This window comes from Podarcis melisellensis (genome assembly GCF_964234715.1).
Source record: "Podarcis melisellensis genome assembly, chromosome: 3".
Taxonomy (NCBI): domain Eukaryota; kingdom Metazoa; phylum Chordata; class Lepidosauria; order Squamata; family Lacertidae; genus Podarcis; species Podarcis melisellensis.
Window position 1 is genome coordinate 38,950,728 of NC_138530.1, and position 72,089 is coordinate 39,022,816.

Below are 72,089 nucleotides of genomic sequence, written 5' to 3' on the forward strand. Positions count from 1 at the left end.
TCACTGTGCTTAGCAGACGAGGGCCATGCAGGCCTAACACAGGATGCAGTGATGAGCATCAACTTGGATGGCTTAAAAAAAGAGGATTAGAGAAATTCATGAAGAAGAAGCTGTAGATGGCTACTAGCCACAATGGCTATGTTCTACCTCCAGTTGCTGGGAATGGCAGGGGGGCTCTTGCCCTCATGTCCAGCTTGTGTGCTTCCCTCGGGCATCTGATTGGCCACTTTGGGAACAGAATTCTGGACTAGATGGGCCATTGGCCTGAACCAACAAGCTCTTCTTATGTCCAGTCTTCAAAACCCCTGACATACTTCTCCACATTTCTGAGGAAATTACTTGAAAAAACCAATGGCATTCTTTAGCACACAGATGATTCATTCCTGATATGTGACCAGAGGCAGGAAAAATAGTCTTGTGATGTTGATGTATTTTGCATGAGAATCCAAAGCTTTCTCGCTCCAGTATAAAATCCAGATCCCTTCTTTGAATTGTTTAAGAGGAGGCCCAGGGGGCCAGAACATTGGGTCTTTTGCATCAGACTCCAGATATCAATCCTTTGAAACATTAAAAAAAAAAACCTTTGCTTACAGGATAGCTGCAGTGACCACACAGGTCAGAATGGAAAGTGATGCCTTGCTACATCCCTACTGCCACCACCTCTGCTGTTCACGAAAGCGTCAGCCCTGGGGTGGTCTACAAGGATTGCCTTGAGAACCTGTCGTGAAGGAATATGGCATCATAATATTAATTGCTAAAATTAATTGTTCCCAACATCAGATCGTTGAAGATATACTGACCTGGAGCTTAGTAGTTAGACTTTGATTTTTCATGGGTACAGGGACGCGGGTGGTGCTGTGGTTTAAACCAAGAGAGCCTAGGGCTTGCTCATCAGAAGGTTGGCAGTTCGAATCCCCATGACGGGGTGAGCTCCCGTTGCTCGGTCCCAGCTTCTGCCAACCTAGCAGTTCAAAAGCACGTCAAAGTGCAAGTAGATAAATAGGTACCGCTCCGGCAGGAAGGTAAACGGTGCTTCCGTGCACTGCTCTGGTTCGCCAGAAGCGGCTTAGTCATGCTGGCCACATGACCTGGAAGCTGTATGCCAGCTCCCTCGGCCAATAAAGTGAGATGAGGACCACAACCCCAGAGTCGGCCATGACTGGACCTAATGGTCAGGGGTCCCTTTACCTTTTAGCCTTGGGTACAACTTTCTTCAGTGGGTCGAATCTTGAGCTCCATGAAATGAGCTCTGCAACAGCACAGGAAGTGGTGCAGAGTGGCCACAGGAAGAGGGTGAAAATCCACAACAAAAATCCCTCTTCCCAATTCCATTTGCAGAAGCTGTGTTGGATCTAGCCCTATGCATTTTTCTAAGGCAGGGGTTGAGCACCTGTGTCTCTCCAGATATTGTTGGACACCAACTGCCATAAAGCTCAGGCAACATTACCAATTTCTTAGAGATTGTGGGAGTTGTAGTGCAGTGACATCTAGGCGGCCACATGCTCCCCAACTCTGATTTGAGTCCAATATGTTAATCCACATTTCATGAAGATATCCTTCCTCCCCACCCCCACCTCCTTCTTAAACATGCCATCTATCCATTTCCTGAATGATTCTGCTTGAAAAAAAATCTATTAATTATTTCCTTGTTTCTTCACTCATGATTTTATTCCCCCCCAGTCAGTCATCTTTTTCCTAAAACTAAAACAGCCTTTGAGAAGCCTTTAAGAACTCCCATCAACTCCAGCAGTATGGCCAAAAACACCTGAAAGGCATCCTTATTGGGCTGAAAGTATCCTTAGGTTTAATGTTTATAGATGAATGCAACACATGGAGCTAAAAGTCATGGCATTAAATAAGCTGTTGTTCAGGTCTCTTTTGTCTCAACTGAACCACCAAGGCCCAAACAGATTCCTTCTCGTGAACACTTAACAGATTTATAGGCCTCAGAAATTCCCTCAAGACATGTGGAAAGTTTCTGGAACAAAGCCTATCATTCAGGTAATAACAAGAGAACATCAGACAGACTGTGACCCTGGCATTATTGTAACAGTGGGTTACTGTCAAATCCCTGCGTCACTGAGAAGATATCAGTGTATCAACAGTGGCCTTACAGTAGGAACAAGCAGGGCCCTTTAAAACATCCCCTTTCGGCTGATTTATAGGCATTATGGTTTATTTTAGATGAAACACTGGCATTTTATTCCAGTATGATGATGTCCACTAAAGTTCATGGTCAATAACATCAGTGAGCTTCCTAAAAGTGACAACTAGATATTACACCATAAGGCTGGCTAGATCTCTGTTTTTGATGTCTTTCTGAAATGAACATGGGTTTTCTAAGGCAGCAAGCCTTCCAAAGCTAAGAAATCACACTGCATTTTTCATCTGTTGCTTGGTTTATATTTATCTTATTTACAAAAACAAGATAAAATGCAACCATAAATACAGCATGCTAAGAACAACATTAAAGTGCGTGCAAGAGCCTAGGAGAATAAAGATGGACAATTATTATTGATGATGATTATTTATTAAATTTGCTAGTTGCTGTATCTTGCCCAAGGCAACACAACATGACTTACAACCTCAGGTATTTGGGTGTTAAATCGTTTAGGGATCTAAAGGTAAGTACCAACACTTTGAATTATGCTCAGAAATAGCATGTATATAAATGCAGTAAATTAAACAATGGTTTTAAAGCAGCCAATCCAAGTTACCAGAGTGTGGGTAACTGTGACCTGGTGCCAAAGAATTTAGGGCTCATCCAGACTTTGTTTTATGCTGCATTTCTCAGTACAGTCCAAGCTCTAAATCACGGGTCGGCAAAGTTTTTGTGGCTTGTGCCGGTTCACGGTCCTGCAGACGCCGCAGTGTGTGTGTGTGTGCACGCATGTGCAAACACTATTTCCAGCACTCCTTCCGGCACGGAGGAGGACTGTGCAGCTTCCCATTGACTGCAGGAACTTCCTGCAGCCAACAGGAAGCCAGCCAGCATCACGGAAGGCAGTTCCCACTCTGCTCTACACCGGTTTAGTGCGGCACATGGGAGCCAACTAAGTGGGCAGTGGGGGTCCATGGGCCTTAGGTTGCCGACCCCTGCTCTAAATCTCCAATTCCAAGCACATTTTCTTCCCCCTGGTGCTTTCCCAGCAAAAACTTGCACTTTAGAGAAAATGGCTCTCCATGGAAAACCCGAATTTAGGGCTGCCATACGTCTGGAATTTCCCAGACATATCTAGTATTAGTGCATTGGAAATAGCGTCCGAGCGGAATTTCCAAAAATCGCTGAAAATGTCCAGGAGAACCCAGGCGTATGGCAACCCTTCTTGTAAGTGTTGGTTTTGGGGGTGAATTTCCTTTAAAAAGTAGCTCAAAAACTTCAACAACTTTTATGTCTGAATTTTCACTTTTTGAAATATGGCAACCCTACCCTTTGTAGAGTGAGTTTTCCTGAGGAAAGTGATTGTGTGTGTGTGTGTGTGTGTGTGTGTGAGAGAGAGAGAGAGAGAGAGAGAGAGAGAGAGAGAGAGAGAGAGAGAGAGAGAGAGAGAGAGAATCTTGCTTAAATGCTGGCAACAGGCCAACATCCCTCACTACATAGAGAGCAGCACGCTAGCTTAGGGGACACACAAAGATCTGCCTTCCAGTTCTTCACTGCCACTCCCTGCCCCCAGGACCTGCTGCCTGATCTGCCTAATGGTAGAGCTGGCCCCATGAGGGTATCATTCCAGGGTATCTTAGTCTTACTGTACATAGTGTCTCAAAGAACAATCAGGTGAAGATGCCCCTCCCAGAGGTTTTCTTTGTGTGGGATACATGAGTAATGGAGGAAGGTACCTAATCAACAAAATAAACAAAAGTAAGCTATCAGTTTCACATCATGCCTGAGGAGACAAAGAGAAAGCAGTGAGAGGTGTGTAGAAAAAAGCTTCTCTAAACAACCTGATTTGCATAAGAAGCAGAACCAGGAGAGGAGACACAGACAGGCTAAAGGGTAAATACTTAAACAGGTAACTGCTGATTCACTTCAATGGTAGAGAAGCTGCAGGAGTAGAATTCTTGTCCCTCTTCTTGTTAAGTTATTATGTTTTAGGCCATAGGGAATCCAATGTGTGTGTCAACTCAGTCACTCCGACTGTGTTTCCAGTTAATGTTCTTTTTCACATAAAGGATTGCTATCTGGTATTTATTATACTGACCTAACCGTTTTTTGTTTTCTTCCCAGGCTTTGGGCAGGGAGGAATGTGAACTCATCAGCAATGCTGGCCATGAATTGTTCTTTAAAATGTGCATTTGAATGAATTAACATAGGAGTGGGATAGGGAGCAGGGTTTCAGTAGGTTGCTATTTCATAGGCTCCCAATGCTGTGGGTGCCATCTTGCTTTACCCAAGATGCAATGCCCTGGATGTTCTTTCAGTTTCTGACCCTTTAAGAAAACATGGTGGCAGCCATGTTTTTGTGGTGGACACCTTTTTTACCCACAATGCCATGGAAGAATTCATCTTGGAGGACCTTACATAGCAGAGGGGGGAGCTTTAGATGGTGGGCACAACCACAGCTGCCCAGAGTGGAGGCCCCAGCAGGCGTTACCAATGGCAATGAGCTAGCAGGTGTCACAACTGCCAGTGGTTTCTTGGAAGCTGCTGGGAAACCCAGCCAGATGGCAGGGTATAAATAAATAAAATTATTATTATTATTATTATTATTATTATTATTATTATTATTATTAAAATGTCTTCTTTGATTCCCATGGCTTTCATAGCCACATCCAAGAAACTGGCAAACAGATGAAGGAAGTCAGAAAGGTTTTTATTTTTATGTATTATTTATTTAATTTCTATACCATCACTCTTCAACAGATGATCAGGTGGCAGTTTTGTAAAAACGTGGATGGTGGGCATGATTGGGTGGGTAGAAGATTTCATAATAGCAGCTCATTCTTAATCAGGAAGCTGTGGAGATTCCTGTACCAGGAAGGTGTACATCTCACTGTGGGAAGATATGCAAAAGTTCTACCTCAAGCCATGGTAGTGAAGCACCACCACAGGAAGTGTGGGCACCTGTGCTTCCTGTTATTCCACATCTTCTTCACGTCCAAAGCTCTGCTCATGGGGCAATCCTAATCATGCCTACCAAAGTGCCAAAAGTGTTGTTGGACTATGATCCCTTTCATTCCTGGTCATTGGCAGGGTGGCCAGTCAGGCTTTGCCAAAATGAGGATTTGCATCAACAAAACGGAGATCAAAAGCGACGAGCAACTTGCTGGTGGCAATTTATATGTATAGCTACAAATTTACAAATAATTACTGTCATTTAAGTGGAAATACTATACATCTCACCATAGTGGGGAAGACACCAGGTGACATCTGTGCCTGTTCAGGCTGCTGACCACTTCAAGGCACCTGCTGTCCTTATTTATAGTTCATTCTCTTTAAGCCAGACATGAGCTGGACACCTTCCAATGGACAAGTGTCCCCTGGCAGCCCTTCAAAATAGAGGACCGTTCTTGATAAAGCAGGGCATACGGTCACCCTAACCATTGACCATGCCGGCTGGGGCCATTGGAGTCCAACAAGATCTGAATAGCCATCAGTTCTCCAACCCTGCCCTATACATGTCAGTGGGGCTTAGCCAAACCTGGTAAGTGGGTTGTAGCCTTAGCCAGATTTTAGCATAGTTCTTCTTTAACACAAGGCAAAGTTACACACTTCCTAGGCCTAGAACAGGCTTAACACACAACTGCATCAGAAAATGAAAGTAACCACAAGAACAACCATCATCAACCTTTTATTCGACCGTCAGTCAGAAAAAATACATTTGTCAATACATAGTTAAAACATCCAGGAAGATTTCAGAACTTAGCCAACACTAAAATGGGCTAAACAGATAGCCCCATATCAGTACAGTCAATTATAGTCTTGCGACGCTTAAAAGCTAAAAAAAGAAATTTGGCCACCAAGGAAGTTATAGCTCTAGTGACATTATTCAGCAAGTGTAAAACCTGGTTTTCTTCGGGTAGGAAGCTAAATTGACATAGGAGTGGGTCTATAAAATTTTGTCTAAGCTCTGCATAAGAAGGGCAAGACAAGAGAATGTGTTCGGTGGACTCAGCCACACCCATGGCACAATGACAGGTTCTCTGGGCATATGGTACTCCCCTGTACCTTCCCCACAATATCGCAGAGTCAAGGACATTTAATCTAGTCGCTGTAAGAAGTCTGCGGTATTCCACATAGTGGATTTCTGCAAGGTAGGAGGCTGGTATGGTCCGATAAATCTGGTCCCCTAGGAACATCCCTGGTTTTACCTGGGCTATGTACCACAAGAACAAGCAAAAGGGTGGAGTCTTAGTTCCAACCCACAATAACTAGAGACAATATTTAACTCTACAGTTACCAATTACTGCATAGAGCCTAACAAAACTTGTAGGCATGGCGAGTAACCATGGACCTTTGATCACAAACTGCGCACCCAAATAGCTTAATCTTTATTACCACAACTTGCAGGCATTTGTGTCTGTAAACACCTGCAACATGATGTGTTGTATCGCCTTTCACAAGGCGGCAATGCGTGGGACATAAGGCTTTTCACACAGTCACCCCTGTAACAGGTGGCAGAGGGTGCTTGGAAGATGCTGAGGTGTTTCTGCTGACTCATGCTAGCCAATAGCATTTAATAGCATCCCTCTGATAGGCGGAAGGGTTTGCATGTTCATGCCTCTTCAAGGCAAAGTCCACTAAGTGGAGAGTTTCCTGCCAAGGGATACCCTAGGAATAGCCAAGTATAGCTGAATTGATGGACAATTATCAGGAAGGACTGCGGTGCAATGACATCCAGTGTGTACATGCCGTATTTATAGCAGAGTGAAACAAACACATGATTGCATATACACAGAGGAAGCACTGGAGCAAGGTGTAGGTTACACCAGCTTCAAAACTCGCATCTGAATTTAGCCTTCGCTCTGCACACTAGGGCACTGTGTCCTAATATTACAAATACCAAGGTTGACATATAGGGTTTATTAATAGTGTGAGAGGTGTTTATTGCTCAGCAACAGTCAGTAGCAAGGAGGATATTACATGCCAAGGTCTGAGATCTTTGTTGTTATGGAGTCGGCTCACTCCTGTTAATACTTCAGCTCACAGGAGGATCAAGACCTGAAGAAGCTGGGTTGGAGTAAAATGAGGCAGGGAACTTTTTTAGGATAAGTTTTTTCCACATACAGGAATCCCAGAGTATTCAAGCATCCCTGACAGAAGACCATCTTGCCATTGCTTATAAAAACCTCTAATAAAGGTTCTCAGGTAGTCACTTAAGCAGCTTGCACCATTAGGTTCTTTTTGCTGAATGCTTAGTTCAAATCCATTTTCTTGTAATTCGAACACATTGCTTAACCGTCAGGAGCAACAGAAAATAAATTTGCTTAGCCATCTATGTGACAGCCCTTCAGATATTTGAAGGTGGCTATCATATTGCGCCTTAATTGTCTCTCCTCCAGGCTATACATACCCAGTTCCTCCATAGGACTTTGGCTCCAGGCACCAGATTATCAGGTTATTACAGTGGTACCTTGGGTTAAGTACTTAATTTGTTCCGGAGGTCAGTTCTTAACCTGAAACTGTTCTTAACCTGAAGCACCACTTTATATAATGGGGCCTCCTGCTGCTGCCGCACCACCGGAGCACAATTTCTGTTCTCATCCTGAAGCAAAGTTCTTAACCCGAGGTACTATTTCTGGGTTAGCAGAGTCTGTAACCTGAAGCGTATGTAACCTGAAGCGTACGTAACCCGAGGTACCACTATATAAGTAGTGTGTTTAATATTATTAGTGTTATTTATTGGATATCTTACCTGCCTTACACCATGTGATTCCAGGTCGGATTACAACAATGTTAAAAGACAACATTAAAAGCCAGTTAAAACAATTTAGCGAGGCCATATCCAGTACTATTATACCACTTTAAGAATCATGGCTTCCCCCAAGGAATCCTGGGAACTGTAGTTTATTAAGGATGCTGAGAGTTGATAGGAGATCCATATTCCCCTCTCGGAGCTACAATTCTCAGAGTGCTATAACATTTGCTTTCTCTTCCCATATAACACTCTGGACATATGTCCTACTTTACAGGATACAAAAGAGGCATCTTCTCCAGGGAAAGGATATCTGGTCCAAGTCTAGTATAAAGATAAAGAGCCATAAGAAGGTGAGAGCCTTGAATTTCGTAGAACTGAATCCTTCATCTAAGTCATTTATAAAGATGTTGACCAACAACGGACCCAGGACAGAACCCTGCGGCACCCCACTTGTCACTTTTTTCCAGGATGATGAGCAATAATTAGTGAGCACTCTTTGGATTCAGTCAGTCAACCAGCTACAAATCCACCTAACAATTACCTCTTCCAGTCTTCACTTTACAAGTTTCTCCACAAGAATATCACAGGGGACTTTATCAAAAGCCTTACTGAAATCAGGATACACTATGTCCACAGTATTCCCCTGATCCAGCAAGCTTGTATGGCATGACTTGTTTTTGAGAAACCCCTATTGGGTCTTAGTAATCACAGCAACTTGTTCAAACTGCTGACATACCGACTATTTAATGATCTGTTCTAGAACCTTTCCTGATATCAGTAACAAGCTCACCAGTCAGTAGTTACCTGGGTCTTCTCTACCACCCCACTGCCGCATTTTTGACGATAGGGGCAACATTTGCCCACCTCCAGTCTGCGGGGACGTCACCTGTTCTCCAAGAATTCTCAAAGATTTTAAACAGAGGCTCTGAGATTACTTCCACAAGCTCCTTTAGCACCATCACTTTTCCTCAGAGATTGAAATTAATTTAAAGTAGTTAGATGTTCCCTTACCACCTCTTTCCCCATCAGCTCCCTCCTTGCATCATTTATTCTGTTACTACCAGGTTGAGTTTGTATGGGGATGAAGAAGACATTTTCTTTTCTTTTCCTGACGCTGTATTTGCCCTTGGTGGCCTTTATATACCTGTCCTATCTTTCCTGTAGGATGCTTTGCAGGGGTGGAGGTCAAATGTTTCAATTTCAATGAATGAGTTAAGCTCATAGCTTTCTGTCTCTTGATGAAATCAACCCACTAACCTGTGAATAATGGACAATGAGGGACTCAATGGGTCTTAAATCTGAGAAGACATATATAGGGTTACGCCATGAGGCTGCAGTCTCAGGCATGTTTACTTGGGGGTGAACCCCACTGAATTCAGCGGGACTTGTTTCTCAGTGAACATGCTTAGGATCGCACTGGAAAAAGGCCTTAATTTGAGCTGGGCTATTTGTACCCCACACTTAAAATATCCAGTATGCTTTCTGTTCTTGATTCAGTGCAGTCCACTTGTCTTTCAACGTTCCACGTGACTTTCCCTTAATATGCGAGTTCAGGGCACAAAAACTGAAACAAGAAGCAAGCACACTCCTAGAAGTTGCATCCGTTGGTCTTCTTCTTTCTTTAGTGCATATTATCGTTTTTCAGAAGCTGATTCAACCTTTCTAAAGCAACTTTTCTATGTATTAGTGAAAGTGGTATTTGACAGTTGCATTGTGGTTTGCCGTTGTGTTGCAATGCATATTGTGTAACGTTATGTAACAAATTAACAGAAAGTTCTTGGCCTAGGAGGCAGCATTACTAAATACATATCCACTATAAGTGTGTAATAAATCAATTGGTCTTGAAACTGACAAAAAGGCAAGGATTTTTTTATTTTTTCTTGTATTGACCATGCTTCAGCTGTTAGAGGATTATGAAGGGCTTTCAAGTTCCTACACCACTTGACTTTTAATAGAAAATGTCAAATTTATAAGTTTAACAGTGCCATCTTCATAGATGTCTTCTTAGAAGTAGGTCCCACAGATTGAAAGGTACTCCCAGTCTGTATTCTCAAGTACAGATAATTCTTTGGTGACCAATGTAACATTTGTAAGCTTCTTTAAATAATATTTTATGTTTTAGCTATTAACTCCAATTAACATTAAACTATTTGTTAACTGGTTTACTCTTCCCTACAAAAATAATGATGAAATATGCAATATTGTTGGCTAACTCTTGTTTTGCTTTGTATTTATGTACTTAAACATTGATTTGGCAGGGGGGGGTTGTTTGTTTTGGTAATGCTGATTTATTCTGCATTTGTTGAAATGTTGATTTTTGTCATTTGAATTTACTAACATGTTCTGTATTTTTGTATGTTTGTATTTTCAATGTTTTGATGTTTTTGAATGTTTGCTGTGAGCTACTTTGGGCAAAGATCATTGTGGAAAAGCAGCATATAAATAAACTCAACCAATCAATATGCTACAAGTAGTTTAATTTTTTTTTCATTGTGGGTTTTTTTTTTAAAAAATGTGACAGTGTAACTGTTTTGCTGCCTCAATAATTCATCTGTAACTTTGATTCCCCCCCCCCAAAAAAAATATGGATCAATAATTTGTTTTCCATCTGAGCTAATGTTTCATAGACGAGTCTCAAAATTATGGTAATGTTTATTGGAAACTGTGGGAAATAGGCTCTCTGGTAAATGACCTGGAACCAATGTATCATGACCAATATAACATGTGACAATTCACTGATAGACATCCACAAATAAATAGCTCCAAAGCTAAACCCTCTTGCATTCACAAGTTGCCAGTCAGCATCAAGTCCATGAGGGAAGTTGTAATTCCCTAAGGAATTTATACTTAGCTGCAGGCAACACTCAAATGATTTGCTTCTTTCCAACCAAACATTTGTCATTTTCAGGAAGGCAAATGCCAAAAAAAGTTCCTCTTTTTGAAGATGACTTCATGTTAATGAATATAAAGTTGCATTACCCAGTCCACTTTTTAAAAAATTTCCCAGTCTTAAACCCCAAAATAACGAAGTTGCCAACTGACACTAGTAGTTCACTGTTTGTTTCTGCTTCTGCACTTTCATTCAACATAATCACATTTCTCCTAGGGACATTATTCCCCATGGTTGTAGCATTTATCTTAAATTATGTTGAAATTCATTAATGCTTTGTGTTCCAAGGTTGCCTTCAACATTTCACAGGCAAGAGACCTTCAGTTCCTGAGGTGAAATTTCAAGATCAGGGGTCAGGAAACTCCAGAACACGGCCCAGTCTTGGCCTGACAGGCTTCCATAATCGGGCCATGAGGCCATTTTGAGCAAACCATAGCCACCCAACCTGCAACTGATGTCATACAGGTGTGTGACCAAAAGAGTGGGGCTTGTTCAGCTTCCAAAGTGCCAAGAGCCTGACAACCAGCTGGTTGTCAGAGACTTTGAAGCACTGCCCAAAGTGGGAAAACCAGTTTAAAATCCAACATGAAGTCCTCTGGCCACGATTTTACCTCACTTTTGTCTCTAGACACCCAAACATCGTAACCTTTCCTCAAAGGGGAACTGCTCCAACTTCATGTTAATTTCAGTTGCAGCTTTGACATTTTTATTTTCCCATTATGTGTTGTAAGCAGTTTTTAAAGATCTCTGAAAGAAAGACATGGTGTCCATGTTTTAATAAAATGGAACCCTGAACCAGCTGGAACACCCATCCGACGGCCACGAAGAATCATCTCACCTGCAGTTAACCAAAGATTGTGATGCAACTGTATTTTCTGAAAGCCCAAACTCATTCTTGCTGAGGATATGTACTTCAGGAAATCACTAGGTGATTGATAAACTTAGTTGCGAATGCCATCAAAAGACTGGCATAGGTTCATATGAAAGAGCCTTCAATAAAGTCCACCACAACTAGCTTGCACAGATAAACAGCAGTCGTATGAAAATGCTAGGTTGTTAGGTCTTCCAGCAACCTCTGTGTCCATTAGAGCCTTCTGAGTGGACATCTTACTTTCTGACTGAACTGTTTGCTAGTACAGTGGTACCTCGGTTTTCGAATGTAATCACTTCCAGTAGACCGTTAAGATTTCTGAAACATTCAAAAACCGAGGAGCAAAGGGCCGTCTGCAAATTCAATAGAGAAAATTGGGGGGGGGGGCCTCAACGAAAGCCATTTGACTTCAAAGGTGCGTTCAAAAACGGAAGCATTTAATTCCAGGTGTTCAGCATTTGAAAACCAAAACATTCGACTTCCAAGTCGTTCGAAAACCGAGTTACCACTGTATATAGTAATATTTGGATATCTTAACAGCACAAGTAGGGAGCATTGAAAGCATACAGTGGTACCTCGGGTTAAGTACTTAATTCGTTCCGGAGGTCCATTCTTAACCTGAAGCAACCACTTTAGCTAATTGGGCCACCTGCTGCTGCCGCGCCGCTGGAGCACAATTTCTGTTCTCATACTGAAGCAAAATTCTTAACCCAAGGTACTATTTCTGGGTTAGCGGAGTCTGTAACCTGAAGCCTATGTAACCTGAAGCGTCTGTAACCTGAGGTACCACTGTATTGGTATTCTGCCCATAGATCAAAGAGGGCTGTTTTGTGGCCTTAGGTCACTACATAAGACAATGCACTTTCACAGCTATGCAAGCCCTTCCCCCCGTGACCCCCTCCCCACAGCCGATTAGCAAAATCAGTTCAAAAACACCAGCAGAAAAAAAGATGCAAAAGAAGTTTGGGAAAATAAACCAAGTGAGAATTAAATTCTTTATTACAAAAAAAGCCATAGATGGTGGTTTTTTTAAAGATATATTTGTTATTTTTTTGTCTAAAAATAAATATTTCATATGGAATCTTGAGATTAGCCAGTGTGGCAAATGTATTCTTTTCTTGCCACATTACAGATAAACAGTAGCACCAATAAATAAAATGATAGTAAATTTTTCTATATTTCTGGGGCGCAGGAGCGGGTTACATATATAAAAATCGTAGTGTCTATTTATTCCGAATCACACATATACATAAACATATATATATATATATATATACACACACACATACATATAACCAAATATATATATAATATGTAGATGTATAACCCTTGCCTCAAAAGGAATGTGTAGGGGGAGGGTGTTAAGAGATATTAATTAAATAACTGATCATGCTACTGACTCTGTCAACAACTGGGGAGAGATTGAATGGAGCAGAAGAGTTAAAAATTTATACATAACAGTACAAAAAAAGAGGTACGGCTTATAAATAGTAAAATTAAATATTAACAAAGAATACTGAAAAATACCTAGTTTAAATTATTATTTTTAATTTCTAATTTTTAAAAAGGGATATTAAACAAGTATATAGAACAATGTTTGTCACCTTGCACAGCATGAATATATACATTTCAGCTGTGTGCGTGTGTGTGCACGCACAAGCACACACACACCCCTGCACGCACACACACACTCACACATACACCACACTTGCTATTGGGTAGAAGGGAATTTCATAGTGGTTAATCATCAAACTTGCAACAAGTTGATTTTTTGCTTGTCTGGAAACAGACAGGCATTTGGCAGCATTCTCACACAGACCAAATGTAACTTGCTTTTTTAAAAACCCAAACTTCTGAAACTGAACACCAGGCATACACCCCACTCCAGTGAAGGCAACTGGAAGCAAGCTTGCATACACACACACACACACACACACACACACACACACGGTGGGCACATGGTTCTAGACCTCTGCATTCACAGCCATCCACCACTGAATTAGGAAACAGGTCTGCAATGCGAAATGGATGGCCAGCGCTAAGTGCTGAATCTCTTGGGGGGGGATCCAGAACCTACAGCTACCCCAATGCAAGGGAAGAAGTTTGGATTCATTCCGCCCACTCACCGAGCCAATCAGAGCTGGCCTTACTACCTTTTGAGCAGCCAGGCAGCCACAGGTCCATGCATGCAGCATCACTCAGGTGCGCGCACACACACATGCACACTGAACACTAACGTATTTTACATAAATTAAATAGGAATAGGTTTTCAAAGGCAACAATGCTGCTTCAAATCTCAAAGAGTCTGCACCACCTGCACCTGCTGTAGAAGCCGCCCACAACGTCACAGGTGCTGGGTTCAATCCAACTGGGGGAGGGGGGAACGGAAGCACTGCCCTTCCAGGATCAAACCAAGTGCAGGAGCACCAGTTCCACTCACCCACCAAGTAAATTTCATCTAGAACTAATGAGTGAGGGCGGAAAGGCTACCAGTGGATTGTATCCATGTTGCACTTGCCAAGTGATCAATATGCCCCTATTATCATCAGCACTCATTTGCTGGCCAAGGCCAGGCTGCATTTGGGCAAGTCAACAAACTTCAGATATTTAAAGTACATTGCTGCCAGCTCCTTTCCAGATCAGAATGTTTACTTAATACCTAGTGGTTTGGTGTGCTTTGGTGTTTATAGTGTTTTATCTTGCAAAGGCACTGAGCATTATAGCCTGATCTCACAAGAGCACTTAGGCATCCTACTCAAAATTTGTGCATTATATCTAGGTGACTAGCCCAAGCTTCTGTGTTGTAATGCAGTCCCCATACCAGTGTTACAATGGAACTCTTGCCAGTTTTAAGAGTTGCAAAGCTTTTTTCTACTTTCCCAAGGGTTGTGCACACATGGTCCCGCAAATCGCAGGCAATGCACCTTTATAGTGGCTGTTGGCTGGGCCTGATTTTACAAACACACACACACACACACACACACCTTTAATTCAACAGCCTTCCCCAACCTAGCTGAGTTAGTTGTAATCCCAAAAAAACTTAGTTGTAGTAAAAACAACAGTAACCACTGGAAAGCAGCAGGTTGGGAAAGCTGTGCTAAAGGGAGTTAAACGATACTGCCAACATCTAGAGAGCCTGAATATATTAGCCACTCTAGGGTGCTACCAACTTTAACCAGGTTCCACATAAGAATGTTCTGAACCTTGTAGTGCAGAAGCATGATGAATGGGGTCAATTTGAGGCTATCTTTGTCACATCAAGCCAAGTCATACTAGTGTTTTCTGAACAATTCAACACTGAAAATTCAAGATTCTACATGGCACATTGCTCAAGGTTATTGGGGAAGGAAAATTTAAGATGGGCACCCCCAAAGTCCAGATGAGAGTTTACTTCAGGCAAATAAACTCATTATGAATTATCCAACGTTTGGTGGCGAATGCTTCATAAGTCTCTTGTTAAATAAGTTTCTGTTGCAACGGAACACGTTTTCAAATAAACAAGACCGTGTATTGGTAGGATAGGCAACATTACGCCACCAGCATGATGGTGGAAAGGAATAAAGTTACAAAACTCCAGCATAGCACAAGATGTCTTGGCACATTCATGTTACAACAGATTGAGAATATTAATGAATTCACAAAACGAGAAGTAATCTCTCATCGGATACTGCCCAGCAGGCTGTAAATGCCACTTTCCAATTTTGAACCTGTATATTTGTGTGCATATACTCCCCATACAGACACACACTCACCCCCCGCCCCAATCTATTGTACATATATACTTCAGATTAATATCCCTTTCCAGAGATGTTCCATAAGCATCTTCAATGGCAGCTCTGTGCATAAGGATGGCAGACAGCACTGCTCAACTGCCTGGGTATATATTCTTGCTTCCATGTACTGCCAAGCCCCTACATCCTTGATTTAAGTAGCAAAGAGAGGTTGCAATATTGTAGATCCCAGCAACGCCTGCTCAAGTTGACAAGCACCAGCCACTGACAAGCACCGTTAAGGCCAGAACATAGATCCAGGGCAAAATTCCTCCAGCAAAGTCAATTCGACAACATACACCAGTGTCCCATCAAAACAGGCAGGTTGCAAGACAAGTTGGGGCAGATTGTTTTGGAGAGGAGGGAGAGGGAAGTTGACCGAATCCTCAGACCTAGTGGCTAGAGTCACTTCCTTGACCTTTTGACCCATAATATTCCAAGGCCCCATCTTTGGAATCCCCTGCCACCTCCTCTCTGGTGCCAATGTCTCTCCATACAAGACAGGGCCTGGGGAACTGAGCTTGGTGGAGCAGCATGCTTAACAGAGTCAGCAAGAGTATGAAGATTACACTGAGCGCTTTTGGCTGAAGTCCAGTCATCGTTTCTTTCTTACGCCCCAAGTAGCCCACTTGTGTCCACAGCAGTTGAATATATCCAGTGGTGAAGACACCAATAATGTTAGCAATGTTTTTTCTCTCTCTTAAAACTCAGAATATATATGTATATCTATATTTACAAACATATATATTTTTATTCGTGTGAAACGGGAGTCCCAAAACATACCACTCCAGTCTCCCTGGCTCTATTATTTAGCAGCATGAGAAGGAAAGTCTCTATAGAAAACCAGTTCAAAACCAAAAGGTGAATCTTGTGAGGGTCCTCGGGGAATGTTCCTTCCGGAGTCCATCGTCCGTACTCAAAAGTGCTGTGCTCTACTGATCCTTCATTTTAGTGTTCATTTGGATTAGTGTTTTTTGACCAGGCGAGATATCAGGCTCCAGAAACCAAGGCTCTCTTCCCCCACTCCTTTTCTTCTCTGCTGCTCACCGTCTCGGTTTTTCACATCTGTTGAAGAGAGTGGGTGGGGAGAAGAGGTTATGGTTAACTGAAGTAACTTAGGTGTGGGATTCTCTGAGGTGATGAAGGCAGTGGTAGGGGAAGAGGAGAACTACAGAGCTACTAGAAGAACAGCCAGCCCCATTGTTTCCCCACATAAATCCATACAAAGCAGGTGAGGTGGGTGACTTGAAATTTGTCTTAAAAGAGCATTTAAAAAAAAATTAAAACACCACTGCATTTCCATGTGATCCCTGCTCCCAAATAATGACAGAAAACTACTTTCCTCTCCAAACTGTTATACCTCCTTGCACGTCGCAACTCACACACACACAAATTATCCCCTCCCAATCTAGATTGTTTTTTGTTTTGTTTTTTTATGTGGAGGTGCAGCCAAACAAAGCCGTGAGTGTCTCACGCAGGCAAAAGGGAAACAAAAAATATATGTTGTTTGTCATTCCACTCTTTGCCAAGAGACAGTGGTTAGTGCCTGAGCACAGCAGCAACAGTTTGTGGCAGAAGCAGGAAGAAGATGAATTTGCTGTGTCCTTTTAAGGTCCAGATTTCATAACTCGGTCGGAATGAAAGTTCATCTGAAGCAGCTTTCCACACTCACACAGATATGAGGTTGCCAGCCCCAATGAGTACAGCCTCTCCTCCCACCCGATGCACTGACAAGACACTCTGAAAATCAGCATTTCACCCTGGCACAGGGGAGAACCTAACCATGGGGTGAATAATTTCCAAATCCTAGAGCATTTTCCTTCCTCCTTTGAGAAACCTTCTGAGCCTTAAGCTTCTAGCAAGGATGGTTTTTCCAAAGCTGCTCTTTGGAAAGTTTGAGGAAAATCTATAAAGGTCAAGGGCAAGAAGATGCCTGGTTTCTCTCCAGGGACTACTTCTGCAGGGTGAACTGTAACCCAAGAAGAGCTGGCTCCCTTCTTTCTGCAGCAAAAGGCATCCACACTCAGGTTACAACCCCTCACAAGATTCCCCTGCATAGAGAGCAGTGCGTCTCAAACTCCTCCACTAACAGAGAATGGAGCTTCCTGGCCAACCATATCAAAAAGCCCAACGGTATCCAGCTCAATGTCTGCAAGCACACATGGTCGACTGCGGATACTGTAGGTCAGTCTTCACCAATCTAGTGTCTTCCAGATGTTTCTGACTACAGCTGCAACTCTGCAGAGTCCCAGCACGTCCAAAGCATCTGCAAGGCACCAAATGGACAAAGCTACTGTAGAACCACATGTGCTATTCTCAGAGAACTAAATGGTCTCCTGCCCTTCTAGCCTTGGCTGCAGGGGACCCTTTCTATCGAGGCAGAAATGCTCATTTCCCAAACGTAAAAACAGGATGTATGAAACCTCTTGGTGGCAGGAAGCTCTGGAATCTTTGTGAAGGGTTGGGTGGTATTTGTGGTTACAAAGTGGGTACAGAGATGATGACATCTTGTATGCACTCAGTCAGACTTTGAGGTGGTGCATATCATTGGCTTGTGGCATTGCTTCTCTGCCTATTCTAGTCCACGCAAGTCACTCTTCCAATCACACCACAGATGGAAGGACTCAGTCCTAAGGTGGACTACCGCTGCAAGCCTTAATAAAGATTTTAAAGAGCTTGTCTAGTTACGCTTCAGTTCTCCTTACAGCCCTGTGTCTGGAGCAAAAGAGACTTCTGTTATGATCCAATAGCCTATGTCCTATTATACAAGCACTTGCATCAAAGGCACCGAGCCCTTTCCCCTGGTTTCCAGCAGCATGAAATGAGCCATCTTGCTAGCCAAGGAGCACATTCTATCTTAACACCACCCTGTCTTGTTGTCATTCCAGCCCAGCCCTACCATAACACAGAAAGCTTGTGACATGAGACTCATATTAGCCCTGTCCTTTTCCCTATGCATGTCAAGCAGGGGAAAGGAGGGATCATAGAACATTGGCAACAGAAGCCAGCAGGAAGCAAATTTTCTCTTGCTCTTTCTCAACTTGAGAGTGTTTGTGTGTTTGTGTGAGCTGCACGCACGTGTGTGTGTGTGTGTGTGTGTGCCCATATGTTTGTGGGTATTTTCTCTCTCTTTCATTCTTCAGGACACAAACCTGCAAGTGCGCTCGTTTAACTCAAGCTGCCTCGACTTGCAACGTGAGTCTGTGAATTTGCAGGAACATTTACAGGTCTGGGGATCTTGTTTGAACAAGTGCTTTCTCCTTTCTGAGCAAGGTTCACAGTGACTGCAAAAAGGCAAAAGGAAAGAGGTCTAAGCTACAGCGCTTTAGCGGGAAGAAATTTACACATGCAACACCCTAAACATTGAAGCAACCCCTGCCCCCAACCCCCACTCGCTCAGCACTGCTCATTCAGAACACTGCTGGCTGGCAGACAGTCCCAAAGGCGTTCCAACACTTACTTGCAACAGCTTAAAGAGAAAGAAACCGGCTCTCTGCAGCTGCACAATTCACAAATCCTGCATTAGTCCAATTGGCCAAGGTAAAAATAGCGAGAGCCTCCTCATGTTAACAGAGGTCCCCAAAACAAGAGTGAAAACATGTTAAATACCCAGTGGCAGCTCCTCCTACAAAGAAAGTCTTGCTAATGTCAACTGGGGCAACAGCTATACCAAAAGGTGGAGAGGAGAGGAGACAGTCTCCTAGATTCAGCTGCTTTGTGCATGGGGGCAATAATAATAATAATAATAATAATAATAATAATAATAATAATAATAATAATTATTTCCCCCTTAGGGATTGAATCAAAATAGCTCCTTTTCAAATCCCTTTCCTGCTCCAGAACTGCCACCAGATTATTAGCAATGCAGGATTCTGTGAATTGAAGAGAGAGAGAGTAAAAGAGGAACCACCAATATCCAGAAGAGAGAGAGAGAGAGAGAGAGAGAGCGCTCCTCATATGTTTCCCAGAGTCCTCTAGCTCCTCACTGGTTAGTGTTACCATCAGATCACACACAGAGACATAAACATGCAGTGAATGGCAAGCACCAAGCCCTTGTTGCCAGCCTCATTAACAATGACAGCCTTAAAGGGAAAGCTGAAATTAAGGGAAGCGAGGAGATGGGAAATCACACAGGGGGAATTGCAGGGTGCAGCAACAGTGAAGCAAATAAGCCTGCCTGTCCCTTCATGTTGTTGTGCCTTCAGAAGAGAAAGAGTAATCCCAAGCAAGAAGAAGAACCGCTCCTCCTTTTATGCCTCTGCGTCAGACGTGCCAAAGCTGCTACGCTACCACCACCAGTGAGGCCACCCCAGCTCTCCACGAAGGAGTGATTTGGAGAAGTGGGTGGGGAATTGTCTCTTTGTTGTAATTAGGTGTACCGCAAGCAGGTGTTTTGATTTGAGGGGTGATGGGAAGAAATGGGGAAGGGGCAGAGTCTACAAGCACATGATGCAAACGTACAGGTTTTGTGGTTTATACCGGCCTCTCTTGCGCTTTCTCTTTTGACCCTTCCCCTTTCCTCGCTTTGATTTTCTGGAAGAAAAACAAAACAAAAAAAAAGCAGAAAGAAAGAAAAGAGAAGGAAGGAAGAAGAGAAGAAGCGGGAAGGAAACAGGGAGAGAGGACAGGAAATGGGGGAGGAACTGCCCTGTGGGCTTGGGCGAACAGGAAGCCCAGGAAGAAGAGAAGGCTGGAAAGCCTTTGGCTCAAGGTTTCTTTTTTGCCACCTCTTACTCTAGCCCCCTTCACACCACCAGCACAACCCCTGTCAGGGCTATGGAGCTGAACCATGGCAGACCCAACAGTGTCTCAGCACGCAACCCTGCCACTGGCCCAAGAGATGGGAGGAGCTACTTCTCCCCACTTGGCGGAGGGGCTTGCTGAAAGAGGCCTGGAAACTGCCTGTGCCCAAATGAAATGCATTGTTCACCATCAGCTGGTAAGAGACAGCGCAGGCAGGCATCCTTGATAAAGCATTTGCGCCTTGCCCAGCATATGTCTGGATTATTCTGACACACAGAACTTCTGACCTCAGAAATCCAGTTTGAAGAACTCCAGTAAAATTCCAGTTACAGATAGGTAGCCGTGTTGGTCTGCCATAGTCAAAACAAAAAAAAATTCCTTCCAGTAGCACCTTAAAGACCAACTAAGTTAGTTCTTGGTATGAGCTTTCGTGTGCATGCACACTTCTTCAGATACACCACTTCTTCAGATGCACACTTCTTCAGATACACAGATACACCACTTCTTCAGATACACCACTTCTTCAGATGCACACTTCTTCAGATACACACTTCTTCAGATGCACACTTCTTCAGATTCTTCAGTGTGTATCTGAAGAAGTGTGCATGCACACGAAAGCTCATACCAAGAACTAACTTAGTTGGTCTTTAAGGTGCTACTGGAAGGAATTTTTTTTGTTTCCAGTAAAATTATAAGGGTGGAATTCAAAGTAGCACCAAGGAGACCACCCATCTTTGCCCTATTCTGTGGGTTGATTTGGGGGGCACAGAAGGAAGCAAGCCCCATTGCACTAGCTGGACTTCTTGTGTTGGCTCCTGCTAGCACAACTATTTAGTTGAACTCAGCCCTAAGTGGTGCTCAAAAGTAGGCAGGCAGCAAATGGAATTGCTGATTAAAATCTCAACCTCAGTCCCTTTGGCCTTACTCTGGAGACCATGAACTCTGGGTCCATTTGAACCCAGCATGCTATTCCACAGCTATGACTGTCATGTTGCAACTGACAGCAATGCAGCCAGTTCTGCTATCGCTTTGCTGCTGGGGTCATCCACAAAGACTGAAGCCATGACTGATGCTGGCAGGTGAACAACGATGCAAGAAGAGGAGTCCTAACCCAAAGAACCGGCTGCTGAACTTCTCTTGCCTCTCAAGCCCTGCCAGGAACAAAGACCTGCCAAACAGCCTATTTCTAAATGAAGAGATGGTGAAGCAAAGCCTCAACCTAGCTAGCGCTCTTTGGGTTATGGCACAGTCCTGCCAGAGAATTTGGAGCCACCTTCCTGTAGCTAAGATAAGACTGATAACCTGCTAATATGGGAATTCAAGTCTTATTCCAATATGGGACGCTGCCTTATAGCAAGCCAGACCACTCAGTATGTATTATGCTGACTAGCAATGGCTCTCCAGGGTTTCAGGCAGTCATGTTTCCCAACCCTACCTAGAGATGCCCAATGCTGAACTTCAAACCCTTTGGGTACAAAGCTTATGCTTCACTGCTGAGTTACAGCCCTTCCAAATGTATGTTGATAATGTGAATTGATTGAGATGGGCAGGAATGCTCAGCTCCAACCCCATGACCCAGGTGGATGTCTGGGGAACCCTGATTCCCTGTGTTAGCAGCAGATCAAGGGAGAGGTGCACAAAGAAAGAAGCAAGAGCATTTTGAGAGGGTTCCTACGTCTCACTCCCAGGTTCCACTCCTTCCCTCCCACAGGCAAGTCCACATCAATGGGATGGGAAGAAGAGGCGGGCTGTGGCTGCATCTTTCCTGAGACTTGTTCAAGCCTGTTGGTTGGCACCAGTTTCTCTTTTCCTTACTACAGGCAGAGTAAGCACCCCCAGATCGCAGCTAGAGCTACAAACAAGACAGAGGGAGTGGTGCCTGCTTGAGGAAAACCTTTACACAATGCTTGACTTCGTGAAGGACACACTCTCCAGGAGGAAAGCAAAACCAACAGCATCGAGCGCAAGAGGAATTTCAGCTTAACTCAAAGCAGAGTGCCCCATGTTCTGCGAAATTTGCAAAGTGAAGCAAGCCACCTGAAGTTCAGCCAAAGGTGAGGAGTGGAAGTTTCAGCAGAAGGTGAGAGGACTTTGGCTACACGAGCATTTTCTCTCCATCGCAGCAGCACACCCTGCTCTCTTTCAGCCACTCCATTGAACAAGATATTCCAGAAAGAACAAGCCAAGCTGGGCTCTCCCCTCTTGATGGTTCCGTGAAACAAATCCCAAGGAGAAGGTTAGAACATGGTAATGGCAACATAGCTGGCCATTAAGGGTCTCTTTCTTCCTTTCTCCTTTCTCTCTCTGTTTCTGCCTAGCTGCCATACCAAACCAGAGACTGTCCACTGTCCTACTCATGCCCTCATAATGCATGTGTAATTAACTTATTTTTTAAGCCAGGAGTGGGAGGAGAAAACATTACATTTGCCCTTGTTCGGTATGGTCTGGGAGATGGGTAGAGAGGGATTTTTTCCCCCAATCAACACTGCCGCATTAGTCCACACAAAGCTGAAAGCAGATTGCTGTTCACATTATAACATCAGCTAGTCCCTTTCCCACAAGGCAGCCCATCCAATGTCAAGAAGGTTCACATGTCAAAAGAGAGTTCATTTTATTTTATTCTACCCATTGTGATCAATATGCGAAGTTCATTCACATGTATGTCACCTGACCGCCCATACCCAGAACAGGCGTCTACTTTCAGCTTTCCCCCCTATAGCTGGCAGAACTCCCCTTCTCTGAGAGGGACAGCAAAGCTCACATGCATAGCCTTGGTGTTAGGAATCTATGCAAGCGGCTATGAATAAGTCAGCAAGTTTTCACCCAAGCAGCAAGAGAGAGGCAATGATTTCCAGTGTCCACAACAACAACTGCTCATGGAAGGAAACTTTAACCTAGAATCCATTCCCAAAGGGAAGGAGGGAGGGGGAGATTCTGTTGCTTCATTGTTGTTCTTTACCAATTTTGTCCTTTACAAATTTCTATGAGTAAGCCGTTTCAGTATGTTATCAGGCAGGAAAGAAGCAACAGTCATCAAAGCTAGGTGTGTGCATGTGTTATCTGCCTACGAAGAATGGATTCAGGGTGCAGCCCTTATGATGGCAATTTTGTTTGTTTGTTAAATCAGTTATTGTTTCCCATGATTGGAAGGAAAGGAGGGAGGGAGGGAGGGAAATTACCAACACCAAAAGAGAAAAGGAACTTAAGCCAAGTTACTTACTTTTCTTGTCTAGGTTTCACTTCTTTCTTTGGTCTCTCTCTGGAAAGACAAGAGAAGAGATATCAGGAGGGAACCAAGAATATATACACAGGTATCACACACCCGCCTTCGCCATGTTAAACCCCCTCTCCCCCAAAAAATGATTACAAGGGTGCTGTTTCTATCTTTCAGCATGTTGCTTGTGTTATATGTTGTGTGCTAATTTGCTTTTATTCACACTTCTGTAAGCCATCCTGGAATCTCTCAATCAAGGGCCATTAACAAACATTTTAAATAAATTATCACAGCCAGATGCAAAATAATTCCTGGCCACGATGCTAAGATGTTTCACAGCTAGCTATTGGCATCTAATGGAGTCTCATGCTGTGCGCAGGTATTCTGCCTGAACATGTGATGCTCAAAAGGAAGAGATGGAGGCAGGGGGGAGCATACAAGCTCCTCCCCCCCCCCAGCTTCCCTAGGCACATGGGCTTCCCTTTAGATTGGGAGTGGGGGGCCACTTTCTGCCCAAGGGCCTGATCCTAACCTGGCTAGCCTTCTTCTGGGAGCTGCAATACAACAGTGGGCAGGAGCAGAGGCAGAAGGGGGTGGGGCTGGTTGCAGCCTTAGGAAGACTGTGGAAAATGGCGAGGAAGGTCAACATAATTGTCAAATGCCATCACATGGCAGGGAGGTGGGTGTGGTTTGCTAGAAATGACCATTCAGAGAGGCCTGGCAGGCCTCCTTAGGCCCGTGCTTCAGAGGTCACACAGAGCTGTTTCTGACCTTAACAGAAGATTCTGAAGAGGGTTTCGCAAGTGTGCTCCATTGAATGCACTTAGAAACCGCCCCACAAGTGGGAGACACAGCTCAGTAGGGCTCCTGGTTGTGGGAAGTTTCTAACCATGTTTGATTGAACGTACCTATAAACCCTTTCCAGGTGTTTACAACTAGTTGAGTGAAGATCTAAAGGAAAGCCCATGTGGCAAGACAAGTTGGAGGTGGGAGTTTAACTAGGTGTCCCTGCCCCAACTTCGCGAGCACTATGCATTCACGGCTTCAGTCTGCACCATCCTGTGAACATACCTAATTGGTGGCGAGCAACCTACAACTATTATATTAAAAACATAATATCTCTATTGAAATATTCTCCTTCAAGCAATCATCAAACAGAGGCCCCTCCGTACTAAGGCTGTTTTTTGCCTTTTCTTTTTTTAAGATGCAACTGTAAAGCAGTCAGTTCAATTCCAAGAAGGTATCCACTCTCACCTGCATTCACATTCTCTGTGCTGCTGGAAGCTCATCCGGCTTAAGTGCTGGCCTTGAAAGTGTTTAATTCTCAGGATCTGAAATGAAAGGAGGGGAAAGAAAGAAGGTAGAGGCTAAGTCTCATTCACCAATCACAACCTCTCAAAACAAAGAGGCAAACAGCACTATGGCAAAACAAAATTAAGAGAGGCTGCAATCCTATACCCGCCTAACCTGAGAGCAAGCCCCACTGAACTCAGTAGGACTTACTCCTGAGTAGGCATGTATAGACTTGCTTTCTAAAGCAGTAAAGAAGTATAAAACTGTGTAATTCCTGCTCCAGATGACCAGCACAAGAACCCTCAATCAGCAGTTTGTTAAAAGGGCATGTCTATACATATTTTTCAATCATCTTCCTCTTACTTGAATTTTAGCTACCAAGCAACCTACTTGCCCACAAAAATGACATGCTTCTCCACAGGTGGGGCAAAGGACCATTTCTGGAGGCATATTGGTGCCTGGAGTCAGAAAGACACAATGAAACATGACTTGAGCAAGGCAGCTACAGACTCAGGAGACTTTTGGCAGCCACAATGATTTCAAATGTCTGTAGAGCACACAGGATGATGAAACTTGAAGTGCAGGTTGCTACTGAGTGCTGGTGCATTTGCAATACTAAGGAAAGAGAGATGTGTCCAGGAGCAAGTCACACATGCAGGGCTCATTCCATCAGCCAACTCTATCGGGCCTCTTCTCTCGCTTGTCCACTGGAAGCAGCCATTCCAGGAGTCTGCCTTAGCAGAAGAAACGGGAAGCAGGGCTCAATCCACCAGCTCTGCTGAATGGACCCCTCCTGCCCCTGAACTGTTGGTCACTAAAATAACTATTCAACTTTTAGGAACTGACATCTGTGTTTGCTTTTCCTCCTTCTCTTCCCTCCCTTTTCCTTTTGTGTTGGGTCTTTCAGATTTCACACCTGCAGGCAGGGACTGTCGTGTCTGAACTACTTGCATGCAAGTGACTTTTGGGTGGAGAGCAGGGTACTAATGCTATATAGTCCTGCAGACTCTAAACTGTGTCTCAAAGACAGGCTTGCCAGTGTTGTCTGTTTGGTGAACAGCAGGTTTAGGTGATAAACCCTTCAGCTTGGGGGCCTGTTCCTCTGCCTTGTGCAACAGGGTGGCACCGCCGAAATGATAACTGGCAGGAATGCAAGCTTAACTCCTTACTTCACCAAGGTCATTAGTAGAACTGGTTTCCTTGGAATACACATTGCCACTTGTGGTCTTGGGTCTGTATACCAAAAAACCACCATGGCATTTACGCCCTCTGTTTGGGTGAGGCCAGGTCTAGAATGGCAGGTTGACATCTGTAAATGGGGGGCATCAGCAGTCGTTTTCTTAGGCATGGATGCAGATGCGGATCAGGATTTTGCAAAGCTGAGAGGAATAGACAGGAAGCAAGTTCTGGCAGAGGCGTATTGGCTGTGCTCTGTGTGGAAAGCGTGCATCCTCACAGTATGCTTTGGCCTTAGCTATTCTTTCCAACCACTTCCCTTCAGGATGACTAAATTCAAAGTAAAAGAGAGAGGAAGCTCTTCCATTTGTCTCTGCATTGTTGTTCTTCCTACCCCTGCAGTGCCTTTGCAACTAACAAGTCAGAACTCTGGCTTGGCCAGTGGACCCTGACCTGGCCAACTTTTGATGAAGAAAGTTCACAGCTCCTTTTGTATGCCACAGTCTGCTGCACTGGGAGATGGGGTTGGAAGATACAGAAGCCAAAACAAGAATTAAGCAGAAGCCTGAGTGAAGAGGGGCCAATGGACCTGAGGGGATCCCTGTCTACACACAGATCCTCAGTTTGTAGCTAACGGGTTCCCTCCAGATATTGCTGGACTCCAGCTCCCACCAGTCCCAGCCAGCATGGCCGATGGTCAGAGATGGTGGGAGTTATAGGCCAAGAGGATCCTAAGGTGCAGAGGCTCCCCATCCCCAGCTTTTCTATGAGATTTAATGGGGACAAAAAACAACAAGCTCATCTAGTGCAAGGGTAGTGTGTAAGCTAGATTGGAGTGGGCAGTCAGGGAGCAGATGGATTCTCCCCATTCAAGCCGCTCAAAAAATCACGGACACTCCAGCTGGGCAGCCCAGTAGCTGAGTGAAGGGCAACAATTCACATGCTGCTTCTAGACCAGCTAGCTATTTCTCAAATTTGAGGGGCTACCTGATCTAAAGGCAGCACACGAAAAACTGCTATTATTGTTGTTGTTGTTGTTGTTGTTGTTGTTATATTATTACTACTACTACTACTACTCATTGAATTTATATACTGCCCTATACCCAGAGGTCTTAGGGCAGTTCACATAAAAAGATCACAGTATATAAAATAAAAATAAAAGCAATAACCCAGTAATACCCCCCCCCAAAAAGAGCCACATTTCTCACAGCTGTTTGGTACCCTTCCCTCAAGTGGAGAGGAGAGGTCTCTGTAATGCTATATAAATCACTAGGTCAGTTACCCATTTTCTGATGCAAGGAGTGCGTGTGCTCCTTTTGACTTCACCAGCACTCCCTAGCAAGTAAAATCGCTCGTGGAAGGCAAAAAGCAGAGCAAAAATAAGAATAAAGAATCCTTCTACTCCAGTGCTTTGACAGCCGACAGCATCAGTAGACGGAGGAGGCTGATAGATGTGGTTCAAGAGCTACCAGATGACCATTCCTGATTTAGTTAAACCACCCGTGGTCCTGTGTGAGTTACACTGAAGGAAACAAGCAATGTCACCTCCCCCTTTGCTCTGTCCCCCACCTCCAGTTCCTTAGCTAGAGCCTCACCTCCATGGTGACATTGTACGTCGATGTGGGTACGCACTCCAGCGCCTCGTCATTACAGCACCCTGCACACCTCATCAGGGGCACACAGGATGGCTTGAAAATGTATTCCACCTCGTCAGGGTATTCTTGGAAAATATCCACCATGGTCTCAATTGTCCTGCAGGCACTGCGCTCAAAGACCACCAGAAATGAGATAACTACAAAAAAACAAGAGGTGGGGGAGGGAGAGAAATTAGGAATTAAGAACATCTCTGTTTTGCACTGTGATCGTTCATAAGCTGTTTCAAGGCAATGTAGGAAACAGGGCTGTGGGTGTGTGGATTAATGGCTCTGCACTCGGTGCTCTTTCTGCCTAGATACCTTTCCCATTATCTCCTGGGCTCACTGAAACATGTTGTCAATAAATGCATTAGTTCAGTTAAAAAGCACTTAAACCCAAGGAGATACAGAGTAGAACAGGGGTTGTAGAAAAGCAAGATAGGGCCAAATCACTGGCAGGTTCAGCATTTGCCCGTTTGCATTTTAATGAGCTAGATATCCTGAACGCATTTGCAAGGCAGAAACTAAAGTGAATCGTGAGCTCAGAAATCAGAGCAGATCTCACAGAGGACCATGGCAGACCTTATTAGAGCAGCATTCCCCTGAAGCTAGTGGAAGTGGCTTGAGGAGTTTGACGCACTCTGCTCAGAAACCAGTTTGCCAAACCCAGATAACGCAACCCAATAGCTCACCATATGAAAAACAAAAAAGCCACTACAAGTCCTAGACATTGTGCATTTCAGGGCCTCTCTTAAAAATTGGCATTTTTCACAGAATAAAAGGCAGATGTTGGGGAGAACCAGACATCATCTCCTAAGGAAGCACTTCTGCGGTGGGGATATTTTCCTGGCACTCATCACATAATGTTTCATCACAAGGAAAATGTGCTTTTCCCTTCAACTACAGTATTAAGCTTATTGCGATTGGCATGGAATCTGGAACAGCGGCTATGCAAGTTCTAGAGTCACCTACTGGATACCTGTCCATCACTCAGGTAAACCCTTAAGGCAAAGTAAAGGAAGGAATGACCTGCCATTTTTCAAGCCTTTCAAGCCTTTTCAGAGCTGTGCTCTCACTCCTTCCTCATTTCAGCACTGGAGTGTTTGTGTCCCAGGATGTTCCTCCACCCCACCCCACCTGGCAAAGAGCAAAGAAGCTACCAGCACCCTCCAACAAGGCTGCTTCCATACATTATGAGACAGGGTATATATTGGTATGGCATTAGCAAAATTAATACACCTTTTCTCCCGACCCTTCTACCTATTGCTTGTGTTTCATGCTCTATACTTTGTGTATTTGCAGGAAGGATCCTACCTGACTTCCAGTATTGGGGGAAAGCTTTAGCCTGGGTCCAACCCGTCATCACCATAAGCTTTAATAATGTGTTTCATTATCCAGACCAGTTATTAGACTTGTGTCACCATTTTTTATGAATATAAAAGGATATGTTGTATTTCAACAGTATTGAAGACATGAACAGGGCCACAAATATGCAGCTAGTAGAAAAGGTGCAATGGGCTGAGGTGCACCCATTTCAGCTGCAGATTTTCCATGCTATATAAACATAGGAAGCTGCCTTCTTGATTTCAAGTAGTTATACAGTGTTTTACGTCAGAAAAAATCACAACTCTGTTTTACCAAAAAAAAAAAAAAAAAGCAAAGGTATGTGCAAGCAATTTAAATTATAATTTTTATACTATTAGCCCATTCTTCAATTTGGCTAAGTATTGTTTACACTGACCAGCAGTCCAGGGCTTCAGTTAAGGGGTTTTCCCAGCCCTACCCAGACACCCTGCAGACAAAACTGGTGACCTTCTGCATGCAAAGCAGATGTTCCACTACTGAGCTGCAGCCCTTCCCCAAAGACCTTGTGCATATGCCAAGAGAGAGAAACTTAACCAATTTCCACACACACCAATTTCCCAATGTTCCCAAGTGCACAGCAGAGCTTGGACTTGGGGAGGAAAGGCTGCAGAACAACACAAAAGGAACACATGCAAGCGTGCAAAGTCCTCGTCCCAAGATTGTGCTGCATACTTCCAAATACACTCCCAGCAGCATGGGATTGTTCCTTCTTCCTCCAGCGTGCAACTGTTTTTTAAAACAAGCTGTTAGCAGGGCTCAGTTCACAGACACAGCAGATAGCATCTGACCCGAGCTTTCTTGCCTTCAGATCATACGCCTGTGCCCTATGCAGAGTCCCTGCAGTAGTGAGGTTGATAACCCGGTGTGATAACAAGCACAAACTGCTTGCATCATGGAAAAAAAAGGGACTCCGGTAAGCGTTTCTGAAGAGCCCTGAACCTGTGACAAACCTGCATAAAGGTTGTTCCATCGAAGCAGTGGAGGTGCAGGGAGGGAGGGAGGGAAGAAAGGAATGTACAGAAGCTGCCAGGCTTTGAGCTCAGGGCTTCTCAATTAATTGTCAAAAGTTAATTCTCGGTCATGTGGAGCTGACAGTGCCACAGTGCTGCTGGCAGCAGGTATAACTAAGGAGGAGGCTCCGCCTGGGATTTCTATGGGCTGCCCTGCCTAAGTGCCTATTAAAGAGGCAGTTGCTCAGGAAGCAAAAATGCAGAGAACTGACTGGCAGCGCTCATGGAGGAAATGCAAAGCCCCTTCATTGCTTCCACCTCCCCCCTCCTTTCTTCCCCAGCCCTCTGCCCAGTCCAAAGTCTGGAATCAGCCTCTCATATCCTTTCTTGCCTGGTATGGGGCCACCTCCTTCTCCTTCCCCTTCAGAGTGACCTTAACCTTAAAATACAGCTATCTATAAACTGGAGAATTAAACAATTCAGCGCCTGGGAAACTTGCAGGCATGCAGCCAGACACGTAACCACATTGCTGATTATTCACACCTTTCCTAGCATGAGGCAGCAAGGAACCCATTGGGGTAAAAATAATTTTTCTTCTCAGTATCCATCTGCGTACAGTGAACTCTCCGGATACGGACTTAATTCGTTCCAGGGGTCTGTACGTACTTTGAAAAGTCCGCATCTAGAGGCACCGCTTCTGCACACACGCACAGTGTAATAGAGTGCTTCTGCGCATGGGCGTGTGGCGAAACCCGGAAGTATAGACTTCCAGGTTTGCCACGTTCGCAACCCGAAAGTTACATTACCTGAAGGTAATGTAACCCGAGAGTCCACTTTGATATATATATATATATATACATACATACACATATATATGTATATGTATATGTATATGTATATGTATGTACACACACACACACCAGTGCTAAGCAGCTATGGGCACAGAGACAGAGCATCTCAAGATCCCTTCCATCCATGCTGCAAAAACACAAAAGCCAGCAGGTGTAGGGTTTTTTTACAGAGTATGCAAAGTGGCAGCAATTAAGTGTGTTGATTTATCCATGAGCAACCTCTTCACCCCCGGTCACATCAAAATTCATCAAAATCTGGAGGGCTGCACTTAATTATACAGGACAAAATGTGCAACTGAACATGTAATCTGCATATCACTCAAAGAAATATGCCAGGTGCCCAAATATAATCAATAGGCATCATGCTCTCCTTTTTTTATTCTGACATTTTCACCTTTGAATGGAAGGGGGTGAAGAGAGGGGTTGCCTAGCCTCTAAGAATCTTGGAATCTCAATAGACAGCCACAACTACAGCACAAGAAGCAGAGATGTAAACCAGCTAGGAGCTTCCGAAGAAAGTGGCGTGACAGTTTCCGTTGCCTACAATGAGTTACACATCTTAATCCACAGGTGGCCAATCCCCTTGTGGGTAGCAGAAATTAAACCTGTCGCGCTTACTTCCGAGTATGCATGTATAGGATTGCGCTACAATTTACTGTACTCCTAAATCATGTAGACCGACAGCTAAGTGGTAGTTGGCCAGGAACAGTAAAATACAAGTGGCTATCCCCAGAATAAATCATTTTAATCAATGAAGACCAGTGTATGCCTAAGCCCATATAAAACCTCAAGGGAACAAAGTGATCTTTCATCCCCAAACCAGTACATGTTCTGTGAATATTAAGGAATAGAGGCAAAGCATGAGTACGCAATAATTGGGAAGAGAAACTCAGAATTCCGGTCCTACTCCTTCCTCTAGATTCTCCTCCCATTTAGTTAAAACAAACCCAGAGAGCAACAAATGTTCAACTGTCCCACCAGGAAAAGAAATCCAGTGACAATATAAAATGGGTCCGTTGTTACAAACTTGCTCTCCTATAAGCCTCTGGCAATGCTCCTCTAGTTTACCCAGCCAAAAGAAATTGTTGCGATTGTAACCTACTGTGGCAAGATGAGAGGCTGCCCCCTGGTGCCCTGCACTAAGAACAGCAGCCCAGTGCCACTCCCTGAGTGTCCCAAAGCAGGCAGGTGACATTGCCGTTGCAAAAGTGGTACATTGCAAAGCTGGAAAACAGCAACTTGGTGATCTCACTGTGGGTGGAGACTGCACAGCCTAAAGGTCCAAAGTTTGCATCATGTATTGTTAAACTGATGTCCTCACAACTAGGAAGTAAGTCTTGCTGAGGTGATTCAGTCACCTATCAAAATAAGCTCTGCTCTCTTTACTCACTAAATCCTCCTCTGGCTCCACCTCTTCACCCAATGCTATTCCTGCCTCCAGCATCTCTCAACCTTCTCTTTTATGATGCACATTCATGCAAGATGTAAGACTTTTGCAAGGAGCAGGGAGCTGGCTGCTCCCTCTCTCTCAAGAGGCTTGTTGTGAAAAGGCTGCACTCACTTCCAGAACAAGACCTCATTGCCCAGCACTTGCTGAAAGTCTAATGACCAGGAAAGTCAACATGGTGTCCATCAGATGTTGTTGGACTGCAACTCCCATCACCACTCAACATTGGTAAGCTGACCACAGCTGACGAGAGCTCTAGTCTAAAAACATCTGGAGGGCAGCACATTGGGCCCCCTGGTTCAGAAAGCAAATGCATTCAGACCCACCACCACTACCCTGCAAATCTGTATAGTCACAACATCCTGGCCCCAGAAGTGGCTGAATTGCCTGGTCCAACACCTATAACGTCAGACGCACCAAGGAGCTTCCATTCACCCTTTGCCCATATTCCCAGCTATACTGGACTCTGATCCCTAGCAATGTATTGACTGGAAAAGTTCAGCCCCAATGCCCTGCCTTGTGCAGAACTGATCTAAAAATTAAAAACATGCCCACACACCACCACATGCGTTTTCCCTCCTCCCAATACATTGACAGTGCCATCGTGTGCATGTTTCCTCCAAAGTAAACCCCACTATGTTCAGTGACGTTTGTCCCAAGGTAAGTATGCCAAGGATGGCAGCATTTGAAAAGATGGCCAACTTTCTGATAAGTTTCACTGCTGCTAAGGATAGAGAGGGAATTGACTGGAAAATTATCCCCTCTTAATTCCCTAACTCAGGTTTGCCAGCGGCATGATCTTTGGAAGACTCAAACACTGGTTACTAGTTTGGTGTCTTGCTTCTGTATCTGAGCAATACAACCTGGGTCAAAGGCTTGCCAATGGGAAAGATGCACAGGTGCCCAGTGATAACAAAAAAATGCCAAACTTTCCACAGAAACCATGGCAAATTCCTCCTTACTTCTTCAAAGGGTTGCTGAGAAGGGAGGGCATTAATTTTATTTTTAATTAATTCAAATTAAAATGCAAGCATCCTGGAAACTGAAAAATAAGCTTCAGAAAATATGTTTTATAGGGTATGGTAAAACTCATGGTTTCACACTGTCTGTGCTCCAAAACAAAACAATATTTTTATTGGTTGGGGCAATTTTAATTGGGGGGGGGGGGACACAAGCTGGGATATATTGAAGCTAAGGTAAGGTTAAATCTGGTCGTCAACTGTTCAAACTGTATTTCCCATTCCTTCCTTTTAATATGTGTGCTTGATCCCCCCCAGTTTATACCCATTTTCCAGAAGGTGGCAGCATTAATGAGGCTTCCCCCCTCACCCAGCAGCCCAGCAAATGGCTCCACCTCCACAACCTGCCATCCTTCTCCCATAATGTATCTGCACCCACCATGCCAATTAGGGGAGCAGAAGGAAGACAAGCCACTTACCCTCACTCTGTTGCTTTTCCCCATCTCCCTGGGCAGGAGCAGCCTGCGAGAACTGTGAAAACAAGAGAACATTCATCAAAACACAAAAAACACAGTTAACCTGTCTCCAGGAAAAAATGCTTCTAATCAAGAGAATCAAGTTGCTTCCCAGGACTCTACAGCAAGGCAAAATCAAGACACCATTTTAAACAGTCATGGCTCCCCCTGCAAAGAATCCTGGGAAGTGTAGTTTTTTATGGGTGCTGAGCATTGTGAGGAAAGCCCTATTCCTCTCACAGAGCTACAGTTCCCAGTGATCTTTAGGAAGTTGTTAAACTACTCTGGGAATGGTAACTCTGTAAGGGGAACAGGGGTCTTCTAACAACCCTCAGCGCCCTTGACAAACTACATTTCCCAGGATTCTTGGAGGGGGGCCATGATGCTACAGTTATGATAAAGTGCAGAAGAGGCCTGCTATAATTTGTGGCATTATTACAAAAATGTGGATGGCAAACAGTTGCAAGTCCGCAATTCTTCTCTTCACTGGGAAATGAGACATCCTCAAAGGAACGTGTCTGAATTATCAGCTGAAACACTTCTGGGGGCTGCGTGGAATTGTTTCTTTCTTTTCATTTGTGGGGTGTATTTCTCCAGTTTCCATACTGAAACACCCACAGAGACCCTTCTCTTTCCCTCAGACCAGAAGGAAAGTGGGCTTCAAATGCCACCCATCAGGGCAAGGGAAGGGCAGGAAGGCCCAAGAGAGAGCCAAGTTCCACAGGCTCCGTCCATGAAAAGAGGGGAGCTCAGGAAGAGAGATCTCACAGAAAGCTCTTCTCCCTGTCACTTTAACAGGCAACAGAAGTGCAACTAGCTGCTCTCAAAGGCATTTCAGATTATTCAGGTCGAAACACAAGAGAGCAAAGCTGAACTGGGGAGCGGGGTGGCTGAGGAGAAAACAACATTGGTGACCTTCTAGCGCTGACATGACAAATATGCCACGAGATTTGTACACGTCCCTGTTCCATGGAAAGTCAGAAGAAGGTATTTCGAAAAGGGGCCTGCCTGCTACAGAGCACTCCAGGAGCAGAGCGCAAAAGGGAGCTGACAGAGCCGTTAAAGGGTCCACAATAATAAAAAAAAATTCCCCTTCCTAGTTTCGTAACAGGATGGGCATGGCGTGATGCGAGGCAAATTCAGAGCAGAAGTGTCCCTCAGGTTGGAGACTCTACCTGTGCTACATCTGCACAAGAGTGGTGGCTCCTAGCTAGCCTCAGGGCCAGCATGTGGTGTGGTGCTTAGCGCTGGACTAGGACCTGGGAGACTAGGGCTATAATCACCATAAAGCTCACTGGGTGACCCTGGGCCAGTCACTTTCTCTCAGCCTAACCTACTTCACAGGTCTGTTGTGAAAATAAAATGGAGGGAGAACATTCATACTGCCTAGAGCTGCCTGGAACAAAAGAGGAATATAAATATAATAAATAGTCTTAAATGCAGTATCACAAAATGTTGGGTTGTTTCCCCACAAGTCTTTGAAATTAGATGTCCCATTAAAATCGGATAAGTGTTAGTCCTCACCCTCCCTGCAAGTACTTCCATCTTTTTTTCTCAATCACTCCATCGCAAACAAGCACCTATCTCACATCTAACCTGCCCAAGATACGGTCTATAGTTCTTGTTATCAGAGAACTGTTTAAATGGCATTCTTCAAAACCAGCTCCTTTCTCAAGCGCTCAAATACTAAAACCCTTAGGAAGTCACTATTAACAGTCCTGGTTTTCCAGCTAAGCCATTCTCTTCACTGGTGTCTATGTGTTTTGGGGTGAACGTGCGGCGTATATATACAAGCAACACACAATTTGCAGGTTCCACGTTTAGTCAACAAATTAATTTCTGTAGCTGCATGAATGGAAATTCAGCCAGAACAGTGAAGAAGGATAGCACAGGGAGACAGCAGGTGGCCATATCTATATGCAAGCAGTTTGCACATTTATTTTTGAGAGATTAATGGGGGTTTAAAATTGAGGAAGGGGGGAAGTATTCACATAAAATTTCCCCTTCGGTTTGCATTTGCTTCTGATATGCCTCCAAGTCTCTCGGTTTCTGTCCCAAAACTTCAAGGAATTTGAGTGATGCTTAGTTTCAGATCTCTGAGTTACTCAGCCAAGGTCGATAATCCAGTTTCAGTGAGGAGAGAAGACCATCAGGCCATTCCATTAGTGTCAACAGTCCTGATCTGCAGATAATGGATAAGAACCCACGAAGGTGGCTGCAGAAGAAGCGAAAGGAAAGCAGCAGAAGATGCCCGGCCTGCGCTCTTGAACAGCTCAGCTGCTGAACTCACATCCATGAAATCTAAGCAGCCTAAACTGTGTGCTGGCCAAGTGGACAGAACCACCTGTTCTTAAACAGAAAGAAAACTCACAACTGGCTGGCTTTCTTAGCAAAGAGAGCTTGGTAGTCAACAAGCTACAATGTGAAGAACAGAGAAAGGTTTCTATTCAAAAACAGGGAGCGGTTTCTATCCCAGTGTGAAGGTGACGGCAACAGGTATAACCATGATTTGAGAGGAAGAGGCCACACCTGAACCCCAGTAACCATCCAATGCCAGCAGGCAGCTGGAATATACTCAAGGAAAAGTTGCGTCCCTCCTCAGATGCACAGCCTGCAAGTGAGATGGCAAACTGCCACAGCTGTCAGGCAGGTGTCCACCCACCTCGCCGGCACCGCGTATCGCACGTAGCCCTTATGAGCAAGCATCAAGTGGCAAGCTGTCCTGGGACTCCTCCAGTTTATGATGGAATACCACACCTGCAGCAAACGTGATCGCATGCACCTATTCCCACATGAGTAGGCAAGAACACAATGCAGGCCAAACACATTCAGGGGCCTAGTGAAAGAGCAAAATGTCTCAGCTTGCCATCCTTTATTTCCTCGTATTCTTCTCTGGGAGATTCTGAATCAGCTACAAGCTGCTCATTACTTTTTAGCTAAAGTTGCCTTTGAGGGACTTTGTGTTGTTTTTTCAAAGTCCTGTTAATTTCGCTTGAAATAGTGCTCTCTCTCTCTTGCTCTCTCTCTCTATCTTCAATGTTCAAAACAAAACAAAAATACATTTAGGAAAGGGACTGCCAACTAAGCCACTGATGTGGAACCTGTGGCCTGTCATGTGTTGCTGGACTCCAAATCCCATCAGCCCCAACCAGCAAGCCAACAGACAAAGATGATGGGAGCCATAATCCAGTAACATGTGGAGAGATACTGGCTCCCCATGCCTGGGCTACACTATTGCTTACAACACTCTGCTCTGCTAAAACCTCTAGTTTCGGAGCTGGATGAAAGGCCACTAGAAATCATTCCAGACACTAAATGGAGATTTACTCTGGGTTGTTGTTTTTTTAAAGTATGTGTTAAGACAAGACTGAATACTGCTGATTAACAGAGATCAGATATATTACATTGAGGTATTCTCCCGAAAGGGATTGCCATCTATCTCCATTGCTCCTGTAACGACACAGTTGTTATACATCACGTACAATATTTTCACAGCATTGCTCATGCCGTTTGCCTTGGGATCGAGACAGCCTCTTGGAGCTATTTATACAGCAGTGTCACCTTGAGTCTATATCAGAAACATGAAGGTGCTTTGCTTGCCTACAGTGCTGAATTATGTTCTCTGCTGTTGTGACTGGGCAATCCTCAGCTAACCAAAGCAGCAGTGCTTAGGCGGAGGGCAATTTGTCCCCATTTACACCAAACTTTTCTCCATCGCAGGGAAGACACTAAAGGGGGGGGCGGGATCCTTCCGAGGGACAAAAGGGCCTAGTGCCCTTCTGAAGGTCAGGCTGCTTCCACCCATCTCCTTTGCTGGCTTGGGGTTTTACTCATTGTTTCTATACGATGGCTATCTTTCCACCTCACTTCAGAGTTTCCCATTAGACAGATTCTGCCTTAGAGAAAAGACAGAGCAAACTGGGTACTAGGGAAAATGCAGGTCACCAAGAAAGACTCTCTTCTTGAAACCACTACCTCCTGCTTTTACAACAAGGTGCCCGGTTCCAGTTTGAACCAAGGAAAAGGTTAATCCAATAAATTACACACACACACACACACACACACACACACTTTACTCCTTCACACCACAACTACCCCTTTCCCTCCTCCCCCACCCCTCCCCCTAATCTCTGCAGCCTCATTAAAAGAGCTTTGTAACTGTTTGGGACTGGAACAAACAATCCAGCTACTTTGGAAGGCCCCCTGGGACAGGAGTTAAAACCCTTTCCATCTCAGGCGCTAAAAAAGTCTTCTCAGAGGTTTCTACTTAAGGAGGAGCTTTGGTCTGCAAAATCTCTCTCCTTCCACCCCCACCCCACTATCCATACAAGGGGAGAGAGGCCAGTAATCCAGGCAGGCAGCAAGAGAGAGATCTGTGAAATGGCACATTAAGAGGAGAAAGAGAGGCTTGGACTGTTCAGAAATGACAGGAATATTACCAAAGGAGCAATGGAAGGGGGGGGGTGGATCTGCCTTTTGCTAAGAATACTTGTTGATCCTGGTGGGAGGTGACCCACTCTGTTCCTTTCGAGCTTAACACAAGGAGTTGGGAGGAAAGCCCTGTCCCCAGTGTGGCCTGATCAACAGCAAGCGGCTAGTGGCTGCAAGATCATTAACAGTCTAGTCACACGCTCTTGTCCCCTCCCCCCTCCTCCTCCTCCTCCCTCTGCGTTTGATCTTTGCCTGATCCCACTGGAAACACATCCTGGGAAGGAGCTCCAAGGCATGTTCACTACACCTAACTTAACATCAAACCGCACTAAGTAAGGTGATGGCGGAAAGGGAACTGCAAGATGCCAGTTAAGTAAAAACCAGGACAGAATAGAACTGTCCAAGGTCTTGGACGGAGCCTAGATCCAAATGGTCTTTGAACTAGGGCAAGAAAATCAACAGGAACATGAAGTACCCAAAGTCGTAACTTGACAAGTTTGGAGCAAGTCATCTAACCCTCTTCCCACCATATCCTGACCAGCAATTTCAGAACTGGTTAATCGCTGGGGTAGACAAAGAGCTGGGGAATGGCCACTGACTGCACCAATATATCCACAGGACATATAGACATATATTGGAAACCAACACCTGTGGTACCTCTGCCAGGTCACTGACTTGCAGGTTTCCTGGACTCACTTCACGGCCTCCATCTGTGGTTAGTAAATGTATCTTTCCCTTGACAAAAGGAACCTTATCACAACCCGGCACCTCCCCTTTTGTGCTCACTTAAAAGCAACTGCACAGAACTCCGATTCTTCTCCCTCAACACATCCAGCGGCAGGCAGGTGTGTGTAGTCAGAACTGCAGGAAGTTGATAAATATAAATTTATCAATTTCCCTTTCCCAGCAGAGACACAGCTTGCCAAGAACGTGAGCTTCGGCTAGCACTCCTATTACTCTCCTTTACTATAGTTCCATACAATCTACCCAAGGGACTGTGCCGTCTTCACAGCTGAGCATCCCATCACCACACCTCCCTGGAAGAAAAGGCATCTCTGGTTCCCCCTAACTATCTCTATCTACACTCAACTTTTCATTCACCTCAGAGTAACGTTCCCTCTTTCACTTCACCTGCAGGACCTCATATTTAAACAATGCCATTTTAAGAGCGCTTTCCAAAGCGAGCATGGAAATGGTATCACACTGCCTTGCTGCAAGGCTCCCCAAAGAAATCGGAGCCACGTTTCCCCATCAGGCACAGCCTAATCTGCTGATGTCACTTGAAGACAAGTGGCAGGCTAACAGGTTAGCAGGAAAAGCATGTGACCCCCCTGGCAACAGGACATCTGAAATGGCTCCTAACTGAGGTCTTACATTTGGTGCTAAATTAAACAAATGCAGATTCAGTTTCCTATGACACACTGATTCTCACATGTTGTTGCAGGGGTGGTCTGTGCCCACACTGACCTCCCCTAGAATTTCTCAAGACTAACAGCAGAATAAAACTTATTCTGTACTAATTATGACATGAATCTCTACGCAACAGCACACACAAGCCACCTCTGCTGGAAAATCTGTCTAAACTCCAATACCCAACTCTAGACTCTCTCTTTTTTAAACAAGGAGAGTTCAAACAAAAGTCCGATGAAAGAGCAGGATAAAAGCCCTTTATGGTATATATTAGGAGTAATGGGGTGGACTTCTACAATCAGAAGTACCAATAAACTGATATAGGAAAAGAGTTATGAGGGCAGAACAAACTTCCTACTTATGGTAGCTCAGCAGAGCCGTTTATTTTGAAAATCAATCTGGAAGAAATACAAGGATCCATTTTGTGGTCTTTGATCTCTATTTGCTTTTCCAAGCCAGGAATTTTGAACTCCGGTCAGCAAACCTGCCTCTACCTAAAGCAAACAGGCCGAAACAGCCCCCCCTCCGCCCCATTTTGCAATGTCAGGAAGGAGAGAGCGTGTGTGTGTGCGTGTGTGTGTGTGTGTGTGTGCTGATGCAAGAAGTCAGCGCGCTCCGCTGCCTCCCCGCTCGGCGATCGATGACGACGCAGAGCCTGTGTCGTCTTCACGCCTGGTTTTCCAACTCCTGCTCAACTCCGCAGACAGACAGAAGGGAGGGCAGCCCAGCAGGAACCGTCTGGGCAACGTGCGAGGAAGAGGAGGTCCGACCTGTCCTCCTGGGGGATCCGATCCCGCGCCTCCCTTCTTGCCACAGGCCCCGCGCGCCCCGTTCGCGCGAACGCCAGCAGGGAAAACCTCCACGCCTCGACCCTGCCTCGCTCCCGGCCTTTTGTTGGCAGCCGCAAGCGGCGCAGACACCGCATGTCCGCGCCAGGGCAAGCCGAAGGCGGCTTGGCGCCGAGGAGCACCGAGGCACCTGGATCTGCCCTCCATTTGCGCCAAGGCAGCTTCCGACACGCGCGCGCGGATTTCTTTCTGGTCCGGCTGACGATCCCCTGAACCCCCGCGACGCGCCCTGGCCGCCAAGCGAGCGTGCAGCGAGCAAGGCCACGCGGGGGCAGGAGGAAGGCTTCCCCGCCGCCCCGGATCCGCCCGCCCGCCCCCTGCTTTACCTTGGCGTTCTGGAAATAGAGCAGCGCGGCCAACCCCCAGTGCATCCAAGCGAGCAGAAAGTTCATGATTCCTGGCGCGAGGCAAAGAGGAGCCGGAGTAGCTGGTCGGAGCCGCGCTGGCTCGCTCTCTTGAACTCCTCTTCTTCCTTTTCCTGGGGCCGCTCCGATCAAGGAAAGCGCAGGGGTGGGTTGTGGGGGGGAGGGGGGAGACTTCAGTCTCTGGTTTCACCCGTCCATAAGCCCGGCTCCCTAGGCGCCCGAGACGCAGACTCCCCTCCGCACACCTCTCGGCTCTCTTTTCGGCTTGCAGAAAGGCTCTCGGGGCTTCCTCGCTTCGGATTCGGAGTCTCTCCGTAGGAATCCCACCAGATTCGTCAGAAGGTTCTGAATTGTAACAGATTTCCAGCCGCCCACTCTCTCACTCTCTCTCCAACCCTCGGTGGCAAGACACCACACGCGAGCGAGCGAGCGTGCACTGCACAGGCAGACACACACACACAAAAAAAAAAAAATAGAGAGGGGGAAGCGAGGAAAGTTTGCGCGAAGTTTCAATGCATTTTCTCTCCCCCAGGTCTCTCTCGAACGCACGCGTGGGCTTGGATCCTGCAGCCGCTGTCGCTGCTTCCAAGCAGAAGTGGCTGGGTGGTTTGGGGGGGGGTCTCTCTCTCGTCTTAGCACCACCTTCGGGGCCCGGGATCGCTCAGCCCAGTTCGATTCGGGACTCTCCTCTGCTAGGCGTGAAGAAGAGGAGCAGAAAATGTCCCCCCTCTTTCTTTCCACTTAACCAAAAATTAAAAATTAAAAAATCCAAGTTGCTTAGCGAGGAAAGCGAAACCTCTCAGCCGATCGTGGTGGTGGAATAAATTAATAGAAAAAAGGAATAGCAGATCCTAAATGCGTAGGATATAGAGAAGATCGCTCCTCCTCGCCTGAATCTTTTCTTTCTCGTTCTTCTGTCTTTATTGCCTTCCTTCCTTTTTTATTTCTTCCCTTTCCTTTCCCGAGGGAGCCTGCACTTTTCGCTCTCTGTGCGTCCGCGGCTCCCTTTCTCTCTCGATTGAATGTCAGGCAGCAGCAGCAGCAGCAGCAGCGACGCTCTGACTGGCTGGCGCGCTCGGTGAGCTTTGCCTCTCGCGACTCTGCTCGGAAAGAGACTCTTTTTCAGGCTCCGTAGTCCCTCCCTCGCCCTCCTCCTCCGCGCTCCTCCCTCCTCCCCCCTCACTCACTCCCTACTTATGACACTCCGTACTTGTCACCTGGAATTAAAAAAAGACCCTCCTCTTTACCACCGCCCGCCTCCCTCCGCTGCACACGCAGATTCTTCAGCGCATTGAAGGTTGAGCCGGGAATCCGGGATCGAGGCGCATGGAAAGGCTTCCGCGCGAGTCTATTTCACTCAACGAGTGGAAAGAGCGCAGATGTCCCATTCATTTATTTACGCGAGGGTTTCTGACTGATTTGTGCCAGTGCGGTTATGACCATCATTATAAAAAGGCTAACAAAAACCCCACATTAAGAAATACCAACTCCATATAGTGACCGTGGCGCCTGTTCACGGGTCGGTTGTTTTTTAAAAAAGAGCCAAAGCTATTGGCGTGGGACAAGGAGAAGTCGCGGGTGGAGTTCCTTCCTTGTCCCCGTGTTCCCTGAGGAAGAGATCTCGCTCAGTTGTAAAGCGTAGAAAAGGTTCGATCCTATCCATCTCCTGGAAGGGGGTGGTTATCTGTTGTGAGCCGCCCTGTGATCTTCGGGTGAAAGGCGGTATACAAATTCAATAAATAAGAATGATAATAGCTGAAACGCTAGAGAGCCGCTGCCAGCCAGTGCTGACAGTGTGGAACTAAACAGAGCAACGATCTGGTACACGGCGGCTTCGTTTTTTCTTGAACTAAGGCTTGCGAGTTTTTAAAGTTCTAGGCAGCTTTTGTAAGCCTCTCTTCTCCCACACGCTTTTGCCTGCAAAAGAGGCAAGCATGCCACTCCTGAGCGCGCATGTGGACATACTTTGTGCTTTCCAGGGAATTGGCCTTGCTGTCTGCTCCATAGGTGAGCGTAGGCCAAGAGCTGCGCGCACCATTCTCTCTCCAAGTTCATCAAGCCCCCTCTTGGCTTTGGAAAGCCATTCCCAGTGTATTCCCCACTTGGGAAGCCCAGTTTCACACCCCTCTTTCTGCCCAATCACTTCTGAATCAGAATCTCTCCCTGAACTCTGCAATGGTTTCCACACTTCAGAAGTTCAGCCCGGGCAAAATGCAAGCTCTTCGCCGCAGCTGAAGGAAGCAAAGCGCGGTGGGGGGTGGGGACGGGGAGAGGAAATATCATTAGAAAGCAGTCGGCGCTAAACCTAGGGACCTTGAATGAAATGGGCAGAGCTGTGACTGTAGCGCTACCTGGTGGCAGAAATTTGAAGAAACTTGAGCAAATGTGGCTAACTCCTCACAGAAAGTGGGGAAAGGAGTTGCTTGGATTTGCAGCATTAAAGCTTTGCACATTGGCAGAATATTTTTTAGTCAACGAGGTTAATCGGAGGCATGGTTGTTGCGGATTTAAAATGACATGATTTTTTTATGTTGTATTTTTTTCACCAGTCACATTAAATGTGACACTTTTCCTCTTTGGGGGGAAAAATCCATTTAGGGAAAAGCATGAAACAGACTTGCACTTTGTGATCGCACGTGATGTTCACACCTGTATATAACATTTCACTAAGAAGATAAGAAGAGTCTGTTGGATTAGGCCAAAGGCCCATCTAGTCCAGCATCCTGTTCTCACAGTGGCCAACCAGATGCCTGTGGGAAGCCTGCGAGCTGGACGTGAATGCCATACTGCCTCTGACTATGCAAGCAGAGCAGAGCCATCATAGCTAAAAGCCACTGGTAGCCCTCTCCTCCTCCATGAATTTGTCTCATCCTCTTTTAAGTCCATCCAGGTAGGTGGCAATCTCTACATCCTGTGGCAGTGAGTTCCATAGTTTAACTATGCACTGAGTGAATAAGTACTTTCTTTCACCTGTCCTGAAACTTCCAGTAAAGATAAAGGGACCCCTGACCATTAGGTCCAGTCGTGGCCGACTCTGGGGTTGTGGCGCTCATCTCACTTTATTGGGTGAGGGAGCCGGCGTACAGCTTCCGGCCCGCAAGACAAAACCACTTCTGGAGGCCCGCAAGACAAAACCACTTCTGGAGAACCGGAGCAGCACACAGAAATGCCGTTTACCTTCCCGCCGGAGTGGTACCTGTTTATCCACTTGCATTTTGACGTGCTTTCGAACTGCTAGGTTGGCAGGAGCAGGGACCGAGCAACGGGAGCTTACCCCATCACGGGGATTCGAACCGCCAACCTTCTGATCAGCAAGTCCCAGGCTCTGTGGTTTAACCCACAGCGCCACCTGCGTCTCATCAGAATCTTCCAGTATTCAGCTTCATTGGACGTCCTCGAGTCTTATGAGAGGGAGAAAAACTTTCCTCTCTCCGCTTTCTCCATGCCATGTCTATCAGGCCACCTCTTGCTCACCTTTTCTCTAAAGTCTCAAATGCCGCCAACTTTTCCTCATTGGGGAATTACGCCATCCTCCTTATCAGGAGGTACACAGGTACTGGGCAGTTTCATGCAGTTGTATACATGCTGAACACCAGGTTATACACATCAGGATCATCTTATATGATAATGTACATGGAGGTCTTCTATTTTTCCTCACACATTCTCAACCTTCAACTCTATGCACAGATACCTGAGAACAAGGGCAAAGCAAATTTCCCTAGTCAGGCTTATTTGTGTGGCTTATTCAAAGCCAGATTCCTAGCCAAATGGGAACCCATTGTGCTCACAATGATGGATGAGGGTTCAGTCCTCCCTTCATCTACCTCCATTGAGCTTCCAAACTGCTTTCCTCACTTGCCCCTATACCTGCCTGCCTTGGCTTGCTGCTTTGGCACTTACCTGCGGAGTACCAAACTAGTTGTGATGTTAACTGTATGGATGCAATTAATGCACACATGTTTTGTGATGTACGCAGTAACTGCTGGAAAAGCCTATAACTGCTGGAAAGCCTATAATAATTATTATTAATTATTATATTATTATTATTTTCCTTCCCTTCTTCTCCCCACCCTTATGGCTCAAGGCTACCCCTCACTAGCTTTTTACACAAAGAATTGCATGATTGTTGGCTCCAACCCATTAACACCATGCAAAAGCTTCAGAGATTCAGTGACATCAGATTCAGTTGAACTCAGATTCCTCCTCTTGACTCACAATTCTGTAAATTTCTTATGAACAGTAAATTCGTTATTAACTTGTCCTGTTTATTGTGAAATCGCTCATTAGTGGCTGCTGCAATATTATCAAAATGGAAAGAGTTTCAGTGAGGTAAGAAACTTACTCGGAGTAAGAAACTACTCAGAGCTAGGGAAGGAAGACTTTGGGACAAATACAGAAGAAGAGGAAATGATATAAACCAACAAAAGCCACCAGTCCCATTCCTATGAGTGCAGATCATTTTTTAATTATTATTTAATTATTATTTCCTTTTGAGGTTCTGTAGAAAACTACAGTCATACCTCGGGTTGAAGTCGCTTCAGGTTAAGCCTTTTCCGGTTGCGCTCCACGGCGACCCAGAAGTAACGGAGTGCGTTACTTCCGGGTTTCACCACTCGCGAATGCGCAGACGCTCAAAATGATGTTGCGAGCATGCGCAGAAGCAACGAATCATGACACGCGCAGATGTGGGTTGCGCTCGCTTCAGGATGCGAACAGGGCACTGGAACAGATCCTGTTTGCATCCAGATGTACCACTGTATACCTATTACGGTCAGGGAATTAAAAATATCTCTGTGTGTCATCATATACAGAGGAAAAAAGTGAACAAAGCCAGTGATTCGGAAAAATCTGTCCTGGTATGCTAGGATAGGAGAAGTGTTCAGAATTACCATGTCAGATCAGTTAGTTTGGTATTAATCAGAGATGCTACGTTAGGATTATCCAGGATCTCAGTAACAGTGAAACAGTTTATCCAAATATTTTCCTTCTAAATTGTCCATAGTTTCCTTTACTTTACAAGTGTGATTAAAATCCTGCCAATGTTTTAACCTGCTTGCAGTGGTCTCGTATATAAATTATAAACTTTCCCCATTCTTTTTTAAAGTTCTTGTCTTCTTGATTTCTGAGCTTCCCAGTTAGTTTTGCCATTTCGGCACGGTCCAAAATCTTGATTTGCCATTCTTCTCTGGCCGAGGTTGACTCTTCCTTCCATCTCTGGGCCAGTAGCATCCATGCAGCTGTTGTCGCATACATAAATAATCTTTTCTGATCCTTTGGGATTCCTAGTAAGAACGCGTCTGGTTTTTAAACAAATGTTATTTTGAACATTTTTAAAATTTCATTATATATCATCTCCCAGAAGTTTTTTACTACTTTACACATCCACCACATGTGACAAAAAGTTACCTTCTTTTTCTTTGCATTTCCACAAAACCTTGGAGATTTCAGGACCCAGACTTGAGACCTAGGGGCAATCCCTGGTGATGTCATGGGGCGGCCCCTGGTGATTGTTCCCCAAGAGACTCTGCAATAATTTGCAGCCAGCTCGTGCCAGGCTGAAGCTTGCAAGCTGCACACATAGTTTTCTTAATGTTAAAAAAACTGCAGAGGCATTCTCCCTCACCTGGAGATTCAAGCCCTCCCCCTGGTATGGGGGTGGGAAGGTAAAGCTGGAGACCCTAGAGGTCTGGCAATCCTAAGTCCTGCTGAACTCAGTGGTGCTTGCTTCTGTAGACATCCATAGACTTGCACTGTAAATGTCTTCTTTGGAGCTGAAAAATCTACAACAAATGCAAAGGAGCTGAAAAATCAGCCTTCTCAAGGCGCTTGGTCATCCAGTTAAAGAAAATAAATACTCCCTTGTAATGAGACTCGGGGTAAAAATAAAAGAGGCAGAAATCAGCAAAATGCAATGAGCCAATAAATGGACCTAGAGGTTACTGATCAAATAATTTCAAACAAATTCTCAGCAAACCGCAAGTTGTCTATGAGTAAATCAGCATCTGAATCGTGGGCCAGGTTTCTCAAATAAATTCCGTATGTGAAACTATACATGAAGGTGAATAAAAAGGGGAGAGAAATCAACACAGTGGCACACGGTTCCTTGTTTGGACCATCACATGCTGAGGAGAATTTCAAGGTAAAGTAATCCATCAAAATAGTTTCCTGTCCACTAAAAGGGGATATCCCTGTAAAGCTTCAGTGCAGCCTCTCTGCTAAAATTACCACTATGGCTTTGCTTGGCTGGTTTTATATTTCATCTGGATCTCATGGGCCTGACACTTGCGACAACATCCTGTACCCAAAAAATCAGTCAACGTTAAATGAGTTCGTGCAAGTGCATGAATTCAGTAAAAAAAGCCATGAAAAGCCCAATTCTTTTATTTCGTTCCAATTCCAACAAAAACTCTGGTGTTGGAGACAGCTATATGTTTTTCCAGGGATCTTAAAATGCTGGCATTCAGCATTACGAAGTAACAAAAGAATGCCGTTTTTAAAAATATGATGTGCATTATTTCTGCTCTCTCTCACACACCCACACCATTGTTTCTGTTAAATTATTATTATATAATGTATAGCATTGTAGCGTGCAGCCCAATCCTATTCATGTTAATTCAAATGTAAGGAGCCTACCTGTGCAATCCTAAACAAGTTTACTCAGTCTAGAATCCTATGCACACTTCCATGGAAGGTAAGTCCCACTGAACTCCATCAGGCTTACATTTGAGTAGACATGTCCAGGGATCCTCTACCAGCCTCACTTTGTTCAACGGTGCTTATTCCCAGGTTCTGTGTATAGATTTAAAGCATAGCAGTGAATGGTAGACCAAGGAATCCACAGTTCAAATTCCATCATAGCCATAGGTACCCATGCTTAAGTCAGGGCTTATCCATACTTCCTCTGGCGATGCTGCTTTCCACCCAAAGAAAACTGTTCTTTAGCACTCAGTCAGAGCAAACAGCAAGTTAGGGTTTCTCTGGATTGCCCTTTGCTCCAATTTAAAGCTAAAGATTGAGTCAAGCAGAAAGCCACTCAGACCCATGCTTTCCAGACAGGACAAACAGAAGTGTAGATGAGCCCTTACTCTTTTCAAACTCATTCACCAACTGCAATGAAGAGATAACAGCGACCTGCCTTACTGGGCTGCTATGAATATTAACACAATAGGGTAGATGAATAACTTTGAACACTCTGTGGAAGGGCTGATGAACCTTTGGCCTTCCAAATGTTTGCTGGATTCCAATTCCCAGCATCTCCATCCAGCATGGCCAGTGGTCAGGGATGATGTAGTCGAGCAACATCCAAAGAGCCACAAATTATCCACTCCTGCTCTAAAGCATTAAATAAGCACTAGGGGAGAAGAAGAAGAAGAAGAAGCCAGTTGGAAGTTGCAGAAGCCCCATCAGACGTTTGAGTTCCAAAGCACATTCGCAAACCAGAACACTCACTTCCGGGTTTGTAGCGTTCAGGAGCCAAAACGTCCAAGGACCAAGGCGTTCAGAATCCAAGGTATGACTGTATTCCCATTCTTTGGAAGCAGTTTGATCTGTGTCCTCCAAAGAAAAGTCCAAACATTTTTAAGGGAGTCCTGTGCAAAATTCAAATGTCAATTTCTATTTGAGAAAATTTGGGCTTTAGAGAAACCAAACTAAACACTTGTTTTCTTAGAGTTCCATCTTGTGAAGTTATTTGGATTTGGATAATTCGGGAGAGAAGTCAGGGAAACAAGAAGAAGAATCGTGTGATGGTATTGGTGTGATGCCAGTTTTATTTCTTAATTCTGAAACCACACTCTGATTTCGTATAAAATCCCTGGACAGGAAACCCAAAGCCCAGCACCAGAAAAAGCAGCTGACATCTTAGGTTTCTCAGCAGATCAAGGGAAAAGGCCAAAGAGCATTCACTTCCGAGGAAAAGCAGTCCAGAAATCCTCACATCTCAGAAATGCTTCAGGTCACTCATACTAACCAAAACTGCAAAATAAATTTTAAAAATGCAATCACATACAGTAGTTGTACAGTATTATTGCATAGTACTGTGACTCTTGCAGAAAGCAAGATTCGTTTCAGCTGCACTTGCATGAGTAGCTTAAGATATCAGAGATACTTTTTTTACACAGCATGACTAACGCTCCCTCTGGTGTGTTCAAGGCAGAAATACACTTTGTATTTGCCCAGTATCATCCTTGGAAGTGTGATTTTCCTTCAGATTCATCCTTGTGTACACTGATGAGCAAGACATTTTTGTGACTGCACTCACTTGCATGGAGTAGCAGCTCCTCTTTTGTTACTGCTGATGGCACCCAGTTTGTGATGACATCCACGGCCCTTTTCTTATTCTACGAGTACCAGCACCTCAATTTTTTACCCACCAACAGCATTGCCTATGAGTAAGCCCCATTGAGCACAGTGGAATTTATTTCTGAGCCAGCATGCATAGAAGTGCATTTTTTAAAGCATATTATGCAAGCCTGTTGCTTTTGTCTGTTTTCACATGCACCTTTTAGTCTATGCTATTCATTTGAATATAGAAATCAAATAGGATTGTTTTCAGATCAAAGGTACAGTTGTAGTTTTATCAACCCATTTATACATGTGGAATTTCTTTTTAAGCATTTAAGCATTACTGATGAATCATAGAATTGTAGAATTGGAAGGGATCCTGAGGGTGATCTAGTCCAACCCCTTGCAATGCAGGAATCTCCGCTAAAGCATCCATGACAGATGGCCATCCGACCTCTGCATAAAAACATGCAAGGAAGGAGAGTCCACCACCTTTCGTGGGCATCTGTTCCACTGCTGAACAGCTCTTATTGTCAGAAAGCTTTTTCCGGATGTTTAGTCAGAATCTCTTTTCTTGAAGCCATTGGTTCAAGTCCTACCCTCCAGAGTAGGAGAAAAAAAGCATGTTCCCTCTTCCATGTGACATCTAGTCATCTAGTCCAACCCTCTGCAATGCAGGAATCTCAACTAAAGCATCCAAAACAGATGGCCATCCTACCTCTGCTTAAAAACCTCCAATGAAGGAGAGTCTACAACTTCCTGGGGGAGTCAAACAGCTCTTACTGTCAGAAAGTTCTTCCTGATGTTTAGTTAGAATCTCCTTTCTTGTAACTTGAAGCCATTGGTTCGGGTCCTACTCCTAGTCTCCGGAGCAGGAGAAAACAAGCTTGCTCCAGTCTCCATGTGAAAATGACCTTTGGTTCTCTGTGCCTATTGTAGAACTTGATCACTGGTGCTCCTCTTCATCCACTATTCCTCCTAAACTTTAACTTATTCCTCTTTGAAGCTTTTAATTTCTACCTGCACAAGTAGAGGATATTGTTATGTGTGCAGCCTTAAAGCAAGCCTAGCCAATGTGGGGCCTTCTGGATGCTGTTAGATTACAACTCCCAGGGATGATGGGAGTTGTAGTCCCAGAACATCTGGAATATACCACCTAGAATATACCATCTGGAATATACTACCTAGATTTAAATTAACTCACAGAAGCCCAATAGCCCATGTGAAGTTCATTCTACTGAACTGAGTCAAACATGAAACAGGAAGATTTAAAGAAACTGTACAACATAGGTATGATCCTAGCTGTCAACATTTCCCTTTTCTTGCGAAGAATCCTATTTGGAATAAGGGAATTTCCCTTTAAAAAAAGGAAAACATTGACAGCTATGGGTATGATAAAGATTTCAGGAGTAATGAAGGTTCCTCTCTGGTGCCAATAATCTTGGGTAGGATTGGCTTAGTTTAAGATCAAACACTTTTTCTTATCTCTCTAGAAATAGAAGGTCACTTAAGGAATATTGGCAAAATTATCAACCGATGAAGATCATTCCGCCTTGGGAAAAGCATTCCAAAATGGCATTCCCAGCCCATTCCCACCTGCAGCCTGAGCAGAACTGCTTGTCTCAGGATTCACTCAACTGCAGTGTATAGACTAAATGCATCACAAGCAGTGAGGAAGCTTTCGATTACCTAGGTATTCTTCAAGCTAAATATTCAACTAAAATCTCAGACAGGATGGGGAGAGAAAGATTTTTCAAGGGATGATAGAAAAGTCTCAAAGTCTGCCATTTGTAACAGTTTTAAATCAACTAAAGAACTCAATTACTCCAAAGGCCATGCCTGCACACAGAATTTGTCTCCCATCTGAGAGGAGAAATTGAATTTACTCCTACACCAAATGCAGGCTAAAAACTTACAAAACCTGTTTGAGCAGATCCTGCAACAGAACAACAACAGGAATATGTATAAACTGTGGGCAGTGATAGCACAATCACACCATCCAACCACTTTGAAAATGTTACTTTGGTATATAAGCTGAGTCGTAACCCCATTATCAGCATATCCTGGTACCATTTTTATATGACTCTTCTCTGTACGTTTTCCAATTTATGACATGAATTGAACAGTCCCTAACACTCAAGTTATACTTAGAAGATGGAACCAAAACTATCAGAAAATGCATTTTCTTTTCAGCAGCTAAGTACTCTGCTGTTAGAGAGACTTTGTGTTAATTTTTATTTTAATAATTTGTATATTGCTTAATCACAGTCACCAGGGATATACTATCCCTGTCCAAGAATGGCCATGGCTGGCATATCATCCATAACTGGCAAAAGGCACTACTGAAGCTACCCAAAACTCCAGCTGCAGAGATGGTTCCAGAAACATCTCCAAACTCTGAATGTATTATTATAGAGGGAGTGCAACCCATCCAGAACTGGTCTTTCAGCTTATTAGCCCTCATCCACTCCACAACTTCATTTTTGTCATTTCCTATTTTACAGTTTAAACATCAGTTATCCGTGAGTAATCAATGGCAATATCTTCAATTACAACGTTTGTTAGTGTCTATGTATGGGTCATCTGTTCTGAGTATTTCAGTCTCCTAAATTGTTGGAATGTATTATTGAATCTTTATGGATAAACCACTGTTTATAAATGCTTAATGGAACTTTTGTGATATAAAAGTTCAGGAACTTAGAGAAGTGTGGATTAGGGAATTAGAAATCATGTCCTCCCTAAAAGAGGGCACATGTTGAGGTGAGACCTGGAGACTGATCCCTTGTGTTGTGGGTGGGTAAGATTGGTCAGCCACAACACCTGATTGGTAGGTTCCTCCATGTTTGGTTCAATCTGGCCAATGGGGCGCAGTCCAAACAGATATATATGCCCATGCACGTGACCCAGAGCTTCCTCTTTCGGTGTGTGCATTCGGAACACCCGCCCACCTCTCCCTACTTTTAGGGCTTTGCGCTTGACCTTGATATGCCGTCGTGTGTCGTCTGTTGTTGGGACAGGGGCACGGGAGGAATTTTCCCCACTTGGCTGATAGGCTGCTGCCATTTGGGTTTTGCCTGCTGCGTAGCAAATCATCACAACTTGTAAGGTTGCGGATAGGCTCTGGTTCAGGTGATAGGGATGGGAGAATGCTCTCACCATCCATATGTGAAGAGTATTCTGTTAAAGGAATCCAGGAACTCAAATGGTTTGGTCAACCCCTGTGAGGGGGTTGTGCCAGTGCCTGAGTCCAGGCTACATCTGGGTGGTGGACATAATCTGTTCCCGACTTTTCGCCCATCTGGGTGTTCACCCTTGGCTGACCTATGCTGGAACCCTGGGTCAGCGCTATCTGCAAGTGCAGGGAGCTAATCGAACCAGAGCCTATGCAACTTTCTGTAATCAATAAAGTTGTGGACTAAATTCTGCGAAAAATCAAAGTAAAATTTGAGTCAAGTGTGAATTTATTTAGTGGGGAGGTCTCTGGGTCTGAACATGCAATGTCTATTACAGTGTAAACAATGTAAAATTGCTTTAGAATCTATATGGAATGATTCTTTAGATTTGAAGCTGAGATCAGTCTGTCAAAAAATAATATTTCAGGTATATTGGACTCTACAACATCTGTGTAGGCAGGCACTGTTCAATACAAATAGATGATGGAGGTGAAATTCTGAAAAGGCCTCACTGAGGCACATGATGTGGGTTTTGGGGTGGGGAGGGGACGTTGTCAGAAGTTGTTGTTCACAGTTTTGTCCCTGCAGCATACTTTTTAAATTTTATTCCTGTGGTATGGGAATTAATGGCAGGACAACAAAAATGGATATTTTAAAAACCCTTATGGCCATGAATAGATTACTGTATACTTGAAGCATAAATATCCATGGTCTATTACAAAATGGCCTGAGGACCTCACCGCTTTGACTGCATTTGAACATATTTCATATAGACATCAATTTTGTATTGATACCTATTTGGACATCTGGAGGGCTAATAATAATTTATGTTTACTTTAAGATTGATGAACTGATTGCATCCTTAACGTGAGGTAATGGTATTACTACTACTACTACTACTCATCTTCTTTCTTTATTTTTAAAATAGCCGTTTTACTTCTCTTTGTTTAATGTGGAAATAAAAAAATCAAACAAAAGAAGAACTGTGAGACTCCAATAACCATATTCATTTGATTTGCCTCAGGAGGTAGTTTCTAAATTTTAATTATTCTGCCTTACCACCTGCACTTTCCCTTGGGTACTGCTAATATATTTACACACCAAACTTCTTTCTTTACTTCATGTCTTGGGTGCATGTAGTTATTTTGTTGGGAGGGGTGGCTTGGGTTGAGGGTGGATTTCTTAATTTTTTAATTTTTGATTTGGAATGTTCACTACTTTTAAAAGGGAGCTTTGTTTGTTAAGCACCTCTTTGGTGAAGTTCCTGTTTGTTCCACCTCTTTTTAAAGCCAGTTTCAGGCCAGTCTGTCTTTTGTGGGGTTGACATCTAGCATCCTACATCAACTGACAGGTTTATATTGCACTTCCGCAGTTCATTTATTAATTAGCACATTGCCAAGCCATTTCCCCTAATAGCCCCTTTCAGGGTTGAAACTTGTGCTGGCTGTCAAAAATCTGCATCTTTCGAAGACGGTGATTACCTTGTAACCAGCAACAACTTGGCCAAACCATTTAGTTTTTTTTCATCTGTGCCATATCATTTTATAATTATCTAGCATCCTCAAGAGAACCTTGTAAACGGTCTGCTGCTTGAATCAATTAGTCTTCAACATTTTGCTAGAAATTTCCAAAGGCTGGGCCCAGGACCAGGTGGGGAAAAATCTCTGTGACTGGAACAAATAATGCAAATTAAACAAATTGTTTCAATTGACTCCTCTTGGTCACACAGTGTGTTCTGTGGTCCTGTTAAAAACAGATCATTTTGTTCCATGCATTAAAATTACAAACTGTCGCTGCGAGTGGTATTCAGTCACATACCTGCCAATTCAAGTTGCGCCATTTAAAGAGGATTTTGTGCTCTTGCACAACAAACCCACTTCCAAAAATAAAATAAAAACTAGACTTTTGCAGTAAGGGAAGTGATGGAGAACTGCACTGAAAAGGGTGGGATTCAATTTCCTCCATGAGATGTCATAAAACCTCATCAGAAACAAATCAAAATGAATGCTCATTAAACTGTGGATATCACATATTAAAGAAACCTGCAAGCCTTTCACAAACAAATGATGATGATGGCTGCATAAACAGACAGTGTGAATGCACAGAAGCTGTAGGTGTGGTGAGAGAGAAAGCTAGGCTTGAGGGGAATTAGGAAGATGAGGAGAAGTGCTGACTGGCGCTCAGTAACTGCAAGGCCTTTCAACCCATCAGGGATTAGGAGTGACAGCTTTCAGACTGGGCTGGGGGAAATTTTATTTTTATTTAAGCAGATGTGTGCTCAGTGGTGCTAGTCTTGAATACGATGGTCCACAAAAGCTTGTGCCATCATTAATTTGTTAGTCTTTAAGGTGCCACAAAATTTCTTATTTTTGCTGCAACAGGCTAGCAGGCCACCCTTCTGTAGACTGAGGCTATGTATGGAAGAGATGCATGTGTTTTATATAGATTTAAGATAGCTCAGTCAGAAGAGCATGATACTCTTAACAGAATGCTCCCCTTGGCCCTACGTTGAATACAACCCATAGTACATTTGGCCTGCGAAGCCACACTCAGTCACAACTTCCTACGCATAGATTTGATAATAATATTTGACCATCTGCATGCACTTTGAAGCCTTTCCCCCTCTACAGAGGTGCTTTCCTTGGTGTAAATGATTGAAGCACCTTCTTTTTCTTCTTTGGTGATCACTCATAGCCGAGTAAGATTGTCTTCCATAAACACGGTTTTAACAATGGAAAGCGTAACGCTGGTGGTCAACAAAAGAGGTTTAAAGACTGTCTCAAGGCAATTTTTTTAAAAAATGTAGTATAAACACCAACAATTGGGAAACACTTGCCTGCAAGCGCTCCAATTGGCGAACAGCCTTTACCAAAGGTGTCACGGGCTTTGAAGACACTCGAACTCAGGACACAAGGGAGAAACGTGCTAAGAGGAAGCCACATGGCTACTTGTGTCATGAGCCACTATGAACAAGAATTCACTACAGATTCATCAAATGGGGGTGTTGCCTGTTGAATTATATTTTTCTATTGTGTTGATCAATAAATCTTTTGTATTTATTTGGCTCTGAAATAGCCTTGAGCTTTTTACCCTCACTTTTGCATTGTGTGTATTTTACTGTTGGCTGCGACTAAAGACAACTCCCTTTTTTGTGTTTGTGTAGATCCTAAAGGGCACCCCTGACAAGTACCAGCATATTGCACAGAACAGATAGTGATGCACAGGTGAATGTGCCTTTGAGAGCATGGCTGATGCCCCCTGAGATACAGAGTAAATGAAGGGAAACAGCTGGTGCCAAAGCGGCAGGTCTTGATGTTTTGCTGCATTGGGTGGTCGACTGCTGGTGGTGAGCAGCTGTTTCAGGTTAGACACCAGTCAATTGTAGCCATTGTTAATTGAGCAGAACCCAACCAGGGACACAGGCAACCAATTAGAGTAAGGTGCCAGATTAGAATTTCCTCAAGCATTTTTAACCAATAGCTTCCCTAACGATCCATGACACCTTGGGTTGCAAATACTGAATATCAGATTTGGACAATCAGCTACTGGCTATGAACTGTCATTCCTCTTCTCACAGGCCTTTGGCCAATTAAACAAGCTATGGCCTTTTAAACTGTGGGTGAATGTATTGTTTCTGTTTGTTACTAGGTTGTGTATTTTTGTATTTCTATATTTTAAACAGGGCAGTATAGAAATTAAATAAATAAAATCCTTAAAATTACACATAGAATTGTTGTTGTTTTGAACTCACAAGGTTTCCCACCCAATCCTTAATGTGATCACTACATTTACCACATCCCTTTCCTCTATCTTTTCCTCACAGATCGCAAGTTCCCTGTTTTTTAGGAAACTGTACTGCTCTATTCTGAATACCATGGCTCTTTTCTCCACTAAAGAAGCAGAAAACTGTATTATTAAAGCACAGAACTTAGAGAACACAAATTTGGAGGTAAAAAAATTGCTATTTCTAACTGGTTTTGAAACCAGCATAATTTGAGAATGTAATTCTGTGGTCGGGATAGATGTGGTCAACTCTTTCTCCTTCCTCCTTTTCTCCATCCTCTTATTGTTATTGAGCTAGACATCAAGATAATATAGTGCTGTCACAAGAGTTTTGCTGTGTCTACTATACTTTCAAAAGCAGCCAAGGGGTAAGCTTCACTCTGCAGCTTTCCTGGGTGCTCACACTTCAATTAATGCCTAGGGGTTGACATCCTGAGGTACAGTAATTCCTCTCCTGGGACTTTTCTGGTCAGGAAGCATATGGGCAGATAGGGGGGCTGCAAAGTGCTGGGGAAATGTTTACAGGGAAGAAATAAAAATGCATACCGCCTTTAACGAGTGCACAGCAATAATCCACACTACAGAATTTCTGAAGTGTCCTGAGCATGAGAAAGAGAGAAATGGAAGCCTCTTTCACAGGGGAAGAAAACTTCTAAGACAGGTTTCAGCTGAGCACTAAGAGGAGAAGAAGTCGGAGCAATGTCACAGTTTCGTTTCAGCCAGCCCCCTCAGGATGCTACATTCTGGTGCAAGTCTAGCTCCATTGTGTCCATGTTAATTCTGAAGCTCCGTAATCCCAGCCTTTGATATCTCTGCTGGATAGATTTTACCCTGCTCCTGGAACCACTGGAAGGCCACAGCATTAATCCCATTTTTAACCTACAGGAGTAGCCAAAGATCCCTTGGCTTAGGATCACCAAATACGCCCTTGCCCTGAAACCCTAGCAGTCTTTCTTTTCTCTTTTTAAGAAGTTACATTTAACAAAACAATGTAAATTGAAACAGAAAGTAATTATTACAATCCTGTTTGGTTATTGTTTTTAAATAATTTTACCAAACTATAAATAGCAAGTCCTCACATTCTTTTACGATTAAAGATGGCGATGGTACTCCAGCCAAGACATAATTGCTGTCTGACTTGAAGAATGCTTTCACATGAATGACAAATGGTATTTTTATTTTTCGCAAGTGATGCTTCTGCTTTTTGCATTTTCCATGTCTGTCAATTGAATGAAAGCCCTGCATTGTCTAGGAGGCACATTCAATTTAAAAATGGCTCTCTTCTGCTTTCTATACCACATTAACAGCGTTCAAAAGTGACATTCCTGTCTTTAGGCTGCTTTCCTGTACTTTCTGTATACATTGCACAAACTTGATGGTAGGATTGTACCCTAAAAGTGTTCTTGGCATCCCTTAGTAAAAAACACTCACAGTCTTTTAAAATAAAGCAGCATGCATGTATTTGAAAAGAAAAAGGCAAACAATGTTTGTGAAGAATAATTGCAAGTTTCCCCCTCCCCCTCCTTTTGTGAACTCTTATATAATTAGTCGAAACAGCAATTGCCCGCAAGCACAAAAATGGCCTTAAAAACTTAAATCAGTCTCCAGACCCAGAGTCTATACAATTTCTGCAGACTGCTCCCTCTCCCTTTAGAAATCCAGGGGGAATGAGGAACAAAAACCATAAGTAATTACAGAAACCAATATCCTGTGGTTACTGTCCAGCACTTAAAAAAAAAAGGCTTCACACACTGCTGACCATAACTGTATTTCCATTCTGTGTTTCCATTCTGGCCCACAAGTCCCACTTTCAAAATGACTCGAGCAGAACGAAGCACATCACACAGAAAGCTGAAGGAGAGGGAGTACAAATATGATCAGGAAGAGGCAAATTCTCTGTTCAACAAGGAGCCACAATCACAACCAACTCCAGTTCCAAAAGATAAGGATCCTGAATAATGTCCTCCTCTGAGTGGTTGGCCCTGTAGCTTCTTGTTCCCATGAAAATAGTTGTTGCTAATTTCGAATTAGAAGGCAACACTTGGCATCATGAAATTGTCCGTCTCTCACACAGTCAAATAATTCAGGCCCAAGCCACAGCATTTGAAAATAAAGGGGCCCAGCTCACAACAGCAATATTTTGCTCTGACAGATCAGGGGAGACTCTGGTTGTACCAGGGCTTCTGCCATGGAGTCCTCTGGTTTCAAGGCAGCTCACCTCACCCCCTGCTTCGAGGAAGCAGTCGGCACTCCCTGGACCGACCTAGTCAATCTCCTCTGGCTAGCTACCACAAGTCATGATGGGAAAGGGTCAGAGTTGCAGGTGGTAGGCCCAACAACTTTACACCACATAATAAGGCTGCAACGACTGAAAATAATCTGAAATAACCAGACACAATATGCTCAGGATGCCTATGCCAGAGTTGTAACAACTGTGGTATGACGTTCAATGCAGGCAATTTTTGCCTCAAAATGCTCTGGAAACTTGCCACAGCAGGCCTCCAAGTTCTCAGGACTCTCTCCCAAAGGAGAGGATTGTACCAGCCCCCTAACCACCTGGGAAAGCTCCACTGGATAACTATTGGAGCAATTGCAGCTGACAAGTCTGTTTCTTTGCCACCATACAGTAGGTGTGATTGTGATCTCTGACCTGTGCTCACTCAGTTGCCTTTATATGGTACTTGAGCCACTTGTGCTCTAACCCTCAATAAGCCCCCCAAACCAAGGAGTCATTCAAGCTCCACAATGGAGAAGGTGCTTAAGGATAACCTTGTCCATGGCTCTTTCCATCTCGCCATTCCACAGAGAGAAATTGAGAGCCTCAACAGGAGTGCCTGCTATGCCAACTGGAAAATCCAGTGGGAATGCCAAGGCCTGCAGGGGGCATAGACACAGGAGAAGTCAACTTGAAGAAGGTCCCAAAGAAGGTCCAAGTGGGAATATCTAGGGGGAGAGTGGAGCTACTAATATTGTCTATGGACTTGGTCACAAATATTAAATCAAAGCCAACCCTAGGTCTGGAATTTTTTCAGCACATGCTGCTTAGTAAGTGCTCCTGTGGTCAAGTCTTATCTTCCAAATGCAAATAGAATCTCTTAAAAACAGGATTCTATGAATAGATTCTATGCTCCCTAGAGTTTCTTGCCAAACCAGTACTCAAAGGCATTCCCAGCCCTGGTGTGATTTTGCTAATATGTCACTTCCAGCAATGGTTGAGCAAGCAAGGAAGAAAATGTGTGTTGCTTTAGTAGCTTGAGATATTTTCTTCAGTAAACTGGACTTCTGTCTCCAGCAGAAATACCATTGAACTTCCCTGTTGTCAATGGACAGATCATTTCTAGACATGTGCCAAATCTCTTGGGGAAACTGTCCATTTTAAACAACTCTTTATTACCCACCACTGGGAGCTGTGAGGTTAGAAAGAAATTACAGGGAAAATCTCGGTTTCAAAGGTAGATGCATGCAATGAGTAAGGCAGTGGCAAGCTTTATTTACATCCATTGCCTTGGAAAAGATAACAATGGTCTGTTGCTGTTTTAAGAGTCATTGGCTTCAAACAGGCAGAAGTCATTAATGTGCAATATGCACCTGATGGAAAGTCCTTCGGCAGAAGAGAAACATGAATGCCACTGTATCACATCTCCTCATACACACATCCCGGTCCAATGTCATGCACAATGTGAAAAATGCAATGAGAAATGAATTGCAGCATTGGGGTATTGAGGGATTCTGCGGGAGTGCAGATAATGTTCCACTAGGCAACAAATTCAGCTTCCAGAGAATCTTTGTTTACCATTAAATAAAAAAGTTTCTAGTCCCTGTGGTTGAAAAGGTGTGCTTGAAAGTGTGTGGTGGTGAAATCCCAGAAGTGAGGAAATATATTGAATTTGATTTCCATGGTAAGGGGGGAGAGCTGCCCTTCCCACGACCAGCAAAACCAGAACAAATTATGCAACTTAGCAAAATTGCAGGAAGAAAATTGCTCAAATTGCTGAACATAAATAGATTTTAGATTGTGTATATATATATATATATATATATATATATATATATATATATATCACTGAATATATACAGCCTTAGAAATAAAAACAAATTACCACTATATGGCATAAGGTATGCAACTCGTTTGGTGGGAAGGCATGCAAAGCTATTGAGAAGAAAGGAATGAGAAACTTTTCAAGTACTCAACAAGTATGTAAGAAAACCAAACCTCTTTTAGGATAACAGCACATGGCTCCTTTGGTCTGTGTGAACTGATAAAGGAAATGTGTGTGCCATCTGGCACTGTCTCCAGCCAGGAATGAACTTTGTTTGCACATCCCAAGACTTCAGATTTTTAGACATGTTTGTTGGACCACTGGTTAGCCTGTGTCTCAGACCTCCTCTATGGTCTTGGGCAAATTACCTGTTTTAACTCTGTCTTAGCTTTTCATTCGAGATGAGTAGCACCTTCTTGCCGGTCAGGGCTGCTGAGTTTATCAATATGTTTCAGATGCTGAATACCTTGGGTACTACTGTAAAAGGGACACATGGTGTAATCTGGGACTTCCAGGAGACTTTTGTTTCTCTTCTGGAAATGGAACAACATTCTTCACTGTGTGACCCAACAAAGCACCAAGTTCCTGCTCTGAGAACACTCATATTATTTTGTTATAGCCCCAATCATATTTAACTGCAGGTTTAAGCAAATCATAATAGTTTTAACAGCATAGTTATATGTATTTCCCTTGCTAGCCATCTTGTGACTAGGTCGTTGTTGATCTAGTCACCAATCCCATGCATGTTTACAAAGAAGCAAATTCCAATGTTTTTTGTTTTTTTGTTTTTTGATTTTCCAAATTTTAACCCAATTATACAAATTATTTCCAAATCAAGCAAATTCCATTGCCATCAAAAGCAACGAAAAAGGTTGGATTTGTAATCAGTCAGCGGCAGAAGACAAGGAACAACTCAAGAAGCAGCAGAAGATGGCTACTTATTGATATACAGGAGCCCATTATGGCAGCCCACCAAGAAGAATCTGAAAACGCAGCCCCAATGGTTTCCTTGCCAATCTGTCGCAAACTATAGTGAAACCTGATAGCTTCATTATCACCTCATTCACTTGCCGGAGCGAGGAGGGCCCATCAGTTACGTTGGTGCTCTAGTGGGCTATGCCATTGCTCCTGCTGTGAAAGAAGCCTCTGAGGTGCAGTTCCATGTATTCCCTCTCTATTGCACCTGCCTAGAAGCAAGACTGTAGGCAGATGGGACGGTAAAGAGGATGATGGCCTTATTGGGAGAATGTTGTGGAGAGGGGTGTCGCTGCAGTGTGCAAACCAGGCATGGGACTGAACGAATCCTTGGCCAGTGACTTTCTGGCATGTTTCCATTATATATCTCAAATGCCTTGGAGATATGCTGCTCTCCTTCACAGTTTACAGTATTAACACTGCAAACACCTTACGAGAGCCAGTATGCAAGAGTGGTTTGATTGTTGGGACTAGGAGGCCAGAGTTCAGGTGCCCAAGAAGCTCATTGGGTGACCTTAGGGTAGTCACTGTCTCTACCTCACAGGACTGTTGTGATGAAGAAGGGGGTGAACCATGTACGCCACCTTGAGCTCATTGGAGGGGGAAAAGGTGGGATATAAAATTAATAACAAACAAACAAACAAACAAACGAGAAACAGCCTTAGGAGCACTTTAGGAGATCAACAAAAGTTGTGCAGTTTCGCACCTGAACTGAAGCCGGGCAACTATTCATGGGAGAAATATATAATTGTGCCTCAAAAAAGCAAGGGGGGAAAATTAAACTTACTTTAAGGAGTCATGAATTCACAATGGAATGTTAGATGGCAGAGAGCTGTGTATGGACACAACCTGCCCTTGACCCCTGAAAATAATCTGCTGCCTTAGTGGAAGATACTTATGTAGGGGGAGCACAGTGCCATTTTCTCCTGCACCTCAGGCAGCCGGCCCTGCTCCTTACATTTCACTTTTGTTTGCAGTGCTTTCCAAAGAATCACATAGTTAATCCTTTCAAATGAGCTTCGCAAAATACAAAGAACAGAGAAACTGTTAAAATCCTCCTCCTCTTACTTGCTCACATTGTATACCTATCAGCTGGGCAAAAGCAACACACACACACACACGTAAGGGTGTCCTGAACCCTCAGATTCGACACTTGGTTAAGTCCCAGAAGAATAGTTTCAGATTTTACACAGAAGAAAAGAGATCTGCATCTGTTCAATTACATAATCATAAAATCCTAAAGAAACATGCCTTTCAAGTAGCCTTCCCTTGAGCCCAATGTTCCTGTTGTGTTTTTATGAGTAAAAGTCCCCTCCTTCTTAGAATATGATGTAAGTATCAGCAATGGTTTTCAGGAGCTAAGAGATGAACATATTGCTCTAAGGCCCCTAGAACACAGCAATTCTCTGAGAATCCCTAGTTGAATATTCTGCTTCTTTGTGGGAATGACCAAATCAAACTTCTACACCTGATCAATCCGGCTTCATTCCCTCCACTCCCCAGCTTCCATTGATCTTTCATAGCTTCCTTCTGCAGATCCATGTCACTCTTTTCCTCTGTAAAATTATAATTCTCTCCTCTGCTCCTTCCTCAAAACTTTCAGAACTTTGGACATTAGGGCTCAGTGCAACACTGACTTTTCTGGTGTGGGTGTGCATAATTGTATTTTTGGGTTGGAGCCAGACTTAGTAAGTTAGGCATGATGGAGGTGTAGCATAAGCATGGCTAAATTCCCATCTGCACAATACATTGAAAGCAGGATCACACCACTGTAAACAGTTACAGATTCACCCAATGAATCCTGGGAATTTTAGTTTGTCAAGGGTGCTGAATGTTGTTAGGAGATCCCTATTCCCATCACAGAGTTACAATTTCCAGAGTCGCTTAACAATCAATCCCTTTTCCCAACTGTACCTCTGAGAGGGGAATGGGAATCTGCTAATAACTCTCAGCACTCTTAACAAAGTGGCTTCAGACAGACCAAAAAATTCTGTCTGGCTTCAGACAGATCAAAAAATTGTAGAGTTGGAAGGGACCCTGGGGGTCATCTAGTCCAGCCACTGGACTATATAGACAGATAGATGTAGATAAACTGCAAATGTGCCCACGGGTTTAAGAGGCACAGGAAGGCCATTGTCAGCTTGGTTATAGTATGCCAGAAGTTGCTGCACCATTGTAATATTTGAGAGATGCGGGAAAACATAACCTCAAGGGATAGCTCAGTTGGTAGAGCATGAGACTTTTAATCTCAAGGTCATGGGTTCGAGCCCTACATTGGGCAAAAGATTCCTGCATTGCAGGGGGTTGGACTAGATGACCCTTGGGGTCCCTTCCAACTCTACAGTTCTAGGATTCTAAGGGGTGCTACCAGATTTTAGCAACAGCAAAATTTGAGGTAAATTGGGGTGAGGCAAAACATTTTTATTTTTATTTTATTTTTTGAGAATTTTGAAGTATATTAAAGGATTTTCTGAATTTGATTGGATTTTCCTCAAAAGGCCTATTTCATCTCTAACAATAAGTGAACCTATGGCATGGGCTGCAGTAAGACAGATATTTTTTTAACTGAGGGCTACGTTTTCGCCACCAACATCCCTGTTCCTCAAGGTTTTTTTGTTGTTGTTCTTTAAAGTGACCTTGTGGGAGATATTGAACATTCCCTTACTGGGCAATAATACAACCAGCCTAGGTGGGGGGAGGGTAAGGAGGATCCTTCGCCAATCGCCCCTTGTTAGGCTACCTCACCGGCCACTTTAATCACAGCTCCATTGACCCAAGTGTCTGCCTCATCAAAAGAAACTGGAGTTCAGTGTCTGTTCTGGGAAAGGCAGAGGGAAAGGAAGGGGCTAGGGGGTGGAGCGGGGGTCAGAGCGGATGGTGGTTTCCATGGTTTCAGCCTTCACTCTTTCCTGGTGATCCCTTCTTCCTCATTGGCAGCTAATTCCTCCCGCCTAGGTCCCGTTCATTGAAATTCACTTTTCTGGGGAAGACAAAGGCGCACATTATGTGACATGTTAAATCTTTCACCAGTTGAGGTCAATTGAGTTGGACCTGCTTGCACCAGAATAGATTTTGGCCAATGGCGTATATGCAACTCCACTTTGCGTCCAGTTTTCAGTCAATACTGCTTGATTCTTACCAGTCAGTGCCACGCTGAATATGGCCTGTCCTAGATGTGTTGCCTTGAGAAACCATGACATTAAAAATGTATAAATCCATCCTTTCCTTCTCTCTCACACACACTGCTTTCCACATGCCTGCTATGCTCCCCCCCTTCAATCCTAGCAACATATTTAGGGGATCCGTGTGTCCTGCCCTCTGTTTGAAGAGCTTTCATAGAGTAGTCCTCAGTCTGCTGTCCAGTTGATGGGCAACTTCAAGGTTTCTGCTGCTCTCCTTCCTTAGGGTTCTTTATCTTTAAACCAGACATGAACCAGGCAGCCCTTTCAAATATCTGTATATTTATTTGTTGAATTTGCAAAATAAATAAATAAGTATTTGAAGGCCGTCTGGTTTGAAGATGAAGAACCCTAACAAGAGAGAGCAGATAAGGTCTTGAAGTTGCCCTTCAAAAGTTGGCACCTGGAGAGCAGAATGAGCACACACAATACAGGCCACCTGGTAGTGCTATTTTTCTAGAAAAATAGGTGCCGGAACTCTTGTAATTGCAATGGCACCCACCTGAGAGGTGCCAGAACTGAGTTTTAGTGAGTTCTGGTGAGTTTCAGCTGCGGGGGGGGGGGGGGGAGCCTTGCCGCCTGTCTTCCCCACTAGGGTGAAAAGTATTGCATTCCTATTTAAAGCATATTATTTTTAAATGTGCATCTATATACATAAATTAGCATGTGCAAATTTTGTGCAAACCTACACCAAATTTTCTGCCTTTTGCGTTGCCTCTTTTTTGGAGACAATGTGTAACATAACTGGCCACCCTAATCAGATTATAATCAGATTATAGCTAGAAGGATCATCTCTAGTCCATGCCTATCCAACAGGAGGATTTCCTAAAACTTAAATGCTTTATATTTTGTAGCAAAGCTGCATTTGCGTCCTTCCTGATTTCATCAGCTGTGCCTGGAGTACTAGGCTTGCCAGATGTCTTCGTTTAAAAGAGTTTCTGCTTATTTTCCTGATACAGTATTATAATCCCCTGAAAGACAATCAATACCAGGGAAGGTCCTAGAACAGATAATTCAACAGTCGGTCTATGAGCATTTGAGAAAAGGATGCTGTTATTACTAAGACCCAGCATGGGTTCCCCAGAAATAAGTCATGCCAGACCAATCTGATTTTTTTTTAAATGGAATTACAAACTTGGTGGATTAGGGAAATGTTGTGGACATGGTGTATCTTGATTTCAGTAAGGCTTTTGACAAAGTACCCCAGGTTATTATCACAAGGGAGCTGGTAAAATATGGATTGAACGTTGTAACGGTTAGGTGGATTTGTAGCTGCTTGACTGACCAAACCCAAAGAGTACTCATTAATGGTTCCTCATCATCCTGGGGAAAAGTGACAAGTGGGGTGCTGAAGGGTTCGGTCCTGGGTCTGTTGTTGTTCAGTGTCTTGAATGAAAGAATTGAGGGGATGGTAATCAAATTTGCAGATGACATTGGGGGGGGGGGTAGCTAGTGCCACAGAAGACAGAATCAGAATTCAAAATGACCTTAACAGATTGGAAAACTGGGCACAGGCTAACAAAATGAATTTCAATAGGGACAAATGTAAGGTTCTGCACTTAGGCGGGAAGAACCAGATATAGGATGCACAAATATAGGGTGGGGGGCACCTGGCTTACTAGCAGTACATGTGCAAAGGTTCTAGGGGTCTTGGTGGACCACAAGCTTAACACGAGTCAACAGTGTGATGCAGCAGCAAAAAGAGCTAATGCTATTCTAGCCTGCATCAACAGAAGTATAGTGTCCAGATCAAAGGAAAGTAATAGTACCATTCCATTCTACCTTGTTCAGATCACACCTGGAATATTGTCTCCAGTTCTGGGAGCCACAATTTAAAAAGGATATTGACAAGCTAGAACGTCTGCAGGAGAGGGCAACCAAGATGATTAAGTGTCTGGAAACGAAGCCTTACAAGGAGCGCTTGAAGGAGCAGGGTATGTTTAGCCTGGAAAAGAGGAGACTGAGAGAAGATATGATAGCCATCTTCAAATATCTTAAGGGCTGGAAGAGGGAACATGCTTTTTTTTCTCCTACTCTGGAGGGTAGGACTCGAACCAATGGCTTCAAGAAAGGAGATTCTGACTAAACATTCGGGAAAAGCTTTCTGACAATAAGAGCTGTTCAGCAGTGGAACAGATGCCCACGAAAGGTGGTGGACTCTCCTTCCTTGCATGTTTTTATGCAGAGGTTGGATGGCCATCTGTCATGGATTCTTTAGCAGAGATTCCTGCATTGCAGGGGGTTGGACTAGATGACCCTTGGGGTCCCTTCCAACTCTACAATTCTATGATTCTATGAAACCTACTTACAATTAAATTCTTAAAAGGATCATTCGCTGTGCTGTAGTTTAATACTGCTTATTTCATCTAATGAGAATAACATATTGCCATCGCAGTATTCCTAAGCTCTCATACCCTAGAAAGGAACTTACTATTTTATGTTAAAATTTGTTATTTACATCTATCGGTCGTTTTCAACAAGCCATGTCCACCCAGTAAAGAATGTGAAATAACAATATCCTCCACCCAAATCTGTGGTAAGCTAGGGTTTGCTTTGTACTTCTAGAAGCCTTTTTTACTTTTAAACGAAAAGTAAACGCAAAGTGACTTACAATATAAAATTAGTGACATAACTATATACACACACACACTTTAAATGCTATTAACTACACACACACACGCCATTAAAATATGACTAGGATTAAATTTATCCTCTCTTTAAGAAACAGAGGAGAAAATGGAGGTAGAAAGTACCAGTCGGACGGACTGAAAACTGAACTCGTATTGTAAATACTAAGCGTCTTGAAAAAATAATAATTCTGGTGTGAAGACCTCAGTCATGTTTACAAATACACAAACACAGCCCAACCTTTGGCTTGCTCCCAAAGCAGCACGTCCCCACAACTGGCTTGTGTTCAAGACTTGGCGTTGCCTCCCCAGAGTCATTGTAAGTCAAAGCAGAAGCCCAGAATATGACATAACACAGTTTTTTGCGCAATATTTTCATGCACTTTGAGGTACAGCAGAGCAAGGCTGGTAGTGCTGTCCCCATTACTTCAGTTACAAAAATATTATGCTCTGCCCTGCGTTGAACCTTGAATAGTTTGTTTAAGAGATGAGCACTAACGTTTGCCTTCCCACCAGCACCAAATGATTTGATTCAGTAATGCTGAAGTGCCTGGATGGCTTTTATGTTCAATTCATTATGGGGAATGGGAGAGAGAGACCCTTACTGGTACTGGCCTGTGTGTAGATGCTTCTCCAGGTCCATATAAGCTTACTGTTCAGTCATTCATTATGTGATGAAGATATGTATTCCACCACTGGCTTAATGAGACTTTGGAGTGTGTGTGTATGTGTGTTGTGAATTTGAGGGGAGGGGTCCCTAACAACACAGCTTAGTAGTTTTGTAGTCACTGGCAGTTAGGCCCAGGCAGGTCTCGGAAGAAGCCAAGCCATGGTTCGGCCTTCTTCAGCTGCCTGGCTGATGCATTATTACAGAATCCAGCTGACTACTGCATTTCCTACATTGCATTACCAGCTTTGATTTGGATGTTAGCTGCAGCTAGGATTTCAGTAGCCAAGCAATGAAAAACCTTGTGGGGAACTCTACATTTGTTTTTGTGGTGTAAGAACTTGTGGACTTCAGCTATTGCAGAGGAGAAAAATGCACATGAACTGCATTAGGATCCGGAATGCTTTTATGTCATTTGATTGGATTTTATTTCCCATACTTCAGGCTTAAATGCTCAGCAGTCACCATCCACACGTGAACTCCAGGGCAATGTACATTAGAATCAAATATCTTTGCAATATTAAAACAAAGAATTGAAAATACTTTATCAAAATAATTACTTTTGAAAAGCAATAAACCAAAAACCAGCTAAAACAACACAATAGATTTAAAATCTGTTTAATGGGCTCTTAAAGGGTTCACTTCAAGAATATTTCAGTTCTGTTATCTGTCATAAAACTGGAACTATAGGAAATAGAATTGCTATTTTTGAGTGTGGACTGTGCCTCTTCAGCAATGGCCTCCGTTTCCCAGAGCTCACATGCAGACTGCTGGTGTACCAGGTAGAGTCTGTGTTCAGTTGTTTGTGAATTATGGGTATTGATTTCACTAGCCTAATTTCATGAGTGTACTGAGAAAGCTCCAGTTAGACATGACCTAAAGGACACTTGGACCTCTCACGATTATGCAATCACTTGTGTTGTTAACAGTCCCTTTGCTCTTGCTTAACCATTATAGTGTTTTCTAACAGTTCCCCACTGGAAGAAGCTCAACAGAAGCTTTTGGCATTACACCCTCTCCATGCTGAGCAAAGATGTGGCCTGCTGAACGTCTGCCTGATATGTGACCCTTGAAAACACAGGAAAGTTGAGTGGGGTGACAGCCTCAGTGTTCGTTGATCACCAAAGTTAGCTTTTAAAGAGCAAGAAGACTCCAAGCAATTTCTTATCTACTTGTTCAAATCAGTGCAAATATTTCCTGTACAAATACATTGCATTTATGCAGGAAGTAGCCACAAAAAACCAAGGGCATGTCAGAAACACCAAACAGAAAGAAACAGCTGCAGGAGGGGAAGAACTAGGGAGAATTCAGAGCAATTCCTTCTGCGAGACTAGAAGATCTATAGAGTCACAGAGCTGGAAGGGAACCACCAGGGTCATCTAATCCAACCCCTGAAATGCAGGAATCTTTTGCAAAATTATTTCTAGTGTGGAAATGGGAAAGTGCCAATACAGTCAAAAGGATGTAAATTGGGTTTGCAACCATTGTGAGTCGTTCAGTATATGAATATCAACTTCTATTTTTAAAACACCAAGTCTCCAGTCCTTATCAATGCAAGGGGAGGCTCATCAAAGCAAGTATACAAAGCCAATGCTGTTTTTTAAAGGGACAAAATAGCGGCTGCAATACCCCTTCATCCCTGTCATTCATGGACTTTTAGGAATTATTTATAATATATATAATTAAATAGTTTTTGCATTTTGTCTTGTGTTAGAGCACGCACCCACAATTGTGAAAAGAAAGGACCAAAAGGAGAATGGCTACCCATTCTGCTAAGCTGTTCTACTGGTATTGGTGCTGGAATCAGGGGCGGTTTTAGGGTAGCGCAACCAGTTCGGCCACACTGGGCACCAGAGCCACGGGGGTACCACAACAATGGTGTAGAACAGAGTGCAAGAGGTGGTGGGAGCACGAACTGTGCATTGCACAGGGTACTGCTGACATTTGAGAGCCCAAAGTCCACCACTACTGGAATGTATCACTGGGGATTCTGAATGTATTACACAAAAAACAACATGCACACATGGCATGTTTTGTTTCATCACATGGAAAGGTCCTTTGTTTATGTCTCTGTCTACAGTCCCTTTTCAAAAGCAGATGCTATCATTAACGCTTATGCTTACGCAATGTCCAAAGCCCTTGAACTCAAGACCTAGCTTTGAGGGATTAGAAAGTGGGGGCCCGTTGAACATCACTCAGTTGTTGGAATGTAGCTGCAGAAATGCAACAAGGTTGCTCAATAAAAGTAGGGTATACTGATTATACAGCACTCTGTGTTTTGAGAACAGAGTTGTACATTTTGTGTTTGCATGTGTGAAACAGTCATATGCTATCTATTGTGGAGGAGAAAATGAATGGAAGAAGAAAATGGAAAATTAACAAACATATTGAATCTTGGTAACAGAACTATCACAGCATTGCACACATAAAAAAATAATCATCTCATCACTGACATATTATCTCATAAAACAACACAAACTGTCAAATAGACAGGCCCTGTTCTCAGCTTTGGAATTACTCATTACCTGTTTGGAGAGGTGGGGAGCCTTAGTCCAGGCTCTTCACACACACACACACACACACACACACACACACACACAAACACAGCTGGAGGGATGCCTTGGTTCAGTTCCCTATCCCAGACAGGTGGGCACGCAAAGCTGGAGAAGAACCTAGGTTCAGTTCCTTTTTCTAAACAGGTAGTCAACATCAGCTAAAAAATGTTGGTGGGCACTTCTGTTATCTTTCAGTGCTGAATGCATAGTTTCTCAATCATAGTTTGGAACCAGATACCCAACTCTAGGGACCCCATGGGTCATACAGAATGTACCCATGGAAGTCTGTGTGATTTGTTTGTTTGTTTACTAAGTAAAAGGCATGCCAGATTCAGTAGTAGGTGATGTGGCAGGGCAACAGCATTCACCTGGCCTCCAATTGCATTGTTGCTTCTTACAGGGAGGTAGAGGGGTGAGTTGGCAGTGAGTTGGCACCATTCCCCTCCCCTTCTATCTCCCCAGAGATCAAATTAGCCCCATTGCCACCACCATGTTGTCCGCTACTCATCAGATTCAGGCAGGGGGAAATGAGAGAGGAGAGATAATGCCTACATTTTGTGAAAGAAGTTGAACTTCAGTTTGGGGGGAGACCTAGATTTGAAAGGGAACAATACCTGCTGTTAATGGCTAAATATTCCAAATTGTATAAATTCTTATATCTCAGGGGAAATTGGCATATGTGATATACTCCCATATCTTAACAAGAGCTGGAAGCAATTGGTAGAGGAATTCAAACTTCATTTCCAAAATTTCAAGTTTTCAGATGTCCGAAGGAACAAAGACAGACAATCCCAACGAGAACAAAAAGCGGGAGGCATCTAAAGAAACCAATGGTGCTGCATATGGAGCCTGTAGGTGAGCTGAGATGTAAGAAAGGAATGTATAAGAAATAGAAGAAAGGATAAACCACAAAGGAAGAGTACACATAAGTGGTAAACAGTTTCAGGGAGAAGGTCAGCTCAGAATGAAGTCAAGCTTGCAAGAGAGGTTAAAAATATTGACAGAGATTTCTTCGGCTATGTTTGAAGCAAAAGGAAAAGCAAATAAATAGTAGGTTCCTTGGGGGAAGAAGATGGTGAAATCCTATTGGGTGACAGAGAGAAGGTAGAACTGCTCAGCACCTACTTTGCCTCTGTCTTCACCCAAAAGGAAAACAGTGCCCAACATGGTGATAACAGAATAAACAATGCATGGAGGGAGCTGCAGGCCCAAGATAGGAAAAGAGGTGGTAAGGGAACACCTAGCTACCTTAAATGAATTCTAATCTCCAGGGCCTGGTGAGCTGCACCCAAGAGTACTAAAGGAGCTTGTGGATATAATCTCAGAGCCTCTGCTTAAAGACTTTGAGAATTCTTGGATAATAATAATAATAATAATAATAATAATAATAATAATAATAATTTATTATTTATACCCCGCCCATCTGGCTGGGCCTCCCCAGCCACTCTGGGTGGCTTCCATAAAAACCAAAAATACAATAAAATATCACACGTTAAAAACTTCCCTGAACAGGGCTGCCTTAAGATGTCTTCTGAATGTCAGGTAGTTGTTTATCGCTTTGACATCTGCTGGAAGGGCGTTCCACAGGGTGGGCGCAACTACCGAGAAGGCCCTCTGCCTGGTTCCCTGTAGCTTTGCTTCTCGCAATGAGGGAACCGCCAGAAGGCCCTCGGCGCTGGACCTCAGCGTCCGGGCAGAATGATGGGGGTGGAGACGCTCCTTCAGGTATACTGGACCAAGGCCGTTTAGGGCTCCGTTTAGGATAACGGATGAGGTCTCTGCAGACTGGAGACGGGCAAATGTTGTCCCCATCATCAAAAAGGTGAGCAAAGAGGACCTAGGTAACTATGACTGGTCAGGTTGATATTGATACCAGGAAAGGTCCAAGAACAGATAATTAAATAGTCAGTCTGTGAGCACGTAGAAAAGGAAGCTGGGATTACTAAGACCCAGCATGGGTTTCTCAAAAACAAGTCATGCCAGATAAATCTCATTCTTTTTTTATTATATTCTTGTAGAGAAGCTGGTAAAATGTGGACCGGATAACTGTTAGGTGGATTTGTAGCTGGTTGACTGACTGAACCCAAAGAGTGCTCATTAACAGTTCTTCATCATGCTGGAAAAAAAACTGACAAATGGGGTTGCAAAGGGTTCTGCCCGTTGTTGTTCAACATCTTTGTAAATGACTTGGATGAAGGAACCGAGGGGATGCTCATCAG

General features: G+C 43.9%; 1 protein-coding gene across 5 annotated transcripts; it reads right to left on the bottom strand.

Moving 5' to 3' along the window:
* Positions 1-13,145: 13,145 nt before the first annotated feature.
* VEGFA (vascular endothelial growth factor A) lies at positions 13,146-41,697 on the bottom strand. Of its 5 annotated transcripts, none has more exons than XM_081905702.1 (8): positions 40,550-41,696; positions 33,499-33,550; positions 27,409-27,605; positions 24,599-24,675; positions 23,351-23,389; positions 19,871-19,920; positions 18,540-18,671; positions 13,146-16,452 (listed from the first exon to the last, which is right to left on the bottom strand). In XM_081905702.1, exons 1-7 carry the CDS (start codon positions 40,613-40,615, stop codon positions 18,556-18,558), a joined length of 597 nt encoding a protein of 198 aa, XP_081761828.1. In that variant the 5' UTR covers positions 40,616-41,696; the 3' UTR covers positions 13,146-16,452; positions 18,540-18,555. The 5 variants fall into 5 exon arrangements, with proteins under 5 accessions (XP_081761828.1, XP_081761827.1, XP_081761826.1 ...); XM_081905701.1 differs by having other exon boundaries at positions 19,867-19,920; positions 40,550-41,695; XM_081905700.1 differs by having other exon boundaries at positions 19,849-19,920; positions 40,550-41,695.
* Positions 41,698-72,089: the final 30,392 nt, after the last annotated feature.

Coding starts and splice junctions, on each gene's coding strand:
- VEGFA (XM_081905700.1), bottom strand. CDS start 40,615: ATGAACTTTCTGCTCGCTTGGATGCACTGGGGGTTGGCCGCGCTGCTC. Junction 27,606..33,498: donor GGAAAAGCAACAGAGTGAGG/GTAAGTGGCTTG, acceptor GTTTTTTTGTAG/TTATCTCATTTCTGGTGGTC. Junction 16,453..18,539: donor TTAAACGAGCGCACTTGCAG/GTTTGTGTCCTG, acceptor TCTCTTCAACAG/ATGTGAAAAACCGAGACGGT.